The 52332-nt window shown below is 39.4% G+C and overlaps 1 protein-coding gene across 1 annotated transcript; it reads left to right on the top strand.

Moving 5' to 3' along the window:
- The first annotated feature begins 20165 nt into the window (after window positions 1-20165).
- SGMS2 (sphingomyelin synthase 2) lies at window positions 20166-51784 on the top strand. Its single transcript, XM_084204767.1, has 6 exons — window positions 20166-20290; window positions 41760-42393; window positions 43042-43159; window positions 44889-45042; window positions 48840-49006; window positions 49952-51784. Exons 2-6 carry the CDS (start codon window positions 41939-41941, stop codon window positions 50153-50155), a joined length of 1098 nt encoding a protein of 365 aa, XP_084060893.1. The 5' UTR covers window positions 20166-20290; window positions 41760-41938; the 3' UTR covers window positions 50156-51784.
- The last annotated feature ends 548 nt before the right edge of the window (window positions 51785-52332 follow it).

Genomic DNA, 52332 nt, shown 5'->3' with positions numbered 1-52332 from the left:
GTAAAGTTACCAGCAGAATTTTCTAGGATTAGCTTGGAGACTAAAAATAGCAGATAGTATCATGGCTAATTTTGGTACAGTGTAAGCGTGTGCTTATGACATTTTCTGATGACAAAGTCTGGAGGCAGTGTCAAACTAGAAAAGGCTTGGAATATCATACAGGTCATTGAACTTCAGTTACTGACAGGGGGTGAGGTTAGAGTGTACAAAGTGCACAGCTGCAGACTTGGAATTAATTACAGGAATTTTCTATTACCAGATGATAGTTCATAGTTTAGAAAAGATAATTAGGTAAAAAACCTAGTATATACATCTGTTGCAGCAAAACTACATACTACGAGGGAGATGAAGCTATGAAACCTTCCCCTAAAAGGGATTTATCTTATTACCTTATTTCATTTAGCTTGTTACCTTCATTTTGTTACATTATTGAGGCTATTTAATGAAAATCTGTGGAAATGTTTGTTTATTATTTTCCGTCAGTTATACTGGGGATAAAGAAGGGTAAGAGAAACACTAAAAGGAAAGATACTTGAAGTAGAACTTTGCCACAGCATGAAACCATCTGAGAAAATTGCCATGAAAATTCATCACAGAGATTCAAAAAGTTTCCAGTTGTCAGGAACATAAAGTGCTGCAACAGCTTCCCAATAGGAGTATGAGGCAAAAACCCCAAACCTGTTTTAAGATGAAAGCTTGGGAAATTTACAAATGGGGTTCTATGGCCTGTTTAACTGCTGCAGGGAAGAAACTAGGCTCCATTGTCAATGTATTTTCTGATCCTGTGTTCTGTTTAGAAATAAAGCAGATGAGAAGGCTTCAGCAATGGAGGAAGCACAAGGCAAAATGGACATTTCAGTCCAAACAAAATAAAGGAACAAAATTTAAATGATCACCTGGACCTAGGTTAGCTGGCAAAAAGGCAGACTCTCTGGAGTTTTGGAAAATGCTCCTATTCTGTTTCCTTCACAGCATAATCTGCTGCTCTTCCAACTACAGATCTGGGATGGTCCCAAAGCTGCTAAAGGAGATACATTTCTGTCTTAGCAGTTCTACTTTTGTTTCAGTTATAGTGTTTTCGCTACACGGACAGTCCAGAGCAGAAACCTCTCTCAGTATGTCTCCTGCATACCTCGACTCCCCCCGTTTGCTCCCCAGGGACATTCCCTCTGTAGCAACAGTTTTCAAGTCCTAGACCAAGCATCTTTGGCAGCATGGAGAGGAGATCCTGTAATTTATGTACCCATGGCACCTTTCCACAGCTGCACAAGTCTGAAGGTTTTGTTTGCCCCAAAGCTCAGCTGTTTTTGCCAAGAAGTCCAATAAAAAGTAATTATCTTTATAAACCTTGCCTCGAGCATTGAGTCAACAACTGGGCAAAGTCGAGACCTAAAAGCAGTTCTCAAATACCCCAGAAGCAATTCTCAGGTAACTCCTGGCCAAATTTTTACTCTTGGCCTTGGGCTCTGCATTTTGGTGCCCTTATTTCCCTGAGTGCTCGTCGCTGGCTGTCGCCAGCTGGCATAGTTGCGCAGCCAGTTGCACTGGATTCATCCCCCTCACAACAGCCATGCCCTCACAGGAGCGACTTCCCCTCGGACGGCCTTTCCTCCCGTCTCTCCAGTCCAGGATACGCAGAACTCCTTTGGGTCGCAGCGGCTCGGAGGGGGCAGCTGTGGCCGAGCTCCGGGCTCGGCGGCCTCGCTTGGCCCCGCTGCCGGCCCGACCCCACTGTGGGCGGCCCGCGGAGGCTGCTGGGGCAGGGCCGGGCAGAGGGGCCGGGGCTCGGCCGGGGCCGCAGCCCATTCCCGGCCCTGCCCGGGGCACCGCCGGGGCCGCAGCCCGTGCCCGGCCCTGCCCGGGGCACAGCCGGGGCCGCTGAAAGAGAGTGAGTGGCGATGGCAGCGCCTCAGGAATGAGAACCTCGCCCCTTCCTTCTTATCGCTAGTTAAACAAACCCTCCAACTCGAAACCGAGTTACTCGTTCTCCGCTCAAAACGTCGGCTGGTTTATCCACAACTCCTCCCTGTGTGTTCCTGCGACTTGTGCTTTTCCACAGAACTATTTCTCTGCAAGGTCGCGGCTTGTAAACTCTTCGGGTGGTCTCCTCAGGCAGCCAAATGTGCAGGCTGCGCATTTATTTTGAGGAGAAATGGGAAAAGCATTTGATTACAAAGGATGCTCAAGCTGGCCTCTTTAATTTTGATTCCTTCCCACTTGAAGCTATAAATACAGCTGAAGATTACAAAGGGTTGTAAAGTAAATACCAAAAGACAACATTTACAATTTTCCACACAGCTACACCCTAAACCCATAATATAAGGAAATCTGTCCAAAACTTTGAAGTGCTGTTATAGTTTGTTATATGACAAAACACTGGGATTTCTATGTATTTATTTAGCCACCTGCCACTCCCTCACCAAATTTTCAAATCCATTTGTTTGCTATAGAGCTAAACAGTGTTAAGGGGAATTGTATTTTCAAGTTATTTGGATTACAAAAACAGTAGCCAAAAGCAAATTCATGCTAACAAGTATTTTTGACTTGTTCTTTTTGACTTGTACTTGGATGATAAAATCAAATACATTTTTAGTTTAATTTTCTTTTGGTGGGAAGAGAGAAACCTTTGATCTGATACACCTATTTTCTCCTTTTTCCCTCACAGTGGATGTTATTCCTATGACTCCGCCAGAAAACTTTTAAATTTTAAAAGTAATTTTGACCTCAGTTCCCATTATTAAAAAATCAAAACCCAAAAAAAGACAGACTAGTAGTACTTGTGCTCATTTGGGAGCACATGGAAGGCAGCAGTTGATACAGATGATCTAATTTTACCAAATGATATAATAAAGCAAAACTGAGGATTAGGAAAATTTCCTTTCCGTGTTTAAATTCACTGTGATCCAGACTGTAGCATGTCGTGTCTTCCAAAACCAGACTCTAATATTGCAGCTGATAGAATTATATTTGCAGACCAGATTTCTGTTGTTGCTGTGTTAGGAAATCATCAGGTTACCTACTTTGTGTTTTAATCTAGTTATTACCACAGTGTATCTCATTGGCAGTTCTCTGTGATGTTCCCAACCTAAGCAAAGTTGCACTCTTGGTTAAGATAAACATCCCATGTTGTGATTTCACTTTAGAATATTATCAGCATATTTACCTCAATATGAGGTAAATCTCAGGGCTCTTCCAGTATACTTTGTTCTACTGAAGTTTATGGAAACACTTTAATGGATCTGAATTATCTCAGCAAGGTGCTGGCTGAAGGATGCTTATTTCTTGTACAAATGGTAAAGTTTTCCAGCAGGAGAGGACTTGATATTTACTGTGTGACACAACTTTTCTTCTTTACTACATTTATAAAAAGGCTTTTTGGTTTATAATGGAAAGCTTGAGTAGAATCCACTGAAGTCATGTGAAGCTTGGCTGCTAAGGATTTGAGGAAAGCTAAAAGAAAACGTTTGGCTTAAACACTGGATTGCAGTGGTGTGTTCTTGGAACAAGAACAAAAATATTTAGCTATTAAATGAAAATATTTTTAATTACAGAAGAAACCACACTGAGTTTGTGATGCCTGTTTGAAGCCTTGTGTCTACAGAAATGCACTAACAGTGAATTTCAAATGTTTCCATCAGAAGGTTACTACGGGTTTAAAGGAATTCTTAGTGCAAATAATTCTGCTGTATTATACAAATTCTTTCTAGTAGAAGCTGCGTTGCTGCATTTCACGCAATTCTGACAATTACTCTCTTGTCTCTGCAGGTAAAATTTGTACTATGAATCTAAAAATTACTAAAATCTTAGTGCAATGTGCATAGGTATGTGGCAGCATTGATAGACATGTCGTGCAGACATCCCCCTATGTTATGGTATTTTTTAGAAAGGAGGTATTTATAGGCAAGCTAACCTGAAGTTTAGTGTTTCTGTAATGGAAATTTGCAGCTAGCAAAGAGCACACAAATTGTCTTTTCTGCAATTTTAGAAAATAAGGGAGTAATACTAAACCAGTTTAAACCACTAAACCAACTGCAATTACTCACATAATTTATTGAGATTATTCAGGAGCACAAGTGTGGGTGCTTGTGAATGTGCCCTAGGATTAATCATACCCATCAGGAGTATCAGCTCTCAGTTGCCAAGGAAGAGAGTAGAATTTTCCAATAGTATGGCTCTCCCTATACCATGTATATATATTAAACTCAACACTGAATTAATGGAATTGTGGCATGCTGCTAATACTGCACATCAGATCGCCATCTAAAATTATTGAGAATATTTTAACTTTAATAAATGTGGCTGTGAAGATGAAACAAAGATGACCCTCTATGGAGCTCAAAGAAAGACTTCAGGAGCAATACTTTCCTTATGTCTTTCAATGTTCTTCATTAGCTGCCTGATTGAGGTATTTTTTGGAATGTAATACTCCTGCAAATACTGATTCCACCTAAAAACTTCTCAACTTGGTAATTGGTGCAGCCAAAACATTTTTTATGTGTGCACTGAACCACCTTAAAAACAGTCAAGAGAAATGTTTTGTGTTGAAGAACACCAGTGACAGCAATCCAGATTGTAAGAGTCCCTGCTCAATACCAGAAATTGAGTGGGTGCTACAGACTGTGAGGAAAAAATAAGGCTCAATTCAAAGTGGGAGACTGTTCACTAATTTCAGTGCCAGATTATTTTAAATTGAAGCCATACCTCATTACCTCTTTCAGGACAAAGAAAATAAACTGCTTTTGACATGTTCTTCAGAAAACCCAGATCTGTCTGACAGGGTAAGTTTCATCTCATTTTACTGTGGTTGGGAATATATCAGAACTAAGCTAGTTGCTTGCTCTTCTGCTATAGTTATAAGGAAGAGAACAGAAAATATTCATCTAAGCTGGTTTTGAATGGCATGTGTTAATTTCAGTCTTTTTACATTGGGTAGAGAAAGCCTTACAGTAAATACCAGCATTTTCAAAAGCCAGACCAGGCAAGATGAATTTCCTAGTCTGCAACTTGGCTGCATCTCTTTCATATGAAGAGTAACAATTTTGGAACACAGCTTTAATCCTTCAAGAGTTAGCTGCATGAATGTCTGTCTGTATATATATAAATATTTAACAACAAATAACAAATATTTAATATATAAATGTTTCGGAATTTATAGTGAAGAATATGTAGAACAAGGCAATACAAGGGAAGTTTGCTATAGGGCATTTAAGTCAAATAATAAACCATAGCAATTTGAACAATGTTGATCTATTTTTATCTTGAGAAATGTGATCTATCTAAAGGCAAGTTACATAGGAGTTTATGAAGTAACTGAAAAATGGGGGGCTTTGCATTGTAGTAATTAACATTAGTTTTATTCATCTCTTCCCTCCTTGCAGGTCTCTCCAGTAAAATGGAGGGTGAGTAAAAACAGCTGGGTTTGGTACAGAGTAGTGAACAGAAATCAAGCACTCTACATCCAGCATCTCATCCATTCACCAGTTCAACAGTGCAGCTTTAATTATAGTAACATGAATTGTATTACGTTAAAGCAGTAGAGAGAGTTATGTTAGATCTGCAGCAATACATAACAGGAAAGTAAAAAAAAAAAACAAACCACCAACAAAAGGGAACAGTACAGACTATGTTTGCAGATTCTAAACACTAAAAGACTCTCTGTAACACAAACTGAAATCCTGAGAAGTCAATGGTGTTAAGACATCTTGAGAAACACCTTTAAATTCAGCTGGTTTTACCGCTTTACCATTGTCACAGAGTAATAGTGTTTTATATGTAAGATTTTGTGATATATTGAACTTAATCCGAATCCAGTGTTTTACATGCTGTAGAAAGTGAACAGACAAAATAGCATATTGGTAACTAAGGTCACAAACCTCGAAGAGATACGGAGAGATAGCTGCAGAGTTTTAAAGAGAAACTCAAACTAGATTCAAACGAACTAGCTCAGCTACTGGAAACAGCGTAGCCATGGCAGCAAGCAGTTCATTTCAGCTGTAAAAGCTGCCTGTAAAGGTAGGTAAATATTTGGACAACTTGCTGGCACAGAGTTCTTGTGCTACAACAGCTACATTACTTCAGCTATTTCATGTGTCACTCAGGATGACCTCAGCCTAAGGAGATGGCGTAGTTATACCTGCTGGCAGCTCAGTGTCTTGCACAATAGGCTTGGAAGCACTCATGAAAAGAAAAACAAATTTAAAACTCTGCCAGTTCTTTATGAGTATCTGTGTAGAAATCTCTTGGTAAAGAGAAATTAACAGGTGCTTATTCCTAGTCTTGAGCTGTCAGTGCCTTTTCCCTCCCCAGTACTCACATATCTGCCATTATAGAGTAAGTGATAACAATTATCAGTGCATTCAAATCATATTACCACTTCTTGTATATGTTTCCTATAAACAATTTATGTTACATATTCATTTCATCATTCAGATGAAGACTCCACAAACTTGGTTTTGTTTCTGCACTGTTAAACTGAGGAGCCCATTTTGACTTTGGCCAGTACTGTTTCAGAGTGCCCACTGAAAGCTGGATTCCATTTCTTTAAAAAATTGCAAACATGAATAATTTCTTTATGTTGTTCTATAGTGCAGCCCCTGTTCAGGGGAATAGATGTGATAAGATACCCTTCAATTTGTTGAAGGGTGTTAATCTCAAGACTTTAGGACTGATCATTTATTATCCACATGGTTTTGTTTCCTGCCCTGAAAGAACATAACAGGCTAGTACTTCTGAGGTAAAGGGACAGACCATTAATGTGCCTTCTAAGGCCTCTCATCTAAACTTACTTTGCACCACTGCCTTTGTATTTAGTGGCTGAGGGTGGTTTTTACATGGTGACTGAGATACTACTAGCAACCGAATGATTGTTAGAAATCACTATAGCTAAGCCAGCTGACCTCACAATTCTACTGCCCTTAAAATAGATTTCACTAAAGGTATTTTTCTAGAGTTGAATTTGGTTTAGACATGAATATTTTAAAGAGGTTTTTTACAAGACACCACAAAAGATCAATTCAGATATAAACATACCCACTGCTGTATATGCCAGCTACTGCAAAATGCCCTTAGTGTTCCTTTTGCAGAACAAACTCCAAACATTTGTACCAATTCAATACAGATTATTTTCTTTAAATCATACAAGCTATCCATTAATTAAATAGTTAATAGTGATTTTTTCCTTTATTTTTCTTCTAGTTACAGAGTAAGATACAAGAAGAAAAGATTAAGTTGCTATTCAGTGCTCTGCTTAGGGGACAATAATGGCCATTCATTTTTCAGGGTTTATTTCTATTTTAAATTTCTATAAATATGCTAATAGTTAAAAACTGTATTTTCATAATGAGAGTAGCAAGATGTTTCATACATATCTTGTCATTTTTATGCTTTTATGTATTTATGCACAAGAGAAAATTGGACATGAAGAAATGTGGTTATTTAGACAGCCTACATTTTTTTGCATAAATGGCTTATTTGGTTACAAACAGGCAGCAAAATGCATAGGAAGGCCTTTGTCTGTGAATATTCATGTTCTACAAAGTACATAGATTAATCTTTATACTGTTATGATTAGACTTCAAAAATTAATATTGATATGAAAGATGATAGATGGCCCTGTCTAGAATTATTTGGATCTGAAGTTCTACCTATGAGATTTAAGTTTTATAACTGAAGCAACTCACCTAAACAGAATCCAGGAGAATCTAGAATACAGAGATGCCCTAGTATTTAACCTGAAGATTTAATTGACAGTAATATCTAACTGGAATCTAACTTATTGATCTTTAAAAATGGGCAGAAACAAGTGTAAGTGGTTAGTTGCAGCTAACAGCAACATCTTAAGATAGATTACATTTACGCACACATTCATGTTTTTTTACTCTGAAAACTCACAACCATTTTATAGAACATGCATATGCAGTTTACTCCCATCACTACAAAATAATATCATAGTAAAGATTTGCCTTGTTCTAAAAATAGAGTGAAATATACATTTTTTAAAATGTTTTAAAGTTCAGAGAAAATAAATATATGACTAGCCCAGCTTTGACAATGGGTTGGAATGCATGACCTCCAGAGATGCCTTTTAACCTCTGCTAAGATTTGAAGAGAACTCTGTGGCCTAAATTACCTTATGTTTCAATCACAGGGAAAGATGGAAACACGTTAGACCAGGAAATTTATAAGAGAAAATGGATATTCCATACAGATTTATGTTTTTGTTTCCATGTCTACTATTTTAAAACCTGGTTTCCAGACTGACTGATTTAAAATATATTCTCTGATGTGTCTGTAGCTGAGCTGCTCTGTATTAATTCTAAAAAAAGCATTTCTCATGGAAAACTTGACCCAGAGTTAATTTTAGAGGTGCTAGCAAATGCTGCTGTTATAAAGCCTCTTTTCCTGTTTATGGTAAGAATGATCTCCTCTTTTTCTCATACTTATTATCTTGCCAAAAACAGAGGTCATTAGCAAGGTGAATCTCTGTTTTTTCAGTGCTGCTGTCAATGTAATTTTAGGAAATATCCACAACTGCTGTACAATACAAGTTTTCAGAGGGAAAGAAGTATTATTTTAATCTACCTTTTTTTTTCCATTATTGTTATTGATGTTTGTACTTGGTATAAGGGATGTCAAGGTGGTTTTTAAATTTTTATTTATTTCTTTATAAACTGTACAGGAGGTACTGTTTAAACATAGAGGTTTCTGCATTTTCCCTTATAACAGTGAATTTCTGTAAACTGAGAAGGGGTTTTGTAAAAGCTGTAATGATTGCAACTAATACGAGTGCCCATCCATTAGGGCTTAGGATGATATGGCCCATGCCTTAGCTGAGCTAACATTAGCAGTACTTACAATACATGCAATATACTTGTATATTAAAAAAACAACCAACCTCTTTAGTGTATACTTATGAAATAGCCTGGGAAGTCAAAAAAATATATAAACTTTATCCTCCTAGTCAGAAATACAAGTACAGACATACAGTAATTTTTTCCAGATCTTCACTTTTAGGTGACATTTCAAAAGTATTTTAAAAAAATGGACAGATCAATGGGAAGAAAAATTAGGGGATGGGTGTCATTTCCCTCCCCCCCCAAAATACATATAAACTTATTTAAGAGTTTCAAAATACAGTCACAACCCATCTAAATCTTTGACAGAGGAGGCTGGTCACAGTCCCTGGTATATTTTCACTGGTCAAAAAACAGTGAAAATATATATAAACTATTATTTAGAAGCAAGCTGGCCGGACATTGCAAAGCAAACATAGAAATAGAATTCCAGTCTTATGTTTGAAAATTCTGAGACAAATACTAGATTTGCAGTGTTCCCTATCTTCTATGAAGTTTGGGATTTAAGTGTTTGGCAGGCTAAAAAAGTTTAGCATAACACTGTGGGCTTCTGTAGCCTTCTTTTCTGCTATAATATTCTTGGAATAATATTATAATATAATCCTTTTAACATATTATAATAATACGTTAAAAGGATTACTTCAGCACTTTGTGATTCTGAAGTTTCTTCTCGTACTCCAAATACCAGAGGTGTGATCTGTCTCACAGTGCAAGCACACACAGACACTCCCTCTGTCCCAATATGTTTTAATTCTGAGTTTATTTCAAATTTTCAAAATTTATTTATTCTAGATGTGCTAGATTTCCCACTGATAAAAAATAGTGTAATGTTTGCATGTGGTATTTAGATAATTGAGCTGCAGTCAGAAAACCTCATCCTCTTTCTGATATGCAGTTGAATATTGGAGAAGTCAATACTGTACAATCCCATTTTTATCTAGTAACTAGGAAAATCATTCATACTTTCCTTTCTACAAAAGCCTGGGTGCCAAAAGATAAAAAACTTGAATATTTTATTTCTAATAAGAAATTATTAGAAAAATCAACTGAATATTCATTACATGTCAATATTTGAAGAAAGATTGAAAACATTAAAGTTATGTGAGACTTAGGTTAACACTTAAAGAAGACACACTTACAATATGTCAAAAAAAACCCCCATATCTTCATTTTCTTACTGTCTTAAGTGTTTAAGTTATTCAGCAAAATGTTAACTTTTTGTCACTTTGAGAGTTGTATAAAGAAAAGAAGGCAGGTCATACAAACCTTGAATGAAAGCGAGAATATACACAAAGTACCTCAGCCATTCAAAAATCTGCAGAGCACAGGGAAGGAATAGCAGAGGAGGATGATGAAAATAATAATGAACAGGGAAAATTATAGTAAATTTAGGTGGAGGAGAAGCAGTCACAATGTATATCCTTCAAGACTGAGCTTGTGCATTAATGACTGCCTTGGATTCTACCATCAGACTTAAAGTTTTTCGTAATTGAAGAGTCAATGTCAAAATGAAGTATTTATAACTATTATTCTCATACTAAAGCTTCTATTCTTTATTAAGAAAATTTAAGTAGTCATTTTAAATCCTGCAGACAAGAAATTGTTGTTCTCAACCTTTTTCACGTTATCCCAAAATACAGAAGGAGATATATGTCCCAGGCCCCAGCAGAAAGGTAAAGAAACAAGTCCTATCTAACTGGGGTCCCAGTGACCACAGTACTATGCTTGGCCATGACTGCCTACTGTGGCATAGTTCTCTGTTGCAATATTTTTCTGGTATTCTCATTAGCCACTCCCTCAACATTTTTGTGAAGAAATTAACAAAGTTATAAAACAATATTTAGAAAATACAAGTATCAAGCAGAGTAGAAATAAGATATTTGAGTGAGAGTGCATACTGGATATTTGCAGAGGGTTTTTTTTTCTTGGTTTTGGTTTGTTGGTTTGTTGGTTTTTTTGCCTTAGAAGAGATCACAGGTACTGCAGGTTTTCCTGATGGGCTAGAAAAATGTTTGCCTGGAGTTATTTCTATGAGGTGATCAACAAAGGCTGCTTTTGGTACAGGCAAACATTTAAAAAGCTTCTTTTCATTAATTATGTTTGGTCAGTAACTTACTAGGCATGTTATTGTGAGGGCGGTGGCTGCCACCATTTTCTCATTGTTATTTGATCAGAAAGAAGTAATACTCTCCAGTCAGAACATGTATATAACATGTATTATTATATATATATTTATATAGTATGTGTTATAATACATGCTTTGCTTTTCTTCATATTCTGAAAGGAAGCTAACAATCCTCATATTTCTGGTTTCAGTATAGTCCCTTCTTCAAAGCCTATTACACTATGGATTTTTAATGCTTTCATACTTTTTATGCCTATCCTTGAACTGGCACAATGCTAAATCAGCTCAGTGCATAATTAATCAGAATCAATTATATTCATACTAGGTACAAGATTCCCATCAACATCAGATTGCTGAATATACTTCCATTTCCATCTTGCTTTCTATTGCCTTTCCTAGTGTGTGCAAACTTGGAGACATCTATATTTACAACTCCTTGTGATTTATTTATAAGAACAGAACAAGAATCTAGACTCTTAACAATGAAGACAATCTGAGAGGTCTGCCCATGTATAAACTTGTAGCACCTAAAAGTCAAGACTGTGCTATTGTGTCGTCCATTGAGATTCTTCATGGAAAACAATCAGCCTCCTCATCTGTTCTGAGGTCTGCCCCTCTTTTCAAGCTAGACACTTGAGAAGATGCTTCATCCTTTTTCTTATCAGATAGGAAGAGCCCTTCTCCCTGTATTATAACTCACTCCTTCTGCACCCTCCTCCAAGTCAGTTTACAAACATGAATCAAAGCAAAAAACACTTTAGAACATGTTTTTACAACAGTAATGTACATTTGGCAGGACATAAAAATATCTAAATCCCTTGGCTTCATGCCTTCAGAAGCCATCTAATCATATCTGTGTGATGATACATAGAAACTGGCAGAAAGACTTAATGCTTTTCAGTCTAAAAAATCATCCATTAAACAACGTTTTCTCTACCTTGACCTTTGTGCCACAACTTTAATAAGTGACACAAGGGCATTTTGCTTCTAAGTAAGAATAAGCACCAAATTACTTCTGAATACATTTCAAATACAGTGGAACAAAAGTCTACACATGCTTTTTTACCAAACTCATTTATCTTTTGGGTCCTGTGAAAAAGAAGGCATGTTAAGGCCCTGCTAATACACAGCAGATCAAAAAAGCATGTCATATTTAGAATTCAGAATTGATATATGAGTCAGTTCTGTCTTTTTCTTCTTTACCTTTGAGGTAAAGACTCATGACTCATTCACTTACTTGAAGGATATCTGTCAGAATTTCTTTAGCCATTATTTCAGAGTCAAACTTTATTCTACAGTCTAGTGCAAAATAATAGCAAAATTTCTTTTGGCACTATTTTGTACACTTTCTGGTATTTTTCCTCAAACTTTTTTAAACCCTTAGACAAATAGGCATGGGATTATATTAAAGTCTTACATAATTGAGGAGTATCACAACTTATCCACGAGAAAAATGCACCAAAATCAGCGATCTTTTGGTGTTAAGTGCATACTTCATTAAAATGTACTTGTTGGTTGCTGGTCTTTTTATTTAAAAGGAGAAAGTGCATCTCCTGTTATGCTAGGCAGAAAGGAAACAGAAAGAAATGTCCTCAAGTTGCACCAGAGGAGGTTTAGCTTAGATATTAGAAAAAAAAATTCATGGAAAGGGTTCTAAAGCATTGAAACAGACTTCCGAGGAAAGTCTTGGAGGCACCATCCCTGGACATGTTCCAAAAATGTGTGGATGGGGTTCTTGAGGACATGGTTGAATGGTGAACATGGTGATGGTGCTAGGTGGACGGTTGGACTTGATGATCTTTTAGAGGTCCTTTCCAACTTTAATGATTCTGTTCTCCTTTGGAAGGGTAAGTAGATAAGCAGCTAGGACAGAAGGATGCTTTACACCTTTCTGTCCTTTTCCCAGCTTTTACTGATTTTGCCCCTCTTGGAGCTTCTTGCATTGCCTGCTATCAGAGGCAAGACAGAAGATTAGACAGGAGGTTACCCAGGTACATTAGAGCTCTCCATGAGTTTCATACTGAATTTACATTCAGATGATAACAGCAGTCACTTTTTTTTAAAGTAGGCCACCTCTCCCTCATGCAATTATGTCAGCTGCTTAGGTTTAAAAATAATTTTTGCTTTAAAAAAGTCCTCACACTAATAGAATCCTCAAATGTAAGACAATGGTACAAAAATTATATTGCTCCTAAGCTTCATTGGGGAGGGGTAAGTCTTAGCAGTTTTGTATTGCTCATTCATATTCCAGTCTTACTTCCTTTTCCCTCTATTTTTTTCTCCTTTTCCAGCTGAATCAGATAAAATTCTCCATCATAGAAAAAGCCCACACAGAGAGACAAATAGAGATCATCTATTGATCTGTTCATCTACTGTTCAGTTTATATTAAAATTAATGGGTTTCTGTTTTGCATTACAAAAAAAAGCCCTATAAACTTCTTGTTGAAGAGGATGTTGTCTAATAGTCAGAGGTTTAGTCCAACTATTCTGTTTCAGAATACAGGCCTGCTGCAAAAACATCCCAGTGGTGAGAAATTAAAAGAAAGTTACATGGGAAAGATGGGATCAGAGGAGTTAGAGAGGAAAGCTGTTCAGGAGGATGAAGAGAAGATACGGTAGATAAGGCTGAACAGCAAAGAAAATGGGCTAATTCACCTGTCAGTTGACTTTGTGACAATCGCTACAGCGCAGCAGTCTTGTCTTATTTTTCATGCATTTAATATCATATCCAGAAATCCTTATGAAACAGAAAAGCTTTAATAAGCCTTTTTAGCTGCCTAGCATAATTCTTCTGATCTTCTAGTTGTTGCTAAAAGTGTTACCTCTTTTCCGAAGGAGACTATTTCCCATACTTCTGCTTGATGCAGCTTCATAGAATTGTAGAATGGTTTGGCTTGTAAGGGCATCTTGAAGATCCCTATGGGCAGGAACACTTTCAATTAGACCCGGTTGCTCAGAGCCCCATCCAACCTGGCCCTGAACACCTCCAGGAATGGGGCATCCACAGCTTCCCTGGGCAGCCTGTTCCAGTGCTTTACCCTCACAGTAAAGATGTTTTTTCCTAATATCTAAACTAAATGTACTGTGTTTCAATTTAAACCTATTCATCCTTGTCCTTTCACTACATGCACTTGTAAATAATCTTGCCTCATCTTTTCTGTAAGCTTCCTTCAAGTACTGGAAGGCAACAATTAGGTCACCCTGAAGCCTTCTCTTTTCCAGGCTGAAGAATCCCAGTTCTCTCAACCTTTCTTCACTGGAGATGTGCTCCATTTCTCTGATGACTTGGTGGCCTTCTTTGGACTTTCTTCAACAGGTCCTTCCTGTGCTGGGCATCCCAGAGCTGGATGCAGCCCTGTAGGTGGGGTCTCAGCAGAGCAGAGCAGAGCAGAGCAGAGCAGAGCAGAGCAGAGCAGAGCAGAGGGGCAGAATCCCCTCCCTCCCCTGCTGCCCACGCTGCTCTGGATTCAGCCCAGGACAGGTTTGGCTCTCTGGGCTGTGAGTGCCCGTGGCTGGGTCACCTCCATCCCGTCACCCACCAGCACCCCAAGTCCTTCTCGGCAGGGCTGCTCTGCTCTGTTCCTCCCCCAGCCTGTGCTGGTACTGGGGGTTTCTCCAACCCAGGTGCAGCACCTTGCCCTTGGCCTTGTTACACCTCATGAGATTCCCAGGGGCCCACTTCTGGAGCCTGTCTAGGTCCCTCTGCTTGGTATCCTGTCCTTGAAGTGTATCAGTAGCATTGCCCAACTTAGTGTCATCTGCATCTAGTTTCCTAGAATCACCTTGCACACATATAGAGATGATAAATTAGAATTTATTTTCATTATTCACTGATCTCCCGTTTCCCCCCTACAGCCTCTGTCAAGTACCTGTACTCTTTCTATTTCTGCCAAAGCCTTGCTTCATCAGAGAAAAGCATTTCTTGTATGCTACTGTTGTGTATAGAAAGCTCTCTGAAGCTGGAGACAGAGATTTTTGGATGCACATATTTTTAGATAGAAAATAAATTTTTTGCTTCAGTTTTTAAGGAAAGTGGTTGAAAGACACTGAACCAAGGTCTCTTTATTTCACAGCTTGTAAGGCGTGTCTGATTTCATATAGTTCGAATACTTAAAGAATTACCAAAAACAACAAGAAAACCACACTCCCCCACCCTTTCTGTCCCATTCCTAATTATATTAGGAAAAAATTTCTTCCCTGTGAGGGTGGTAGAGCACTGGAACAGGTTGCCCAGGCAAGTTGTGGATGTCCCATCCCTGGATGAGGCTTTGAGCAACCTGGTTTAGTGGAAGGTGTCCCTGCCCACAGAAGGGGTGTCGGACCTTGATATTCCAACCCAAAACCATTCTATGATTTTATGATTCCATGATCCCACAATATATCCAAAGGAAAAAAAATAGGATAAATTTAAGGTACAGCTTTTTCTGCTTATAAAAGTGAAATAGTGGCGGAAAAGGAAAAGTTTGTTTTAACTTACTGCTTTGTTAAAAAAAAAATCTGTAGCCTAAATCTGTTTTTTTTTCCCTCATGAGCTTTAGCAGGGAGTATAATTCCACAAAGCTTCATATTTTTTTCTCCTGAAACTATCCAGGGACGTTCTCAATAACACATAAGCCCTTGAAAAAATAGTTTTTAAAACATATCATCTCTGCCTAGCTGTTCGTTACAAAAACAGCTAATACAGCAATTTTTGAGGAATGTAAACTGTGTAAAGCACTAAGATTAGACAAACGGGAGACAATAATCACGGATTTGTAGGTCTCGGGAAGTCGAAAGAAAGTGGCCGGAGGAAGCATCTGTTGTCTCCAGAGATGTCTCCGAGCTGGACTCCGCTGGCAGCGGCCTCGGAGGCGGCGGCGGCCGCTCCCTCCCGAGCCCGGCCGGGCACCTGCGGGGCGGGCGGGCTCCCGCTGCTATTGGCCTGGCGCCGCTTCCCGCCTCCTTTGAAAGCTCGGGAAGGGCGGGCGGCAGCCGTGCCTCGGCAGTCGGGCAGCAGGGCCGGGGCGGCCGGGCCGGCGCGGGAGGCCGCAGGTAAGGCCGGGCAGGCGGCGGGGAGCGCTTTCCGCGGGGTCCCTCGTGGGGACTGGGGCGGGCTCCTCTGGGCTGAGGGAGCCACACGGGGGCTTCGCGCAAGGTGGTAGCGCTCAAAGGACCTTTGAGTGCTTATTGTGGCAGCGCTTGGCTTGGCAGCTTAGTCCTTCGTAGTAACTAGTAGTCTTCTTTCTTTGGTAGCTTTTTTTTTTTTTCTTCTTCTTTTTGTAGTTTTTTCTTTCAATTATTTTCTGGGGGGTTGACCTGTTAAGGTAGGCTTGCTATCTAAGCAGCTGAAGCTGTGATTGATCCAGCTGTGGTGATTTATAAACATGTTTCCTAAGGCCCCAGCCTCTCCAGTATAGGACAGGACTGTGTACTTTGGAACTGGGTTTAGTAAGGAGTGATGGAAAAACATGTCTTGTGATTTCTATTGTGGCTTATCTTTTCATCCGCTTGTTCAGGTGCCAAAAATTAGTGACATTAATAGTGAATTTACAAGGTAAGCTTTCTCCTTGTTCTAAAGCCCTTGATGATGAAAAAGTGGTAGTGAATGGATCAAAAATAATAATCTGGAGACCTGGAATTCATGTCATTGCTGAAATGCATCTTAATTCAAAAACTGTGGAACTAATTTTTGGGAGGGGGTGTTTAAGGATTTAGGAAGTGTATACTGATGAAGAATCTCTTCATGGTATAACCTACTTACATTGGGCTTTAGTGTGTTTTACTCTTTCATAATTGGGTGGGAATAATAAATCATTCTGGAGTTACTCCATCTGTTTTAAGGTAGAGGTATCAACTAGCACCTTCACAGATATAATAGGGCTGCCATGAGCACCAGGGTACAGAATAGACTTGACTAGAAGTAGTTGGCAGGATTACCCTGATTTAGATGCTACTTGAAGAAAAGGCAAGGAAGAACTGTAAGTGACTATAATTATGGCAGTGTATGGCATACTTCAATATTAAATATGTATGTTTTCATCTGCCCTTAACACACCTGCAATGAAGGCTGCAAATGTATGTGAGCACCTAGAACATATGTACTTATACAGTTAATTAGGTCTGAAACTAGGTTGAGCACCAGTACATAGTTTTTGCCTATCAGTTTCTGCACAGAATTCTGCTATGGCTTGGCTACACACAAAAAAAAAAGCAGCAGCTTTTTTTTTTTTTTTTTTTTTTTTGTAGTAGTAGTAGTACTGTTTATTCTGTCTATAAACTGTAAAATCAACTTGAACTAGAAATTTCTTTATGGTTCTTGGTTCCCCCCACCATAAACCCAATCTTGCAGCTTCAGTTCTCCCATGGTAGGACTAAGCAGGATTCTGGTGGTAGCTACTTCTGAAAACTGCCCAAGTGTCTCTTTGGAAATAGTCAGAATTTTAATGCACAAGCTGGCTGTGTTCGTTTATAGAATTACTGTTTCCAATAATATCCCTGCTGATCTCATGAAAGGGGGGAAAAAGTAAACAGTAATGAAAAAGATGCTGGGTTTCTTCCAAGTGAATGGAACAGTAATTTTTTTTCCCCCTCAAAGCTCTGTTTCTGTATTCTTTCCCTCTCATCTGCCTCCCTGGGAGGTGAAGGGGAATGTGACTTGTATGTGAGTCTACCCATGGAATTCTGTCTGTGTGTGCAAGGTTTCTTTTTCCTCAAAATGAGTTATCATTTTGTAAGTCTTGTTATCTCTCACATAATTCCTGTCTGAAAACAATCTTCTGAAGTCAATTTAGTTTAAAGTAAAGGTTAAGAGATGTGCTGCTATTTTCCCTGGCAAGTTTTGTGACTTCACAGATTTGCTGCTTGCTTTTGAAGGTTTGTTGTTATGCAGGACTTGCGAACAGTTCTTACCACATTAGTTAAAGACCCTTGCCTGGAAGCTGCTCCTCACAGATCCACCCCGATCTCTAGTCTTCAACCTCTCATCTGCATGGATGGGCTTGTGGGGTTGAAGTGTAGCCTTAAACAGAGTCAGAGAATGTACTGCAATTTTTTACTTACTCAAATGCAGTGCTTCAGAGAATATTATTTAAGAGTATTGCCAGTGTTTCAGCTTACTGATCTATCCAAATAATTTGGAAAATGCCAGTAAAATTTCCAGTCTTTGCTTTTAACCTTTCTTCAGTGGTTATTTTTTAATTAAGGAAAACTAGGGGAGGCCTCTTTGCTTTGCCTGTAAGTAGTTTTTTGGTTTTTTTCACTTGCATTGCTGTTTCTACTCTTGATCTGTTACTCTGTCCGTTATTATCTTCTCTGTATAACAGCTTGAAGTAAGACACAATTGTGCAAAGGCATGCCTGTGATTGTGTCTGCAATGTGTCCATGATATGTAGATATCTCTGTAATCAGTTAAAAACAAATGCCCTGGCCATGGTATCTTTTTCTTTTTTTTTCTTTAGATTTTATTTTAAAGGAAGCATTCCCTACTTAGGAGAATTGGGTGGCGGTGGGAGCGGAGATTACAGTGGCAGTAAAGAGAGCTGTCTGTGAGGTTCCAGCCAACCTCTTTGGTTCAGCACTACAGGTGTGTATGTGTATTCACCTAGCAACAGGAACAGCAGTAGCCTTGCTGAATTGTTTATCTGGTATAAGAGAATGTTTGCATTATGCCTGCAGGAGATAAAACTTGGAAATCCTGGAACTCTGTCTATAGCAGCACCCTGGCTGTCACTGTTGGACTGGGGCAGTTTCCCTGTCCCACAGAAATCTGAGAGTGCGGAAAATTTTTCCACTCTGTGCTGGAATAAAGCAGATTCTCTCTTCCCTTCCCCCAAGCTTTTGTGGAAAAAAACAAAGTGTGAGCAACCCAAGCAGAATAGCCAATAGCTGGGTGAAGGGGGCTTTCCAGGGGTGTGACAAACAGAGGGTCAGGTGCTTTCCTCGAACGCAGGGTTGTGTGCCGGGCCCCTGCTCTGCTCTGTCATGTGCGCGCTCGGCGCTGCAGCCGGGTGACTAAGGCAGGACAGGTGTGTATCGGCCAGAGCGAGTTTCGGTGAGGATGAGTTGACACCTTCTTCCCCCTCCCTTCCTCCCCCGCCAATCACGTGTTTCTTACGCTGGAAAACTCCCAACAAAATCTGGCTGCTACGTGAACTCTTTTGAAAACAAAAGTGGGGGGGGGGGATACCCCTACCGCAAGGAAAAAAAAAAAGGGGCCAAACAAAACCTCGGGGAAAGCCAAGTCCAGAGGCGGGGGTGAACACGCTTGAGAAGCAGGGGGATTCAGTGACAGTCATCTGTCACGTGAGCAGATTTGGGGAAATCAAATCCCCCGGCAAAACCGGGAAGCCCGTCGCTGCGGAGGGCGGCGGCGCTCGCCTGTGGCCTGGCTGCGGGGGCGGCCCCGGCACCTGCCCCCGCGCTGGCTGCGGGGGCGGGCCGTGCCCTTTCCGTAGCCGGCGTTTCAGCGTGGGCAGGGCAGGTGTCGGCGCCCCCTTTTGCGGGCTAACGTTGCCCTTGCCCGGCGGCAGCGGGACCGAGCCGTCCCCCGGGGGAGCCGTGCGGGGCCGGAGGAGCGGGGCGGGCAGGGCACGGCAGGGGGGTTCGGGGCGGGATGTGCCCGCCCGGGGCTGCCGCGGCCCCGGCGGAGGCGCGCGCCGGGGCGGTGCGGGCGCGCGGCCCGGCCGGGAGGGGACGGCGGGCGGCGCGCGCGCGCAGAGGCGCGCGTCGGGGGGGGCCGCGCGGGCGGGCGGGGCCGGCACCTTGCGCGGCGGGCGGGGGCTCCGAGAGGTCCGGCCGGTCCGGGCGGCCCTGCCCCGGACAGCGGCGGCGGCGGCAGCGCCGGGTGAGTCACTGCTTGGAAATGGAGTGGGCGGGCGTGCGCGTAGCAGAATGAATGATGTCAGGGAGCACCGCGGCGAGCATGAGGCTCGCGGCAAACGCGGCGGCGGCCGCAGCCCCGAACGAGCGCTGCTGCCCCCGGCGCCCCCCGGCCCGGAGCCGCCCTCCAGCGGGAGAGCCCTTCCAGCTGCGGCACTGCTGAGGCAGGAAACCTCTGCGAGAAGTGTCGCCTCCGCCGACGCCCTTAAAGCCGGTCCCTTTCGCCAGGAGGGAGAAGAGGCTGAGGCTAGTAGAGGAACAAATTGCAGGGGAAGGTAGAGATTGTGGCAAACTTTCTAGCTGCTTCTGCGTGCTGCTGCCTCACTGCTGGGAGTGTCTGCCCATAAGGAACTGCAGAGCCCAAACCCAGGAGCCCTGAGGCTCCAAAAACGACTTCCAGCCGCCTTTGGAGGAGGAACTGCCAGCAGTGCCAGATTTTGCAGATACGGCTGAGTAGGTAAGTTGGGAACAGCATAGGTGGATTAAAAGCGTGGCGTACCACAGGTGCCCACTTGGAGACCCTCTTTCACAGAAGACCTACAGCTGTCAGCTGGATAGAGACTGGGAAGAGCAGTTCCACGCTTGTGGTCTCTTCCATTTCTACAGTTTGAGGCCCCTCTAGCTAGGGAGGGCACCTGCTGTTTTGAGATCTCTTGCCTACGTGGAGCATACCTAGTTTGAGAGTAAAATTCTATGGTTTAGCTGTGGGCAATGTGTACATACCTCTTAAAGCAGTATCGCATACCTGGCTGCTCGGGAGGGGACTTCAAAATGTGAGATTTCAGCTCAGGAGGAAAAAGTATTATTTTAAGGCTCTTAAGGGTGTTGTAAAGGTGTTTTGTTGTAGGTACTTTGTTTTTCTTATTGCATGTCTGCTCTGTTCAAGCCACTTTTAAACTTCCTGAACTGCTGCTGAGCTAAACTTTTGACTTAGTGGCAGGTTGCATTTCTTTTAATGTTGTGTGGTTTCTGGCATAAATTTAGCTTTAAATCCTTGTGAAAAGTAATTAATGCATAGTCTTCTGGTAAAGTAATAAAACTAGGATACAATGTAGAGTAGCTGTTGTTCAGTTTAGTCCATTTCTAAACATTTTATTTTGTTTCATTCGAACACCTTAGGAAATAATACATCTGTTCTCAAAGCACTTGGCAGATATTAATTCATGCACAGTTAATTATACAAGTGAGTGGTTCTGTAGGAGTATTAGCATAAACTGAGCAGGTGCATGGTACTTCATCCAAGACACCAGGCCTTACAGGAGTTTTGGCAGGCTTCACTTTAAGCCACATTTATTAAATGCTTTGTCCAAAATCAATTTGCTTTTTTAAGTTATGTTTAATGTAGTTGCTTAGATGTATTATTATTTGACAAGGCAGGTTTTTTGAGGCTCTATAGCCTTAAATACTTTCTTGTTGTGAAACTAATAACTTCTATTCCTTATTTTGCTTTAATTTAAATAATCTAGGGCTTAATTTACTAGGAAGGTCAATGTGCTTCCTTCCATATTTCTTTTCTTTTAGGTTGTTAGTTCAAAATCAGACAGAGATTATCACATTCTGCTGAAAAACATATACTTGTCTCTGTCCTCCAGAAAAATATTCCAGTGTACCCTGTGTAGTATGTCAGTCTTAGAGAGTATTGGACAAATCAAATGGTGATTGGGAGAAACTTCAGGTGAAAAATCTAAGGGGACAACAATAGTAAACTGATAAAGGCCTCTAATGAGGTAGATTTCTGTGCTGTCCTTGAAGTGAACTTAGACAATGGAGAAATGACAACTTGAAGAGAGCAAAGGCAGATTTATTTTTTTTTAAGCCACGGCTTAATGGTAATCTCAATATAGAATGCTTTTACTCCTATATTTTAAATATTGAGCTGTGGATGGCATGTTGATAAGCATCTACTTTTCTGCATTGTAGAAGTGTGGTCTAGTTGTAATATTGAAGTTCTGAATTCATTTCTGTCTAACATGTTTCAAGTAGACTTCAGAAGTGTTATATCAGGGATACAGTATAGTGAAAAACTGAAGATTTCCTTATCAATGCAAAAAACTCAGCCCACACACATACCTCCCTGTCTCTGGAAGAGCTGAATAAGAGACTTAATCTTAGGTATTTTTAATTCTAAAGCCTAGAGTTATTTATTTACAGTTTATGAGTGTAGCATACTAAAGGCATGAAGACTGAAAAGTAGTGTATCGATTTTTAAGGGTTGACAAAATAAGTATTGAAACAAGTGATGGATTTAAAAAATGAGTAGCCTTTTTAAAGGAGCAGAAAATATAGAAGGTGGTTTTTGGAGAAATAGCTCATTACACTTAAGTCTCCTGGAACAGAAGTGGTCTTTGAAGATAGAGGTATTTGAAATAAAATTGCATGCCTCTTCTGTTTGGATTTTTTTTTTTTCCTAATTTTGGTGGGCTGTTGGCCTACACTAGTTTTTGATGCTGTTTGTGGTGGGTGGACAATACAGATGCTGTGACATATTATTTAGTATGGCTGTGGTATTGCACTAGTCTGCACAGATGCTGCGAAGATTAATGTAACACTAGGTCCACTGTCTTCAGAGATCTCTCCCTGCTGGGAGAATTGTTTGTACCATGGACACCACTGTCCCCAAAGATGCTGTGCGCACTAAGAATGTCAGGCATCCAGGCACCACTGTCCCAGCTGATGCTGAAGACCTTAAGAGCTGCTAATGGGAAAGTTTTGTGTCACACAGATAGCTCTGTGTTATGTTCCAAACAGAAAGTCTATTCTGGACATTTCTTAACTATCCTGAAACCCAGCTCTTCTACTGAGGCTCCAGGTTAATAACCACAAGCGTCTCCTGTGTGAGGATGCTTGCTTAAGTTAAACAGCTACCACTGTTTCTCTTCCCCTGAACAGACCTTGTGGGGATATGGGTGATAAAGAGAATGAAGTACTTTTTACCAATATAACTGGTTTTGAAAGTCTGTGGCTGTTGACAGGAATTGTAATAGGACCAAAATATAAACTGAAAGTGGATCAGCTTTAGGGAAGCATGGTACTTACCCTCTAGCTAACATGTAGGCAGTATCTGTAAAATAAGGGGACTCCTCTACTTTGAGGTCATACTTGTGGTTGCTAAGTAAAACTTTCTGCTTTACTGTGTGTCAGGTGGGTCTGGCTTGCAATCTGATGGCATTTAAAAATGTTGGAGTCTAGTCTGTTGTATAGATGAAGATAGTTTGTCAGAGTATCTGAGGCTGTTGAGGTCATCGTTGCAAATAGAATGGTTCTTAATGAAACAGTGTTTGGGTTTCAATCATCAGAGAAAATAATGAGCATCATTAATCAGGAGAACTTCACTGCATTCATTCTGACAAGAGAATTTTATAGCAAAAAAGCACGTATTACTTATGTTTTTTAGAAAAAATAGTTTCTCCAATATGTATCTCCAGAATGGCAGAATGTCCTGTTTATTTGAAGGTACCTGAACAAAAATAATCAGATGTCACTTACCCTTGCTGTCACTTACCCTCCCCAGTTGATAGAGGTTAACTTTCAACTGCTGTGTATAACATCTCATTTATTATTTATAAAGTTTGTATACAAAAATGAAGTTGATGATGTTAGTAGATGTGTGAGGGTTCCAAAGTCTGATCTTGGCAGTCACACACTGCAATGTCGTCCTGTTCCTAGCTTTTCTCCTGACCTCTAGAGTTCATCTCTTTCTGCTCTGTTCTGAGGTATTTTGTTTCTTTTTCTTTATATATAGTGATTTCCTCAGGCTGAATTTTCGTAGGATCCTGTGCCACGTAGTAAGCTTTGCACTGAACTCTGCAGTGTTGTTGTGTTTGTGGTTACTGATGCAAATTAGGATTAGGGTTGTACACCTGTTCTTCCTTGGGGAAATGCTGACCCTCTTGGGCACAGCACTGAATGTTTTCAAAAGTTGCATCAGCTTAATTTGGTTGATTTAAGCTGAACTGGTGCAGAGCATTTAGGAATATGTTTGCTTAAGAATTTGTTAGGACTATGTTTGCTGAATTTTAAATAAATTCCCTCTGGATTATTTTTGATTTAGCAGTAATCTGAAATTTTAAATGGAATTTAGAGAGTTGGATTCAGTTTTTCAGATAAGATGTAAGGATATCATGGCTGAAACTCGGAAGGAAGTTTGAAGTACAAATAATGATTAACTGTATCTTCAGTTACAGTAAGGTTACTTTGATTGTGAGATGGATATCACAAAAGAAATCAACGGAAGTGAGCAATCAACCCCAGGAAGCTTTTTATATTTAAGGTGCTTTTTCTAACCCCCCCCCCCCCCCCCCCCATCTGAGAATTTACAAACTGCCTGCAGCAGTTTATGATCACAGGTTTTTAAGGGTCCCCAGGCAATTGGTTATGTTCTTTGTGAAGTGTTTCAGAGACAGGTTTACGTGTTAGTTGTCATAAACCAGTATGGCCCCTGTAAAGTTCTGTAACCTCCCTGCCTTTGGGAAAGGCCTTTTTGCCTAGACTGCCTGTTGCTATCTTAGGCATGTGTCAGCCTTGCTGCTACTGTAAGCTTAAATACTCAGAGTGAAGTTTTAAGTACTAATATGGACTAAATATATGTAAATAAAAAAGTGCAATATTAGCACATTTGTCTAAATTAGTATATTATTTCTGTCTTTATGTAAGTTCTGATAGCAAAGTGTCACTAAGAGCTATCAAAACTAACTAGAGTTTGCATTTGTAGTGTCAAACTTACAGAAGGATGGGTTTTTTGTTTTGCTTGATCATACATCCATGATCATAGTTCATGCCTCAAATAATAGAACTTAAATTTGATTGGATTTTTTTGGTTGGTGGGTTTTGATTGTGTGTGTTTGGTTTTTTTAAAAATCTAAGTTAACTATAAAATAAACGGGAGTCTTTCATCCTATCAGAGTGCAGAAGTCTGTCCGGCCTCTAAGAACAGGCCTATTGGATCTTTTAAGATCTAGCTTAAAGCCCTAAGCACAAGGTAATGTTTTCCATTTCTTGAAGTATTATTAGAAGTATTTTGGCGTATGCTACCTCTCCAAAAAATCTTTAACAGAACCCTTGTGTCTGTCAAAGTCCTTTATTAAGAAGTCACCTGCTCTCACTACTTGTTTTATTTTTATGTTGAAATATATTTGCATGTTTTAATCTTTCTCTTTTTAGAGTGTGTATTCTGCTTAGCCTCCTAAGATCTTAAACTGTTGTGTGATGAGTGCTGAATGACTTCTCACACTTCGTTTCAGCCATGTGAAAGATACATAACAGTGACAAAATGTTTACTTATGTACACACCCAAGTTCCTGCTTATGTTCACTCTAGTGCTGGCCATTTGGTTAATGGAGCAGAGCTAAATAAGGAGACAGTGTCTCCAGACTTTTTTAATCCAGTTTCGGCTGTGTTATGCTTATGTCCTATCCAAGAAACTGAATTCAACTCTATATGCTTCATTTAATATTCCAGACTACTGCTAAATCAGAAATAATGAGGCAGTCTCCTTATTTAGGTGACATAATTTGCTGAAGAGAAGCCGCAGTAGACAAGGTCATGCCTCATAGTCATTAATTCTGTCTTTCATCTGGAGAGCATGATATAATCCTGTATCTTGTTGATAGTTATAGTATACTTCTACAGTAATTACAGTTTATTTGATTATTTTTTAAATTTCTTTTTTTACTTCCCCACATCAGCCTTGCAAATGGGAAACTGCACTTGCTGTCTGTAGATGCTTTATGCCAAATACTACTGCCCTTGTCTTGGTTTGAGACTGAACACAGGCTGTATTGGAGCAAAGTGTTCCCATCACTGCAGTTGCTTAAAAAGGACATCTTAAAAGCTGTAATGCTGTGTTACTGTCTTAACAGTGCTAAAACAATACTTAATGTAGAATTCTGTTTCATCTTCTGACAGTTATTCTCGTTCAAATTTATGTACTACAGTTTCAGTAAAAAATCAAAAGCATTTAAACTGAAATTCTGAAAGCCCTGTTTTGTTTTGGTGGGATTTTTTTTCTGTAGTACTGAGAGATATTAATTCTTATGACTCTCATTTGGATTAGTTCATTGGGGCTGTTTTTTTTCTGGTAACTTAACTTTTTCAGGAGTGTATAGAAACTATGGATATGTTGTAGCTTAAAAAGTTAACTCGTGTTACTTTTAGTCGCTGTGTACTAGGAGCCTGACAGAAGTCCTACCAAAGCTTGTGGTTTTTCCTGTTTTCATAATACTGTACTAATCTGTAAGGATGCCAGGTATGAGTTCCTTACAATGCCAGTCTTAGAACCATGAGCTTGTCTTCATTTGATTTTACTCAGATTTTATATATTAGTTCAAGTGTCACTTGACAAGAGTTCATTCTTGTCTTCTGGCATACCATCTTGGTCTTTTAGAGGCCAAAACTTGGCTCTAATTTATAAGTAAAAATTAATGCACTTGCTTAAGCTACTGTTACTGAAATGCAGAATCTCTTTTTCACAGAATTGTTTGCAAATTGCTTTGGAAGCATGTGTATGCTTTGCACGTAGCTATAGGGAATGATCTTGAAATTTTGGGGAAAAAAAAAATCAACTCTACTTGATGTGAAAAATGTGCCAGAAAGCTAAAGCTGGTCCTCCAAAGTGAATCTCTGTTTATTTCCATTCTGTGAGAAAGTGTGCTGGCTGAAGTTGTTTGAATCATATTATTGAGTATTAAAAGCGCTCATGCACTAACATAGAAAAACAACACTCCAGTGTTTTTGTTTTCCTAGAAGTTTTTTTAACTTTCATGGTGGACTTCAGCCTTGAAAGGAAGGGCTGTGGCATCCTGTTTGGCGCTGAAGCAAGAAGTATTAAAGGCATTGTTCCTTCCAAGGTGCCACAGTGAACTTAGAAGTTAACTTGGAAGTTAATATTAAGGCAATTTATTGAAGAGTTTAGCATTATGAGTTTGAACTCCTGTCCACTGCAGTGATTGTATCCTGAGTTTTCAGATTATTCAGAATTCATCTTTTTAGTGATAACTATGACCTGGGAACTGAATACTACACAAGCTGCACAGCTGAGTGGCAAGTGCTTTCCAATGAGAATGGTTTTCTTGTTGGCCTTTGTTTTGTGTTCTGCAGTAACCATGGTCATTATCTTCCTCCATGCAGGTTGTAAAAAATGGCTCAGCTATTTCCATATGTGCAAACAGGCATAAGTGTTAAGTAACATTTCTTCATTCTTCTGTATGGAACAAACTATGTAAAATAGGGTGGAATAATGTCTCTTTCTCTCTGCTAAAGTCAGTAACTTGTACTGACTTTTAAAGGTTAAGATGGATGAAGTTAATCTCAGCTGACCATCAACATTGCAAGACACAATACCTCAAATAGCAAAGCTTAAGTTGTTGGGCTAAATAATTATACTTCTTGCTCTTAAAAGTATTTTTCTTTGATGTGAAGTGCTTGGGGTTTTTTAAAGTGTAATTTTACAGATTGCAGGCAGTTAATGCTTTCTTGTGTGCATTACTTTCTAGTCATTAGACAATCTGAACAAGGTAAGGTGCATGGCTTAGTTTTACTATGCAGAATGAATATTCCCATAAAAAGTTTCTTGTTTGTTTTTTTTTTTTTTGTCCTTAATTTGTAGTAAGATGTTTATATTAAAGTCTTAAACATCATAGAGGTTGACTAAGCTCTTTACCTCTTCTATATTGAAGAGCTCAGAACTGAATAGCTGAATTTAAAATGGGATACTATTCCCCTTCCAAGGCCTGGAGGGCAGAGGAGAGTGGTAGGAAAGCAGAAGCTCTCTTTTATTCTGCAGCAAGGGCAAGCACTAGAACCATGTTCTCCTACCTTACCTGTAACTCTTTTGAGTGTGCACAGATATGCTTTCTTCCTGTTCTCCCTCTGCATCCTGTGGTGGTAGAATCAGGAACAAAGCTTTTAGCAATGCAAGCCTTTCTAGAACACACCACAGAGGCAACACAGCTTAGTCAAAAGTTGACTGTGATGTGTGTAACATGCAGATAAGGTTTGTTCTTATCAAAGTCTCTATTGCAGTTACAAGGACAGCTACAGGAGGAATATTGTACTTTGGCTTTCATAATTTGCTTGAAGGACCATTATCTTGATTCATCTTCCATAACACTATTATGAAGATGCTTCTGATTTTAATGGTTTGTATTGCTCAGAAGGTTTTTAGACTGATCTTACATAGCTTATAATTGGGTCATGCATTGTTGAGAATGTAACATGAAAAATGTCCTGGCACATGCATTTATGGTGATATTCTATAGTATTTCCAATTAGAGAAAAAGGCTTTCTCCTTTCATCAAAAGGCTTATAAACTGCAGGATGGTAAGTCTAGGGTTGTGTATTTGTCATAGTGTGATTTGATGGAGAAAAAGACAATCTTAGTGGACAGAAAATGTATTGTTATTTACGATGATGTTTTTTGTCTTGTCACTATTATGACTGTTTTATTACACTGTTTCCACACCTTTCATCTCCTCTTTTCATGAATCCTATTGGCCTAGGAGAGTTCAAAGGTCTGAGAGGAGCTTTGTGTCTGTTTACCTCTTAGCCAGGCAGCACCCACCGAGTGATTGCCCCTGAGATATGTTTCCAGATAACCAAGCTGTAAGTCAAATGATTTTCATGCTGGTACATGTCAAAGAACATGTAGCTTTTTACCTAACAGTTGCAGCTCAAGGAGTCTGTGCAGTGTGTGAGCCCCTTGTCTTATGATTTTTCTGTCTCCTTTATATGTTAAGAAAGTGGTTTGTGTAGTTAGACTGAATAGTACCTGTTCCAGTTGGTGTTTGTTGGAAGTTTTTGTTTGCTTGTTGTTTTGTGTTTGTTTTTTCAATTGCCTGCTGTGAAGTCTGCACATTAGCTCAAATGTTGAGGGTTAGTGGCAGTTCAGCTTCTTCCTGGAAAGTGTCTCAGTATGTGTCTATGAATATTCAGTGTTCTGGTGTCTGAATATGCTTAAGGAATTTTACTGCAATTTTTTATCCTGGACACTTCAGGTGATTGCCCTGACTGCCTCCTTATAGAATAAGAGATCAGTTTGTGCTCTTGTCCCATACAAACAGAATTGAACACGTGTCAGTTCTGTCTAAATCTGTTTTATAAATCTTGCTGTCAGATATGGGAAGCTTTGGGAAGCCAAGAACTTTCTCTGAACAATCCTTTTTAGATAAGGGTAGTTACTCATGCCGTTGGATTTAAACTTCAATACTTAACTTGTCTGAGTGTATTCTGTAAAGCTCTCCCAGGAATATAGGAAAATGTAGGCTATGGCAGATGTCTTAATTCTAGAGATATGGCACTTCTTTTCTGCATCAGACTCACACATCTGAATATTCAATACTTAAGGCAGCTCACAATGTGCATTATCTGAAAAAGCAGTCAGATTTGTTCAGAGGCTGGACTTATTTTTTGGGCTGATTTGTTTACGGTCTTTGCTGGACTGTAACTGCTGTGTATAAAACCTGTTTCTTTTGTGTTGTCTTGCATGAGATTTGGAGCTCATCTGGAAGGTTTCAGGGAGAAATAATATACCTACTGTAGGGCATAGATTCTCTTCTGAAGGTCTTAACAGTGAAATTCTGACTCAATTTTTGTCTTATGCTAGAACAGCATTTTGCATTCCTTGTGTTAAAAGACTTTTTTAAAACTTTTTTTTTTTTTACTTGTGTTAAAGTACTAGGAAGGAGAGAAAATGGATCTGCTCTGGGATTTCAGATAAATTTCTTCTGTTCTTTACCAACAAAACTTACCAATGTATGGGTAACTTGTGATCCACTATTTTTGTTTATACACATGTACAATATGGATAATTGCAGGTCATGTGGTTCAATAAAATTAACATTGGCCTGTCATGGCCTAGACTGTTTGCATGAGCTTAACTAATTAATTCTGCTGCACTGGCAGTGGAACAGCTTAACATGGGCTGGAAGATGCTAGTATCCCAGCGTGACTTCTGCTTCCAAATAAATAAAATATGCCTTCCTGGGTGGCAGCTTTTATGGCCAGAACTGAACCATCCCCATCTTTGTATGTTGTCTTGATAAAGCAGTGTTAAGAAATTCCTTGAGCTGGGATTGGTATGGAATGTTTTAGGTCATCTTGGTCTGCCCCAGCTGTCATTAACATCTTAGCACTCCTCTTGAGTTATGGTTGTAAGCTAATATAATGTGGAATTTTGATTTCTTCCTAATTGGCTTGCCTGAATCTAGAAGGCTGCTGCCTCTCTCCTCTGCAGGCCTGTAGTTGCTTCTGTGGGGGTGTTTCTTGTTATGCAATGTCTGTCATTCAGGGTGTGGCATTCATGTGTTTAATATTGTCATGTGCATGTTTTGTGCTTCAATTGTGCACCTTTGAAATGGTGAAGTTACCCACCTTTTAAAGTAGTGGTCAAGTGCAGCTGATGTGGGGACCTTCTAGGTTAAATCCCTGTGGGACTTCCCTTTGTTCATTTTGCTGTATGTCTAGAATCGATGTGAATTTAGGGTATTCTTGGTGCCACTGATGCTTGGATGTGCCATCCTACTCCTGGCAAGATGGTACTCTCCCAGAGGAGAATAGATGACAGCAAAGACACCTGCAGTGGCTCTAGCTGCAAAATGGCCATGCAGGAGCAATTCCTGCAACAGCTGACTTTAGCAGAGGTTGTGTTGTGCAAGCCCTTGTCCTGGCCTACATTTAGCCAGGTAAGTACCTTAAAAATGACCTGGCTTGCTGTAGTGCTGTGTTAATGAAAGCTCTTGAAATCCAAGCCACTGTTGGGTCTTGATTTCAAGCTATGCTCTAAACAAAATTTTTCTCAGATTATGCCCATTTATCCTAAATTTAGAAGGTTACTTATAAAGCCAGAATATGATCTGTCCTTGCTGATAGATGCAGATCTCTTGACATATTTGGTATTTTTAAGGAAAACTTATGCAGGAACACAGCAGAAATAGCAGTATGTAATAAGATAGTGGCCTCCTTCATGGAAAAAGGCAGTTGGTAGACTAGAATAATTGTTTTTATTGTGCCCTGATTTTGCCAAGTTCTTCATTCTCTTCTTTCAAAACTGCTTGGCACTATTTCCACTTGAACACTTAGTTCTGTCCTTAGACTTTTGTAACTGATCACGTGGTATTAGTTGATTACCACTTATTTACTGTACACCATGGCTACTCAGCACACATTCACATCACTGGTGTCAGGGAGTCTAGAGATGAGACTGACTTTGTCCTAAACAGTTTTGTCAGCTGCAGTTCTGACTGGGGAACAGTTTATAGAATCTATTTGGCCCTCCATGTTTCAGATAGTCTACATGGCACCTCTTTGGCCTCCCTTCCTTTTCCCAAATCAATGTGTATATAGATGTCTGCTGGACATTGGGATAAGAATGCCATAAAAATGCTTTTTGGATAATTTTTATAGAATACTTTCTATTTTAAAGTATGCTTTAGAACCTCCCATGAAGATGTGACCAAGAATTAGGATGTATGTTTGTAAATCACTTTCTCCAAATGTCCTTCCTGAAACATCTATTTTGATTGCTCATTCTTTACTACTTCTGCCCCAAAATTTTTCATGGATAGTATGACAAAGGTCAGAAGTGATCCTGGTTTCCAGCCTGTGGGTTTCTTTCCCATAGAAAGTCTCTTGACTCAAAATTTGAAGTTACATTAATGTTACCTAAATGAAGAAATGGAAAATAATGTTCAGTGCAGCACACTGTGCCGCTGGTATGAATGCCATTTAGCAGGCAGTTTTGATTGGCAAGCTTGTATTTCCACTTCACATTTAGCCTTGATTGATTTGAGTGGTCATTTGCTTGCCTATGCTTCTAAAGATAACAGGTTCAGTGATGACCAGAAGCCTTCCTTCCGTAGAACACATAGTTTAAGGTGTGGAAGTTGCTACTTGAGGTCCATGATGATACAGTGTAATATACATCATTCTGTATAGATTGAGAGTCACCTCAGTACTTTCACACCAGGTTTTACCAACTGGTAGGATAAGATCAATGTAATTTCAGTCATTAATTTAATTTGTTCCTTTTTAGTTATGCTGTGTGTGCATGATGTACAAGATGTAGGTGTAACAAAGCAGTTGTGTGATGTTACAATGAGAGACTCTAATGATAACTTTTTAGGAGCAATGATGACTTTTCAGCTGAAGATGCTATTCAGCTGTTTTCCTGCAAAAATAGTTTTAATCTTATATTTTTAGTAAGTGGGAATTTGAACATCATCAACTTCCTCATTTCAGTCCTTTCTAATTTGTTCTTTAAATCCTTTTTAAAAGCTCTTAAAAAAGCAAAAAGGATTCTCAAACTATTAGGCAAAAAGGGGAAGACAAATAAATGAAAGTACTGATGTGAATGGTGAAACCTTCTATGCTGAGACTCATGAGCTGCTTGGCATGAAGGAATTTCGTTATTGCCCCGGTGTTCAATGCAGGGTTGTTCTTACCGAAAGCTGCCGTTCAGCAGGGAGTAATGAAGAGAGGTTGGAATTATTTTGGAGATGTTTAGTTAGGTTCTTAAATAGTAGCTCTGTGAGGGGCAGTAAAAATGCATTAACAGGATTCTTGGCCTCTTTTTATGACCTCTAGGGTGGGGCTGAAATAGAGATAGCAAAATATATGGGAAAGGTTTTACAGAAAGGTTTTAGATTATAATTGTTATTATTTTCCATTGCTGCCCCACTGTTAACATCCTTTCAGAAGATTTATTTAACAATGATTCCCTGTATGGTGGGGAGATAGCTTGCCAAGCAGGAGAAGTGATTATCCTAAGGAAAAGTGTTCTGTTCATCAGTCTGTGGCAGAAACACAAATGAAGAAGGAAGTGTTGAAGTGTGTAGTACTTAAGTGTTTAGTATTTAAAGTTAAACACTGTCTTTTCTGAATTAAATAATATAAAAAGGAAATATTTTTTCTTGCCAGCATAATGTGGAAAGTATTTTCTTCTATTAATAGAAAGCTTTGAGCTAATGGAATACTTGTTGAAGTTTAAAGAAAACCATGGGACTGCACTGGAAGCTTAGGCATTGTGGTGCCTTTTTTAACTGTGTAGTGCTTCAAGTTGGTGCATAGAACTTCAGTGAGAAACACAGTACATATGGAAAGCTTAATATAATTTTGGTTATTGCAAACTGGAAGCTTGAAGAGTACATTAGGAAAGGGTTCTTTTCTGCTTTTCTAATCCCCTAAGTAAACATGTCTGGATTGATCTTGGTAATTGCTAAAATTGCTCAGTACTCTTGACTTGGTGTCAGAATTAAATTCACCAGGTTTTAAGGTTTTAGTTCTGAAAGTGTGTCAATAGAAGCGGGGGAGGGGGGGGGCAGTTGGGCAGGGAAGTGTTAAGGAAGCATGTAGTGTATGAGCTAGATGTAGATTTGGATGTCTGAGCCTGTAAACAAACAGCTTAAATGAGGGATCTGTGTATTTTCATCTCTAGTTGACTGGGGTTGCTGATTGTGATGCACAAGCCTTAGGCGACTTGGTGGTAGGCGTGGCAAGAAGGTAGAGGCGAAAACCAAAATAGGAACTACATCATCTTTCTTGGTGAGTTTTAGTCACTGTGTTTACTGTGAGCATCATTCCTCTTAACTAATACTCATAAAGTTTTCCAGGCAGCTACATCAACGGAGTTGAGCAAGTGAAAACTGATCTTGGGGAGAAGAGATGAGAAGCGAGTCACTGGTTGATTCCTGACCGGTTTTAACAGTATGTAGTGTGCTAGTCTTCTATTGTTGGCATAGAGGGTAAAACATTGGTCAGAATACCATCAGGCAAGGGTGTGTGTGGGTGTGTAGATGTGGGTGTTTCTGAAAGGAGGTGTTGCTGCTGCTTGAGTCTCTGAACACAGCAAGTGTTGCTCCTATGTACAGAATCACAATTTGTAATGTGCCACATGAACTGAGTGATATGTGAAACCATCTTGTAGTATGATACTAATTCATTTTAAATATGCCCTGTCCTAAAAACTCGTGTGGGGTGAGCATTACAGTCCTATGCCTTTTGAGGACTATTGTCTATTTCAGGCTCTTTAAAAAGTGAGTTACGAGGTAGGAGCCTCTGTGTACACCTCAGTGCTAAAAAAACTTTTCTCTGCCTTGTGCAACGTTAATATGTATTACTGCTGAGACTGTAAAATGCTGTGCAGATTTAAGCAATTACTGTCGTCTCACTTTAAACTTCCAATGAGGAGGGTTCTTGTTGCTGCAGAAAGTACACTAGAATGTTCCCAGAAATGTGACCTCTTATTTGCATGTGGGAGAGGCTGTGGATGTTGTCTGTTTGGACTTCAGCAGGGCCTTTGGCACTGTCTCCCACAGCACACTCTGGAAAAGCTGGCAGCCCCTGGCTTGGGCAGAAGTATCTTTGCTGGGTTCAGAATGGTGGATGGCCAGAGAGTGGTGGTGAACAGTGCTGCATCCAGCTGGTGGCTGCTCACCAGTGGTGTCCTCAGGGGTCTGTGCTGGGACCAGTTCTGTTCAATATCTTCATTGATGGCATGGATGAGGGGATTGAGTCCTTCGTTAGTAAATTTGGGGCTGACACTAAGCTGGGAGCGTGTTTTGATCTGTTGGAGGGTAGGAGGGCTCTGCAGAGAGACCTGGAAAGGTTGGATGGGTGGGTGGAATCCAATAGGATGAAGTTTAATAAGTCCAAGTGCTGGGTCCTGCAGCATTATAGGCTGGGGACGGTGTGGCTGGACAGTGCCCAAGTGGAGAGGGAGCTGGGTGTGCTGGTTGACAGCCAGCTGAACACGAGCCAGCAGAGTGTCCTGGTGGCCAAGAAGGCCAATGGCATCCTGGCCTGTGTCAGGAATAGTGTGGCCAGCAGGAGCAGGGAGGTCACCCTTCCCCTGCACTGGGCACTGGTGAGGGCACACCCTGAGTGCTGTGTCCAGTGCTGGCCCCTCAGTTTGGGAAGGACTTTGAGATGCTGGAGCGTGTCCAGAGGAGGCAACGGGGCTGGAGAGGGGCTTGGAGCACAAACCCTGTGAGGAACGACTGAGGGAGCTGGGGGTGTTTAGCCTGGAGAAAAGGAGACTCAGAGGTGACCTTGTCACTCTGCAACTCCCTGAAAGGTGGCTGTAGCCAGGTGGGGGTTGGTCTCTTTGTCCAGGCAGCACTGGCAGGACAAGAGAACACAGCCTTAAGCTGTGCCAAGGGAAATATAGGTTGGATATTAGGAAAATTTTTACAGAAAGAGTGATAAAGTTCTGGAATGGGCTGCCTGTGGAGGTGGTGGAGTCACCATCCCTGGATGTGTTTAAAAAGAGACTGGATGTGGTGCTCGGTGCCGTGGTTTAGTTGAGGTTTTAGGGAATTGGGATGATCTTGAAGGTGTGATTCTGTGATTTTGGTGTTGGCACAGCTGCTTTTTGGAAGTAACATAGGGGGAAAAATTTGACAGGCAATATCCTCTTAATAATTACTCAAATATTTTTAGGGTATATCACAGATCAATTTACTGATTATGTAACTTCCTCTTCTAGCTGTTTGATGGCTGATAAGCTGTTGCAGTCACTTTAAAGCACACATTAGTCACTGTGACTCCTCACTGCCCTGTACTGAAAGTGGTGACTAATCTCTGGGTCTGACTTTCCATTATGAAGTGCAACCTTTACCCTCGGTAACTAGGTGGAGGACTTCACAAAATAGTCTAAAACATTCCTGCCTCCTGTGCTGGGTTCCCCTTACCTCACAGCCAGTGTCTGCAACTTTTGAGTCAGCTAGGAAAGATTTGAGGCATTTGTTGTGCTGCTAGGCTCTTAACAAATAGACTTTGCTGTCTCTTTGAGAAGAATCTTGATTTGGATAGTGGCTCTTAAGCAGTGTCTGTAAAGCTCTAGCAGAATGAAAGAAGAAGCCAGCCTGCACATAAAAGCCCGATGCAGAAGCTTATTTTGGCACTCATTTTTGGCATTTTGTCTGATGAAACTGAGGTAGAACAGTGACTTCCATACTTTGTACAGTGTTTATAATAGGCTTTTGTAATGAATAGAAGAAGGTTATGAGCCAGACTTTTTTTTTGCAATGCTACAAAATATGCAGTGATAGAGAACCTTTTTGCCTTTATTCAAAAGCAGCTGATTCAGAGCTTAAATATCACTTTAGGTTAGCAGACCTTTCTGTGCAGATCTGAAATACTGAAACAGTCTCATTTTAGAGAGTATGGCTTAAGCAGGAAGAAGACTAAATCTTATTTTTCTGGTATAAAAAAGTTGTGAGGGAGTCTTTAGGCTTTAACGTTGGAATAACATTAATACTTCTTTCAGCTCTGTTGAAAAGGGATTTAGCAGTGTGCATTGACAGTGAAGGCAGACAACACTGTCCTGAGCTGTATTTAATAGGAGCATAGTCATTATTTATAGTGAAGAGATTATTCTTCTCTGCTCGGTACTACTTGGCTGTCTAGAATACTCTGGTTTTTGGTCCTTGACCCAAGCAAAACATGAAATGGCAACAAGCTTAGCAGAGGGACCATCAGGGTGGTCAGGAGGCTGAAGCACAGGCCTGGGAGGGGAGGCTGGGGGAGCCTGGGTTGCTTCAGCCTGAAGAAGAGCAGCCTCAGAGGTACCTGACTGCAGCCCCTTCATACCTGCAAGGATGCCATCAGGAACCTGGGGACCAGGCTCTTCACAGTAGTGGGAAGATGAGATACAAAGGCTGTAACTGCTAATGAGAAGTAGGTACAAAACCAGTAGATTTAACAATTAAAAAGCAAGCAAAACAGCAAAAATAAGTCCAGCTTTTACTGTAAGAACAGCCATGCAGTGAAACAAGCTGCATGAAGAGGTTGTGCTTCTTTGTAGGCATGAAAAGTACAGCTGGATTGAAACCCTGAGTCACTGCTGATCCTGGCCAGAGGCCCAGGAACCTCCTGAGGTTTCTTCTAACCTGAACGATTCTGTTTGTTCTGCTGTTCTACAGATGTACAACTGACCATTCTCAAAACACTTGTTTTAGGGAAGACTGTTAACCTGCAAATAAAACCAACTTTGTCATATACATATGGTTTATTTCTAGAATGAGTTATAGTAGCACTAAAAGATGATACATATTTGACAGCTATTGTGATCTTGTTTCTTGAAAGATAAGGGCAATACTAATCACAAAGAAAATCTAGCCATGTCATGGTGTCATCTTTAAGGACATCAGACTCTTAGTTACCAAATACAGTCCGTCAGAGTCTGGGGACCAAACAGTTCAAGAGTTTGAAGATCCCTTCACGCAGTTAAGGCAAACCTACTCAGCAGTGTTCAAAATTATAAAAGAGATTAATGATGCTTTTTTTCATTGCTTTTTTTACTTTCTGGGGACAGATTGGATGGGGCTTTAAAGACTTGCTCTAGCAGAAGGCATGGCAGGAGAGTTGGAACTAGATGACCTTTAAGGTCGTTTTCAATCCAGACCATTCTGTGGTTCTACAAATTGGGGGTTTTTTGGTGCTTTTTGGGACATACTGTTTGGGACAAACCTGACACTGCTGTAGGACGCACTGGATAATGAATTGCTAGGAAAATGAAACCAAACTTATTTTTTACTATTAAGAATTCCACAGGACTGGTAAAACTTAGTTTGTACAAAAACTTGGTTTGTACTTGTAACTTTGAAGCTTTTCTCCTCTATTTAGTGTAGGGATTTAGTCCTTAAAGATGTCTGCTGTTGGTACATTAGTAATCCTAAATGAGGGACTTGCAAAATCCCCCTCTCAAGGTAGAGGGAGTGGAGTAACTGTTCTATTTCTACTGCTGAAAATAATTTTATATAAATAGTAATGGGTTTTTTATTAAAAAGCTAACATTTACTGCAAGTGATAATGTGATGATGAACGGTACTTCTGTAATCCAGCTTTGTTTTACTTGCAATTCTTTAGCATCACAGCAGTTATCTTCTGGAGGTTTTGGGTGGTGTTGGGCTTCTTTTTCTTCCTTCTAGCAGCCTGCATACTGTGAGATGTACATATAGCCTGGAAAAAGGGATAGTGAGATCTGAAATGCTTTGAAAAATCAAAATTAAGGAGAAACCCCTAAAAGCAAATTTTTATTCATTGCTGTCTAGATAACAGTGGTAACCTGGCTTCTTTTTTAGTTCTAGTTCCAGAGGTAGTCTAAAAATTTAACTGATCAGTATACAAGCTAGCTAAAAATTGTCTCCCAGTAACTGTGTGATATAGATAAGTTACTTCAAATTGTACTTTGTTTGCCAATCCTTTTTCTTCAGTTACTAAATACAAGAATACAGCTGGATCAAATGTTTGAGCCAGCCTTAACAAAAAGCTTTAAAATAGTACTATCAGAAGTCTTTTCCATTTTGTGTATGAAAGTATAGCTTCTCTTAATGTCAGAATAGATCAGTCTCACTATTTTGGATATTTTTGTTCAAATACTATTTAAACAGCAGGTTAAGAACTGCTTATTTGAAAACCCTGTGCAAATTGTGACTATTCAGTCCGTCATAAATTATAGAAATGAAAATGTTTTGAGAAATGTTCAAGTTCCAATACCGGATGGGAAATATCGTTTGGGAGCTAACTTTATGTGAAAATGACCTTTAGACGAAAATTGGATGACTAACAAGCTAAATAAAACTGTTATTCTTAAGTTCTAGCATAAAGAGCCAAATGCAGACATGCTTTCTGGTGCTTGTCTCAAAGCTGTTTCAAATGACAGTCAAATGGGGATGCAGAAAACTAAGGGATGCTATTTGCATGGGAGCAGGTAGGAGCTCAGGATGCAATATTAGGAAACTTCCTCTTTTAGCATCTTTTTAATTCTAAAATTTTTCTTTGAAATATGTTGTTTCTTGAGGCAGTTATGATTTTGGCTAAAAAGCTGCTGCTTAAGAAGCTCTGCTTCTTGATAAGGAAACATTCATTTTTAGTATGTATAGAAGTGGTTCCAAAAGGAAAACTTTTTCCTAAAACTTGGAGGTATCCCTCATAGGGATTTTATTTATCCTTTTGGGTTATGTGGCCAATTTTGTGTGAGTTTGAGACTTCCCCAGTAGTTGCTCCCTATTTTAGAGCAATTTAGTAGGCTTTTCAGACCTAGATGTTGGCAAGATGGCCAGATATAAGCATTGCTGCCTGGTTACTGAAGGCCTTCTACTAGGCAGTTTGTAGGCATCTTCTGGGTTTGATATGGGGATGTTTTGGATTTGACAAAAAAATGAAATGGATGTTTTATCAAAAGGATCATAAGGACAACATGAAGCTAAAAGGAACCACTTTGGGTGGTGAATGGATATTTGAATTGGGGACAGGAACTTGGCAGAAGAACATGTGCACTTCTGGGGAGTTCCTTTTACAGCCAGTAGCAGTGGATGATTAGGCTGTTGGTGCTCTGTATCTGTCACTTCTCTGGCCAATCAGATTGGCAGCAAGGGACTGAGAGATTTGTCTTTTTCATCAATAGAGTTGCTAATTTCTTTTAGAATATGAGAGAAAGAGATTGAAAAGGTACTATAAAAGGAAGCACTTACCTTCTTACAGATCACTCGTCAGATGATATATAGCACCTTTAATTATCAATGTAAACAAACTTTTGGCTGCAGTATGCACTCTGCTTGAAATAATCTTGATGAGCCATCAGAAGTGGTAGATCAATGTGCCTTACAATCCATTTAAAAGTACCAGGAAGGAACACAACTTTCTCCTGCAAGCTGTAGCTATAATTGTTTTGCTTAATAAGTTAATATGAGAACATGAGCACCACTTGACTTTTTAGGTTCTTATGTTATTGTTCATCTGTACTTCACATACTTTTTGATCTTTAAGGCTTACTTGAATGACATTAAACATCTGAAAGTAAAATCTTTCACTTTTGTCACTAGGCACACTAGGTTAGGTGTTTGTGGGGAAGAGAAGGAAATAACTAAGGTAGTTTGCTCTCAGTTAATGCATAATTCTAAATGTTTCAACTGCACAGGATGTAAAATTTACCAGGTTTTGCTGATTGCACCTCAATGGCTGCTATATGTAACATAATGGTAAGAAGTGGGGTCTTGACTTGGTAGATGAATGTTAGGTACATGCATTGCAAAACATAAGCAATTGGGTTCAGTTTTTTCCTCTACTGTCACTAAAGTGTTCTGTCATATGCTTAACTTTAGCAGTAGACAGAAGGAATAGAAAAGTGTGTTAAGAAAGACTTGTGAAAGCTGAAATACTATTCTGGTATAGTTTTGAGTAAGGCTGTTGCTTTTGTAGATGCTCTAAAAGGGTATTTTTAGTTGTAGGAAGCATCAGAAGTTGTTGTCTGGCTGATGGGTTAAACATGCCCTTTGCTTAGAGATACAGAGATCACAATATGGTTGGTAAGAGGGAGAAAAAGCATCAAAAATCACCACTTGTTTTCTTGGGTGTTTATTGTTTGTATGTGTTGTGTATGGATAGTTATCATACACTTCTTGATCAGGAATTTAGAGAAGGTCAACCAATAACAATGGATTTCAGAAACACTGCTGGGGGATAATTTTGAAATGCTTCTCAGCCATTTCAGTTTTATTTGTATGAATCTCATACTTGGGATCTGAACTTTTACTTCTTTTTTTCAGTGGTTGGAGCAGCACCCAGGAAATCAGTGAGATTTATGTGCTGACCATGTTAAATGTCTCTTCTCTTAGGGTGGGGTGAGGCTGGAAGGACCAAAACACAGTCACTTGACTTTCCAGGCTCTTTTTGGTTTAGATTGCCCTGTAAGCAGGTGGCATGTTCTTAAGCAAGTCCTGTGGTGTATGGTTAGGGAGACTGGCAGCTCTAGCTGCCATCATGGTGACTTAATTGCACACAAGGCATGGCAAACTGGCAGCCTGCAGTTGGCATGCAGAGACTTGAGGGGGTAGCAGTGCAAAACTTCTCTTGCAGGAACCACTAAAATAAGAGAATCACAATTTACTGGTAGATGGGGAGCAATTTGTACATGGTAATACTATTTTTGTCATAGGAGCTGAACAGTGTGAATAAAATAGGTACATCACAGCTATGGTGAGTAAGTGGTTTCACAGAACTTTAAATATGGGGAAATGGCCTTTATTTTCACTAGCAAGATATTGGTTCACTAGAGATGAACTTCATTCTTTGCTACTTGTAGAAAAACATATGCACTTACCTGGTTTTTTAGCTTGCAAAACTTTTATGAATTAGCAAATGCAGCCTGAAATAAATCCTGAGTAATAATGACTCTTTCTATTTGTTCCTGTTTAAAAACCATCTAAATAGATTTGTTTTAAAGTAGCTAAAGGACAAACAAGTTCATTTGTCATCTGTTCTGTTTGTAGTGTACCATAATTAAGAATTGAATCTAGGGATATATTTCTCAGTTGTCTGAAATTTCAGACATTTAGTGGGTATTACAATGGCTATACAAATGCATTTCTGACTTGATGGAATACTCATTTAGATTTAATGAAATTTAATGGAGCTATCTATTGAGTAGATTTTCTAGATGAATCTAAATTAATTTATACCCTACAAAATTCAATTCTGTAGTGACCTTCTGTTTTTTTCCTATCACCTGAACTGACCGGATTTGTCTGATCTATATGGACAACCCATATTAATATCTGTAGCAACCTTATGGTCAAAATCAGGACGTTTTGCATGGAATATCTCTAAGGAGTAAAATTCAATGTTGCTGCAAATCCAGATTAGCCTTAATTCTGATCACTCATAAAGCAAGTGATGTCATCATCGTTAAAGTCTGTGGATCTTGTCCTTTAAAAAAAACCCAAGCCTAAATTTGTACTAGTTCTTAAACAGATAAGAGATTTATCTAGTAGGAGTTGGCTTGAATTATTTCACAATTTGCCTTTTGACTGTGTTTCTAAGTAAACTTGGATGGAATTGAAATACTTAAAAATGCCTGTTCTGAGAATATTTTGTTCACTGTCACGTTACTAGTTATGAAGGCCCTCAGTATCTGTTTTGGGTTTTTTTTGCAGATGATTCAGCTCTAGAAGAACGATTTGTCTTCACAAATTCCTTTGAAAGCACAATGGATGCATTTTAGAGTTCTACAGAAGTCATCTAGGAACAAGAATATTGGACTTTGAGGAATACAGAGTTCAGAGAGCCCAGAAATTGGTCACTAATAAAGCCTCTTTGGCCATACAGCTTGAAAATGAATACCATTGAGACAGCAAAGCTTGAAGAGCACATGGAGGGTCAGCCAAATGAGACTTCTAATGGCTACTCACGACCTACTCTCTCAGTCAGTGAAGAGAACAAAAATGGCACTAGCAAACCAAAGGGCTTGTCTAATGGCTTGCGGAAAACAGCAAAGAAGTATCCTGATTACATCCAGATTGCTATGCCTGCTGAATCTAGGAACAAGTTTCCTCTGGAATGGTGGAAAACCGGCATTGCCTTTGTCTATGCTCTCTTCAACTTGATTTTAACAACTGTTATGATCACTGTGGTCCATGAGAGAGTACCTCCAAAGGAGCTAAGCCCTCCCTTGCCTGACAAATTTTTTGATTACATTGATCGTGTGAAATGGGCTTTTTCTGTATCAGAAATAAATGGAATGATACTACTTGGGTTATGGATATTCCAGTGGTTGTTTCTTAGATACAAGTAAGTTAACAATATTTTTCTCTGCTGTATGTTTACATTGCTCATTTTGGATAGAAGAAATCATACAGTGGAATCCTTAACAATATTGTAGAATAGGGCTGGCAGAAAAATAACAAAGGGATGGAGTGTGTTTATGACCTGGGATGTTTAAACAGGGGAAATCATGATGGTGTAAGAAAATCTCATCCAAATTTGAGGAAGAACCCACTGTCCTTTACAGCTACATAGAAGTTTTCTCCTGTGTCTTTCTTAAACTACTTGTATTTAAGTCGAGAATGGGGGTTGTAGTGTGGGGACTCAAAAGGAATGGGGGTTGTAGTGTGGGGACTCAAAAGGAATGGGGGTTGTAGTGTGGGGACTCAAAAGGAATGGTCACGGAGTTGAGGAAAACTGCTTGGCCACACCTGTAAGTTAGACTGAGGCCATCTTAAATTGGTGGGAGCTTCACACTATTAGTACTAACAAGGCTAAAAGCTGAGGAGGGATGTCTTATTATGTGATTCAGAGAAGTGTGTGGTCAAGAGCTTGGGTGGAGCTGCTCTTTCATCTAAGAATTCAGATGGCTAATGAAGCTAGAGCTCTGTAACTATTGAATGTCCTGCATGCAAACTTTGCACTTAATTTGTTTCCCCCTTTCCTTACTTTCAGATCAATAGTGGGACGGAGGTTCTTTTTTATAATAGGAACTTTGTATCTGTACCGCTGTATTACCATGTATGTTACCACCTTACCTGTGCCTGGAATGCATTTTCAGTGTGCGCCAAAGGTAAGAGTCTTTGCCCCTTGCTTCTTGCCTTAAGTCTCTGCATCAGTCCTGATGGCTCCTCAGATCAAATAGAAGATAGTGTTTCAGGTATTACTAAATTTAAAAAACTACTTTCAGTTGATGTCTTCAGAAACATAGGTAGTGATAAACCAAAACTTGTGTAATAGCAGAGCCTCAGGTTGTTGATGCAGCTGTGTGCTCCCTTTCAGATCATCTTAGGTTGAAACAGTGCTGCTGCTAAATCAATCAGCTTGCTTCTGAGGCTCAAGCTGATCACTCTTAATACTGTAGCAATATTTTTTACTTATATGGTAGGATACTCCAGGTGAACACTGTAGTTCATAGCCTGATATGCAGCCTTGTGCTGCTGTATCCCTGTAAAACCCCACACTGTTAAGTGCTTTACCTGGTTTCCCACACTATTTGGTCAAGAGCTATTGCAATCCCTGAAGTCATATGCCTGTCTCTGCTTCCAAACTGCAAAATATATAGGAATGGGACTTAAACAAGTTCAGCTGCATAAATTAACTGATAAATACAGAGACATGAACGTGCTAATAGTTTTACAAAAATATTTTAAAAATTTAATGACATTGGAGTTGAATGGTGACATAAAGGAGTTGTTACTTGTACTTTAGGTTACTAATTAAAAGTTGTAGACTTAAAATTCCTTGGAACAAATCTGATTTGTTTTCAGTACAGCTAACAAAGTATTGCCAGTTTAGTGGGGGGATAAATTTGTCACCTTGTGGATAAGATTTCTAGTCTTGAGTTACAGCATCATGGCTATTGTCTTCTACACTGAAACAACTTGGGGATATAGTGGATGAATAACTTCTTATGAGTCAGTGTCTATTTGAAAATGTTTTATTTAAGTGCCACCATTGTAAAGATTTAATGGTTTTGTTCTAACAGCTTGGGGATGACTATGTAATAGACTGTGTATTGAGGAGTGAAAAGAGGTAATCAAAGGAAAATGCAAATGTCTCTGCTGAAAGTGCATTTTACTAGCATGAAACCAGGATCAATTACTTGAACTCTGGAAAGATACTTCATGATAATTATTCTGGATTTTTTTTTGTCATATGCAAATATTTTTCTGATTATGGAAAATGGTTACTCATTTTTCTTGGTTTTTTTTTCCTAGAGTTAATTTAAAACAGCTAGATAAAACTGCCTAGTATCTCTAGAAATCAAAAGCTGGTTCTAATACATGCTTTTAAAAATGTACATCCTCCAAATATGGGTTAACTCCTAAATGAGTTTGTAACTAAATCTACAATGAAGCAAGTTTGAGGTTTTTACTCAGTAGAAATGCTGGTCAGCTCTGGACAGAATAACAGAATGCGTATGCAAGGTTGTACCAGTTTTTACTGGGTTTCACTGATTCATTCAACTGCTGCCATGGGAGATCTGACCTTACCAATTTTTAATGTTCACCTTTTCAGTATATCCTGCATTTCATTCTCATACAATGCATATTTTAAAATAGCCTGGGGAAGTATAGATTGAATATAGATTGAAAGTTTAGATGGAATGCTAGTGTTACCAAACTGCCCTTTGTCACCTGTCAACTTTGAAATGCATGCTTATTTGTTTAAGAATATGTGAAGGAAACCTGAAGAAAATTAAGATGATTTGTCCTTTAATCCATGTTTCCCTGACTCTACATGTATTTGGGCAACAAGTTTACTTGAGTCACTTATGATACTTCTTTCTGGTGTTCTAGTTGAATGGAGACTCTCAGGCAAAGGTTCAGAGAATCCTGCGACTGATTTCTGGTGGTGGTCTATCCATAACTGGATCACACATCCTGTGTGGAGACTTCCTGTTTAGTGGACACACTGTAGTATTAACACTGGTCTATCTGTTCATCAAAGAGTGTAAGTGATTGTACTTCAATGCACTTTCTTGTTCATATTCGTTGTACTGGGAAAATGAATGGCAAAAGTATGGGTAAAACCACTCCCCTCCAAAAGTTGTGTCACTTGTACAGAGACTGTATTTATATGGGTTTGAAACACAAATTGAGTGGAAATGGAACTGGGGCTCTAGTAAAATCATCAAATAGATAAGGTAGATAGGGTTGGAAGGGACCACTGTAGGTTACCTAGCCCAACCTTTCCTCTCAAGCAGGTTTCTGTAGAGCACATTGCACAGGACTGTGTCCAGACAGTTCTTGAATGTTTCCAGTGAGGGAGACTTCACAGCCTCTCTGGTCGGTCTGTTCCAGTGCATGGTCATCTGCGCAGTAAACAAGTTCTTCTTGCATTTAGATAGAACTTCCTGTGCATAATTTCCTGCTTAATGCCTCTTGTCCTATTGCTTGGCACCAAAGAAAAGGGCCTGGTTCTGTCCTCTTGACACCTTCCATTCAAATATTTAGACACATTGATGAGGTTTCCTCTCACACTTCTCCAGTCTAAGCAGGCCTATTTTCCTCCCTTGTTCCTCATAAGAGAGGTGCTCCAGTTTCCTAATCATCCTCATAGCCCTCCACTGCTATGCTCCATATCTTGTCTTGTACTAGGGAGCCTGGAATTCCAGATGTGCCTTGCTGGGCTGAGTAGATGGTCAGGACTACCCCCATCAACCTGCTGGCAATGATCTTACTAATACACCCCAGGTACTCTGCCCTTTTTGGCTATGAGGGTGCTGCTCATGGACAGCTTGGCCGCCAGGACGCCCAGCTACTTCTTAGCAGAGCTGCTTTCCAGCAGGTTCACCCCTACCCTGTAGTGGTGCACCAGGTTCTTTCATCCAAGTGCAGGACCCTGAACCTGCCCTTGCTGAGTTTCAAAAGGTTCTGCCCTGCCCATCCCTCTGCTGTGTGGGATCTTCTGAAGGGCAGCACAGCACCACTCCTCTGAGCCTTGTACCGTCAGCCGAGGATACAAAACTAGGGTGAACTCTGTCCCTTCATCTAAATGGTTGATGAGTAAGTTAAACAATACTGGGCCCAGTATGAACCTTTGGGTTGAGGTAGATTGTGCTACTGATTAAAAACCCTCCAAGCCCTGCCATTCAGCCAGTTCAGTCCACCCTCACCAATTGTTCAGCCTTGCCTGTGAGGGTATCATGGGAGACCGTGTCAGAAGTCTTGCTTGAAGTTCACATAGGCAACATCCAGCTGTCCAGATTTTAAAGGCTATCAGGTTGGTTAAATGTGACTTCTCTTTGGGGAATCCATGCTAATTACTCCTGACCACTGCTTAGTGATGGCCTCAAGGGTGAGCTGTTCCATCACCTTCCTCGGGATTGTAGTAAGGCTGACTAAAAGTGCTATGGGCTTTAATTAATGGCTAAATGTGGCTAAACATATCATCTCTATCTTTAAGTAAGTGTTTATTTCTTGATTACAACAAGATAGCTTTTCATCATTTGTTGACAGATGATTTAAATTTTGGATAAAACATGCTGTAGTAATTGTGCACACTGACTGTGTGCAGGTTAGCTGCAGGGGGTTGTAGGGAATTTTGTGGCTTGAGTACAGCATCATTGCACACTTGCACTACATCCAGAAGCAAAGTGACTTTTCTTAGGTGTGCTGTACATTAATTATGAATTAACTTTTCACTGCTTGCAATAATCTTTGGATGTCTTGTGCTCGAGTCTCCTACTTAATGTTTTTTGTAAGAATATATTATAAGAATAAGAATTTGGCAAACATGCAGAGGATGCAGTTATGGTTTCTCCCTTTGCTTTACATTTCTCTGGGGCATGGTAGGAAAAATCTTCTGTGCTGCACTGAGAGCAGCTATTGAAGTGTTAGGGAACTTTGCACTGACTTCTAAATCTAATATATGGTAAGCAGTGCTTCTATCCTGGGAGCTTGGCCACTCATGAATACATAATGGGGAGTTCCCATCTCAGTTCACATGTTTGGAGTTGGAGTCTTCCCTCCTATTGTTGTATCCCAAACTATGCAAATGCTAGCTTGGCTCATGAGAATGTGGAATTCTCATTGAAACAAAAATAAGACTAAGTTTGATGCCTTCCTTTCATTAAAATGTTCAGGGAACAAGGTGCTGCAGTGCTGCATTCTGCCTTAAACAAAAAACACAATATAAAAGGGCCTCTTGAATGTGATAGACTCAATTGCAGATTTGAGATGTTCTTCTTTGAATAGTGATTTAAGATGCTGATTATAGTCTGATGATTCTTAGACTTAGGTCTAAGAATTATCATTGTCTGCCTTGTTTTGTCTGCTGTGTTGCATTTTAATGCTATTCACATACTCAGTTGTACCAGGAAAGATGAAGACAACCCAATGTTTTCTGGGCTAGTTTCTCTTGTCCTTTATATTATAAGGGATTGGTGCAATTTTATCATGCAAATTTTTGTAATAAGCTCTTTGACTGCTGCCTAATTGTTAGGCATACATTTCACTGAAATTGTGCTCTATAAATGAGAAATGCATAGCTTTCTTTTTTTTTTACCTCCCATATAATGATCAAAATGTTATCTGAACCAGGGCATAAGCCCAGTAATTGCTCTGAATTAGAGCCTGCTTGTAGCAGTCTTTTTTGCTCTTTCAGTAACTTGTCTTTGGTGTAAGATGCATTCTGGGGTTTTTATGTCTTGCTTAGTGGAGTTTTTGCTCTGCTCATCTGTTCCTTTCATACTCTGCCATTTTTTCACTTATTCTCTGGACATCACATTTTTCACCAGAATAGTTATTTATATTTTTAGCCTTGGTATGGCTGACTTTCTCAATGCTGTTTTCATCAACTTCTTCTGCTTACTTGGCTTCTTATCTTAAAAAAAAAAAAAAGTAGATGGAAATCTGTCTAGAGGGTTTTGGGGAGAGTTAAGAGATTTTTTTGGCACTTGCATCAAGAAGTGGCACTACAGTTATTGTTTTGCACAGGCCTCTGAGAGCCTACTGGGTAGGCTTGTTGAGATCACTAACTTTTCTGCTGGTGTTTTGTGACAGTAAAGGCTGACCGTTGCCACACAAGGCAAGAGGTGCCAAAACCTCCCACTGTGAGTGAAATGAAGCCAGTTAGCCTGTCAGAAGTTATGAATGACCATTGTGACACTCAGGGCATTCTTTCAATGGGGAAAGAAGTACTGGAGAACTTTCACACTGAGGTGGCATTTTGAACAGCTTCACTCCCATTTGTTAAATCTTTCATTAAAGTGTATAAATTCTCATACTGCCCTTTTCTGTGTATAGAAAGTGAGGCTTCATGCAAATTAATTAAAACCTAAGAGTTAAAATGAGTGTCTTTTTGTTTAATTTGTGATCTCTGCTCAGGTTGTATTAAATCTAGAGACTTGAGTTTACTCAAATATAGACTGTGAAAAGAAAAGATTAAATACAACCAAGTTAAATAACCAAAGTGTATGTTTTAACTCAATTTTGTCTCTTCCTCTGCACCCCAGAAATGATTTAACTGGAAAGCTTAATTTGACTAGAAAATGTGTGACACTGTTGTCTAGCTAACCCATCTTGCACTCACTTTAAAAAGTAAGAACACCGCAGTAAGTTTGTGGAATTCATTATGTAGATTCATACAAATCAAAACAGGGGATCTGTACCAGTGTGATATGAGTTATGTTTTCAAATTTAGCTGCCTTAAGTTAATTTTCTTCTCTTTTCCCCTAGCTTTTGTGGATTGTTAGAATAACAGATGGCTTTGTGCTGTTTTTTCTCCATCACCTCCCTGTCTCACAGATTCACCACGTCATTTCTGGTGGTATCACCTAATCTGCTGGCTGATGAGTGCTGCTGGCATCATTTGTATCCTGGTTGCTCATGAACACTATACCGTAGATGTCATCATCGCCTACTATATCACCACGCGGCTCTTCTGGTGGTACCACTCCATGGCTAATGAAAAGGTGAGTGGCCTTCACAATCAATGTAGCCTGCATTTGTTAAAATTGCCTGAACTTTAAAATAAGTTCTTAATCTCAGAATAAAAAGATGTTCCATATTGAAGTTTAATCAGAATTGGCAACGAATTTCACTTCATTGTTATTTAAGTAAATAATATTAATTTGTCTTTAAAATATTTTTTGAGGTTTTGATGCTGTAGTTGATGTATAGAATACCCGTTCTTTGTCTCAGCTTATGAATAAATAGTAGTTGAATAATAAAATTTCTGGATAACTGGAATTACCCAGACAGTCTCAAGCTGCATCAAGGGAAATATAGGTTGGATATTAGAAAAGTTTTTCACACAAAGGGTGATAAAGTACTGGAATGGGCTGCCCGGGTAGGTGGTAGAGTCACCATCCCTGGATGTGTTTAAAAAAAGACTGGATGTATCACTCAGAGCCATGGTTTAGTTGAGGTGCCAGGGAACAGTTTTGACTCGATCTTGAAGGTATCTTCGAACCTTGTGATTCTGTGATTCCTACATTTCTAATGACAATTCTTGTGTGAATGTTATTAAAGGTACACAGTTCACAAGTTGGTTGCTGCTGTTGTTTCAGCATCACTTTCAAGTAGAAGCATAGCTCTTAGCCCATTCAGTTGAATTCTCAACTATTATTCTTCAGTGGAAGCATGACATGCCTGAAAGCATTCATATTGAAAAGTCTTGAGTACTTTGCCCCAAATTTTGCACAGCAACAAAGCATCCCTTTGTGTTAAAGATGCTTAGTTTGTAGTATGTATTTGGACTCTGTCTCAATTCTGTGTTTTTAGGCTAAATACTCAGTCTTTGCAGAAATGTATGCACCCACATTGCATTTTTGCTGTTGTCTTGAGTCAGTGTAATTGATTATAAGCCTGTAAACTGACAGTTACCTTTTCTTCTTTACATGCTTGTGCCAATACAGACTTTAAAGGTGTCTTCGCAGACGAATTTTCTCTCTCGAGCATGGTGGTATCCAATATTTTATTTCTTTGAGAAGAATGTGCAGGGCTCTGTTCCTTGCAGTTTTTCCTGGCCAATATCTTGGCCTCCCAGCTGCTTCAAATCTTCATGCAAAAAGTATTCACGGGTTCAGAAGACAGGAGAGGACAATGAAAAATCTACCTGAAGAAAAGACGGAAAGCATCTGCTCTGGTTTTTTCATTTTTGATTTTTTTTTTTTACCAAAACATTAATGCTGTAACCAAAGTTCTTAGGAAGACTGTAACTGAAGAAGTGGACCAAGCTTCTGTGCAATTGATGGAAAGACAATTGTAGACACATATATTGCATTTCAGATGTTTTCCTCTCATCCGGCTGTGCAGACCTATTCTACTCTTCAGTGCTAATGAAATGCACCACTGATGGGATTTTTTTATTAAAGAAAAAAATGGAGCAGGATTGTGCTTTATTAATGAGATAGAGGTGCCAAAGACCACAGTAACACTTCCATTACTATCACTCATCCACAGAAGCACCCAAAAGTCTCCTCTTCAGGGCTCTGGAGTGCGTAAGGGCAAAAACATGCTTACGTGTAAAGGCACGATATTGGCGTATTGAGGGGTATAAAAAAATAACACGGTTGTGGGAAGTGGTTTGTTGCTGATGAAGGTAAGGCCTTTGTGTGACTGGTACAGCTGGAAGCAAGTCTGACTTTTTTACACACTGTGGGTATGAATATATTAGGACCCTAAAATACTACTTACCACCGTTAACTCCTCTGTATTCTACTATATACCAATTTTTACATTTTTATTAGTAATTTTATATTTAAATAGCTGTGTTACCTGATGAATTTGCAAATTAGAAACAGCTGCTAGCATCAGAGCTCAAAGAGCCTAAAAGTTTATTTTTAGTAAGAGAGACAATTTCAACATCTGAATCTTGAATTGCAGCTGGCCTTGTGTATATAGCTCTACAGTGCCTGTCAGTGTATATAGATGCAGATATACACAAAAGCACATACCTTAAACAAAATTTACTGGGAAGAGTAATCTTAGAGTTCTTGATGCAGGCAGAAGTTGTACAGCTCTCACCTGCTTGAGGCATGCAAGGCCAGGTCCGAAATGGGGCTACATTTAAAATAAACATTTTAATTTTAGTAGCAATCTCTTGCTGAAGCTATGTAGCAGGTTTGCTTGGGAGCCATAGTTCTCCATTGAATTTCTCTTTTTGTCTTTTACCTCTTGACACGTGTTTCTGTGACTTACTTTAAAAAAACAACAAACAAAAAAGTACTAAGATGAAATATCTACAACAGCAGCATTTCTTCAATTATAACGTAAAATAATTTCATATTAAATGACACTGTGGTAGATCTCAAAAACAGATTACCTTTTTTTCCCAGGGTTGCAGTCCAGCTGAAATGGCTATCTAAACAAGTTGAGAGAGGAGGGGGAAAACTACCATGGAGTGAACATGTAACAAAACCACAGATTAACAGCTACCTGTTTCTTGTTGGTTTATGTTGTTTTGTATTGTTGTGAAAGCAAAGTAGAAAATTAGCATACCATGTTTAGCCATTTATATTCTGTAATAATTTCTGCAGTTAACTCTATTTTCAGATATTCACTAAAACCTAATGAAAAGATAAAACTGCATTGTATTGAGGTGATACTAATATAAACAAAATGCTGCATATTTTAAGAATGTCTTGAACTGAATGACAAGTATGAACACAATTTAAATAACTCGTTTTTAAAAAGTCCAGGTTAGTTATAAAAGGAAATACAGAGTATTCAAATAGAATAATTTTCAGTTAAGGGGATCATTTCTCTGAGTTGTACATGAGAATATTTTTGTGCATTTCAAATATTTTTGTGCATTATCAAAATAATACAATAAAAAGTGTTCCTTTCAATACATTTTTGGAAAAACTTAGTTAAGAAAGAAATTCTGCTGTGGTTTGGTTTTGTTATTTAAAATGACTTTAGTAGACTCTGATAATGGCCCCTGAAGTTGTGTCTATGGGCATATTTGTGCTTTCATTTGCTTGCTTCTAGCAGACCTTGAACAGCTACAAAGCCAGTATCAAAAAACTTTTGAAAATCCTTTTTCCCTATCATATAAATTAATCTGTTCAACACCAGTCAGTAGATCTCCTGATACTTATTATATTAGTACTACTTCATAGATCATAATTTTTAAAGCTAAAATCTAAGCTTTGTGATACCTTAAACATGGTCATGTTAATCCACTTGTAGTAACACTATCTTTTTGGAGTTATGAATGGATTTCATTAGTAGTCACTGTGCCTTGAAAATAGCAGGATGAAAAGCATTACCTAAGAAGCTTAAGCAGTGGTTT

This window comes from Fringilla coelebs, assembly GCF_963513975.1.
Source record: "Fringilla coelebs genome assembly, chromosome: 4".
NCBI classification, from domain to species: domain Eukaryota; kingdom Metazoa; phylum Chordata; class Aves; order Passeriformes; family Fringillidae; genus Fringilla; species Fringilla coelebs.
The sequence above is the reverse complement of the archived record's forward strand: the minus strand, read 5'-3'. Positions and strand labels throughout refer to the sequence as shown.

What these genes read in the sequence shown, in the direction of transcription:
- SGMS2 (XM_084204767.1), top strand. Translation starts at nt 41,939, where the DNA reads ATGAATACCATTGAGACAGCAAAGCTTGAAGAGCACATGGAGGGTCAG. An exon ending in ATTTTCAGTGTGCGCCAAAG is followed by an intron (nt 43,160 to 44,888) that starts GTAAGAGTCTTT and finishes CTGGTGTTCTAG; the next exon opens with TTGAATGGAGACTCTCAGGC. An exon ending in ACTCCATGGCTAATGAAAAG is followed by an intron (nt 49,007 to 49,951) that starts GTGAGTGGCCTT and finishes GTGCCAATACAG; the next exon opens with ACTTTAAAGGTGTCTTCGCA.